The sequence below is a fragment of the Lygodium microphyllum genome, chromosome 20 (genome assembly GCF_053477565.2).
Source record: "Lygodium microphyllum isolate KBCC chromosome 20, Lygodium_microphyllum_v1.1.10, whole genome shotgun sequence".
Classification (NCBI taxonomy): Eukaryota; Viridiplantae; Streptophyta; class Polypodiopsida; order Schizaeales; family Lygodiaceae; genus Lygodium; species Lygodium microphyllum.
Window position 1 is genome coordinate 37,854,053 of NC_141154.1, and position 72,089 is coordinate 37,926,141.

A 72,089-nucleotide genomic window follows, 5' to 3' on the forward strand; every position below is an offset into this window, starting at 1 on the left:
GTTGGCACTGCATCTGGAACCATTGGGATGTTATGAGTCATGACTCTAGGGTCGAATACGTCAATGTACTCTTGTAGGAGCGCAACGAGTTTGGTCTCTTCCTCCTCCCCCAAGTCATCTGCAACGAACACCGGTCTTGGTTTTTCACCTTTCCTAGCCAAGTTAACCTCTTTGACTTTGGCGGGTCCCTTGATCGGTTCACTAGTCTGACCTTGTCTTTTTGCACCTAACAGAACCACCACTCTGTCACCCTTTTTAAATTTTGTAAACCGTTTGGGTAGATCCTGTGATTTCCTCTAAAGGCATTCTTTACGTCCATCTGCCATAGTTTCAGCCTCTAGCTACTGCCAAAGCAATCACAGTTCTAACTATAGCCATATTTGCTACAGGGCTGAAAGTCTCCTCATAATCAAGACCATACTGCTGCGCATACCCTTTTACAACCAGCATGGCCTTGTATCTTTCCAATGATCCATCTGATTTACATTTTACCTTATATATCCACTTGCAGCCAATAGGTGTTTTGCCCTCAGGCAACTGTACCAAATCCCATGTGCCATTTTCAGCCAAAGCTGAATATTCCTCATCCATAGCAGCATGCCAATCCTCATCTGCAACTGCCTCATCAAACTTACTTGGTTCTCTAAAACCTGTTACTTTCGTCATATAAGCATAATGATGGGCTGAATATCCAGTGTAAGTATACCTATCAACAAGTCGTCTGACCCTCTCTGATCTCCTGAGCTGTGTCTCACTGTGAGCTTGCCTCTCATGAGGCGGCACATAACGACTCTGCCTAGCACCTGGTGTCATAACAAACGAAATCCCCAATTCGCTGTCTAAGCTATCACTACTAGATGAATCATAACCTGCAGTGAGTGGACCTGTTATATCTTAAAAAACCTTTTCTTTTTCCTTATCTGTTCTCCCCCTCACTGACATATCCATGTTAGTGGATGCAGTAGTGTGACTGCGCAATCGTCTGTCCAAGGACTCACTGTAGATGATACATCACCTGTTTGACCACTCATGGAAGTACTCTCTGCAGGAGTATTTTCAGCATGACTCATACTGGGTGAGCCGTCAGTAGGCACTGCAACAGGATTCCCATACCAGGATGCTAACTCATCAAATACCACATCTCTGCTTATGAGTGTTTCATGCGTAGAAGGTACATAAAACTTATAAGCTTTCCGTTCCTATGCATATCCCACAAACACACTCTTCACTGCCTTAGGATCCAATTTCTTCCTCTTCTCATCCGATATATGCACATATGCAATGCTGCCAAATACCTTCAAGTGCAAAATATCAGGTTTATGACCATACAGCCTCTCATATGGAGTGACATCATGAATCCCTACTCTAGGGGTCCGATTCAGCACATAGACAGCAATCATCACTGCTTCAGCCCAATAACCATTTGGCAGACATTTCTCATTCAGCATAGCTCTAGCTGATTCCATCAGGACCCTGTTTTTCCTCTCTGCAACACTGTTTTGCTACGGTGTATAGCTACATGTGAGCTATCTTCTGATCCCATATTTAACAAGATACCTGTCAAAGTAATTAAAGACATATTCACCTCCTCCATCTGATCTCAAACAGGATATGTAGTAGCCCAACTCATTTTTAGCATGCTTCTTGAAGTCTTTGAATGCATCAAACACATCATCTTTATGCTTCAAAACATAAAGCCAAGTGTACCTGCTGAAATCATCAATAAATGAGACATAATACCATGCACCTCCAAAAGAAGCATTATGTGAAGGATCCCAGATATCAGAGTGCACCAACTGTAAAGGCCTAGTGCTGTTTTTTACATGTTTCATGAAAAGAAACCGTGCCTGCTTCCCAAACTGACATGCAAGGCATACATGACCAAAGTCATTATACTTGAATTTAGGTAATCCAATTACTACTTCCTTCTGCTGCATAGATTTCATCTTTTGTACATTGACATGTCCAATCTGCTTGTGCCAAATCTCTACATCCCGAATGGCACTCTCATCATGAGCAAACATGGCTGCCTTAAGTCCCGGAATGGTTGCATCCAATGTAAACATCCTGCCATCCCTTCTGCCCTTGGCAATTAACTTACAGCCATTTCCATACTCCTCAATGAAGCATCCATCTTTGTTAAATCTCACTTGTTGCAGATTCTGTTCTGCCATTTGACCCACAGACAAAAGATTCTTTGTTATAGTCGGTACATGTAATACATCATGCAGGCCTTTCTTCTTGCCATCAGGCATCATAAGAGAAACAATCCCTTTATGCTTTATGTCATGTTGGGTGTCATCCCCAGTACATACATGACCATGTGTACCTTCAACCATCTCATCAAACCACTCTCCATGTGGTGTCATGTGGTTTGACGCTCCAAAGTCAATGTACCATCTATCATCTCTATCATGTCTCGATGCATTTTTGGATACATGTTGCATGGCAAAGAGTCTATCAACTTGCTCATCATGAGCACCACTGGAAGATGCATAGTGCCCATGCTGTCTGCCCTTTGCCTTCATATCTCCCTGCTTCTTGTAGCAATCCTTTGCAATGTGCCCATACCTGCCACAATAATGGCAATCTTTGTCCCTGTTGGACTGATCAGAAGACTGCCATGAACCAGATCCACCACCTCTACCTCAGGGTGATCTCCCCCTGCCTCTGAACCCGCCAGATCTACACTGGCCTTGTGTATTTGCACCATGCCAATTACCCTGCTGCTGCTGCTATCCATAAGCATTACGAGTGTCACCACGACCTCGAAATGAACCACGACCTCTAAATCCTCTGCCATGCTGGCTAGAGTATAACACAGTGTCTCTACTCTGAGATGCACTGGAACCTGTATTCAAACCAAGTTTGACCTCCTCATGCAGCAACAAAGCAATTAGCTCTTCCTAGGTAGGGGGCTCTTCTCTAACAGAGATGGATGTGTCAAAAACTTTGTACTCTTTCCCTAATCCATTCAAGGCAACAACAATCATATCATCTTCTGATACACTTGAGCCAATGGTAGCAAGTTGATCAGCTATGGTCTTAATCTCCGTGGTATACACCTGGATGCTCCTGCCATTCCTAGACATGTTGTTGAACTGCTGTTTCAATTGGATCTTTTGTGCATGTGTCATGGTTCCATAATTTTTCATCAGTATGTCCCAAGCATCCTTCGGAGTCTCACATCCAGTGATTTGAATTACCATAGCATCAGATATACATAGAGAAAACCAATGCAGCACTTTGCATGCTCTCTCATTCCATAGCCTATCTCTTTTCTGTTCATTAGTTGGATTCGTTGCAGGCAACTCAAGAGCAACCTCATCTCCTGTACATAGATCCCAATAACCTCTGCCAACCAAAAAGTTTTTCATCCTGAATTTCCATAATGCAAAGTTCTTGTTGTCTAACTTTTCTCCAACTATCTGAGTGATATTGTTAGTCCCATGTGCATTAGCCATGATGCAATAGATTGTCTATCAAGTGCCTGACTCCCTACAAGTCGATAAGTATCACTGGCCAAGTTCAGTCCACAACAGTTTATGACAATTTTTTGCAATTAATTGCAGTAAAGAACCAGGGTATTTCAGCCCACTGATAACCCAAAACAGCCCACAAACAAGTGGTATCAGCTGTAGGTATAACTGTCAATACATAAGCTATGTACTTGCTTCAGCTTAAGCTTCTGCAACCTCATTGCCACGGTGAATACATGCAGCTTGAAAACTATAAACTGTGAGTAACTAGCAGCAATTCCAAGGTCAAAACTGAGTGGTATTCATGTCATACATGTCCCAAAACTTCCCAGATAGCTGCTAGTACATTTGACAGTCAAGACATAAGCACAGAGGCACAAAACAGTGCATAACCAGCAAGTATAAGTGACATAAATTTGCTTACAGATCACCAACAACCAATATTTTGGCAACCAAGATGTATTTCAGCTTCAAAAGTCCTCAAGACATGTCATACATTTACTTTGTAGTGGCAAGTTCAATACATGAGCATTTGAGTAGGCATAGACAACCTGTCTTCATTAATCACTGTCAAAGAGTACATGACTGTTCATAACCATGACTATTCACAACCAGCCCAAGCACTATCAAGGGACTTATTTCAGGTTCAAATTTGAATATTCAGCAGCATCCAATGCTTTCCTCAATTCTCCATACATTCAGCATGCATATGTCGGTTCATATAGGCGGTAGAAGCTCCAAAGTGACATGTATTGCTTCAGCAAGATACAATGCTTGTCATTCACTGTGTATGACAGTTTTCAGCCATTAACATATTTCAGATCTGAATGATTTCAGCGAGCAACTTCAGCTCAAATGCATTTCATCAAGTACATATGTCCTCCTGGCATATACCTTTGCTCCATCGATGCTTGTGGGTATGTTTGAGGGCTCCAGATTCATGTCATAAATGCATACATGCTTTGTAATGCCTATATACAGCAGGCCACTATTTGTTACAGACCTACAGCCTCTATTCTCAGCTCATAGGTGAGCTCTCACATAAGCATTTACACCTTGTACTCTTCAAGTACCTTCCACTAGTCTCTGTCAGGCATTTAGCCACTTCATATCACTTGCATATGATGTTTTTCAGCCACGAAGATGTCTGCAGAATACAGGCGCAGTTTGCGCAGATCTGTCCTCTACTCCAACAGCTCGATTTGATGATGGTGATGATGATGAAGCACACACTAGTGCCTAATACCCCCTTCACAAGGCTCTAAACAAGCCACAGACAGTAGCTTGAACCATAGAGTATGCAATCACACAATGCCTACCTTCCATCACAATGACAGCTTGTTTGATCTTTGAGAACCCTTGATCTTCCACTCCTGCAAGTCTTCTTGACTTCCTCCTACTCCAGAGAGGTCAACCTGGCAATCCTCTGATACCATGTTCAAAGATGAGAGAGAGAGAGACAGGGAAACTCAATCTCCATGAACCTTCAAGTTCTCATAGCTTTCTTCATTATTCCACACTAACTGAGAAGCACACAATACAATGTAAAGTAACCTAGTCTTAGTGTTGACTAGACTTACTAACTCTAGTCAGGTCACTTACTAACACAAACCCGACTTATTCAATGTAGTCACATGGAGACAGCACACACCTAGCTGTCACAGATGTCGGTCACACATGAAGACGTACCTACTGAGCTTGACTTCTAACATTAGGCACTTGAGTTTGATGCTTTGATACTTGGATTTCTCCCCTCCTTGCTGATTTGATGGGAATTTTTTTTTGAGAACTTCAGATTACAGTGGCCTTGTCTTAGTTTAAGTGGAAAGAGAGAGAAAATGAAGGAAAAAATGAGCTTGAAGGTAAGTGGCTATGGCTGCTAGTTATAGTTTTAGGACATCAACCTGATATTTTGGATGTAGAAGCTCACATAGTGGACCATTTGAGTTGAAATTTTGTTAAGAGGTACCTCGTATAATAAAATTCAAAAGCTCTATGGTAGCCCTTGACATTGTGGGGCGTGATGATGGCGCCATCAGTTGAACATCAGCAAGGTGGCTCTGGCTATGGCTTCCTCCAATACCACCTCTGAGTAATCTTCTAATATCTCTCTGCTGGAGTGGAATTTTCTCAAGCCCTCTTAGATGAAGTAAGTCACCTATATGACAACAAATTCTCTATGTAACTTGTGGAATAATGCTCACAATAGGAAAAGAGAATATGTCCAATTTACAACAACGAAATTCACGCTAGATCTTTATTTTTCAACAATGTTGGGCTGTATGTTGCACAATGTCAGGCAATTTTGAGCTCAAAAGATGTGGCTTGATCTAAGGAACTACTCAATTAGAAAGCTTGAAGAGATAAGGCCTATTGAAGAGATATGGTTGCTCCAATAGAGGTAGGTAGGTGCTGTCTATGGCAGCCAAGAGAGATAAAGTGAAGATGGAGGTGGAAGATGAAGGTTTTATGTCAAGCTGAGCTAACCAAAGACTGAGAGGAGCTGAAGGAATGATTTTTGAAGCTGAGCCATGCTCGACTAGGCTCTAATACCATGTAAAAATGTTGGATCTAGAGCATGGCTATGGAGGTTGAAGGAATCAAGACCAAATGTCACACGAGTGAATTAGGTTCCAAGATGGAAGCTTGGACTCATAAACACAATCTTGTGTGTTGAAAATGACACAAATACTTTTTTGGAAGTACAAAAGTACTATGACATTGTGTGGGAGCTTTCGCTCAACCGCCAAGACCCACGGACCGCCTATTGCTTCAAGCATTCCAAGCAAGCTCTCATGGCTATCTCTCACCTAGCCAACGCGCCGTCGATCCTCTCGAGGTGTAGTGAGCTTACCTTGATGCCGAAATGAGTTGCCTCCTCCCTCACACAAGCCGGTAGCTCCACGATCCTAGATGCTAGCTCAAGCATCCTCAAGCCTCCTCCATCTCCATGCTCCATCCACCATAGCCGTGTGCGAGACCAGAGAAGAGAAGAGGAGAGAGAAGAAGAGAGAAGAGGAGATGGTGAAGAGCTTCACCCTCTTGATCCCTCACTCCCACACACTCACTCACTCCCTCACACTCTCACACTCCCTCCCTCAAGAGCACACACACAAGCAAGATGAAAAGAAGAAGAGAAGAAGAGAGGACTCTTGTCAGCCACACACCAAAGAATGAGCTTCCATTCACTTTTTGAACTTTATATATACAAATCCTAAAACTCCCATGGATGCCCATCCCTTTTTACATGACTGGCCATTGTGGCAAGGTCCCTTTTTCTAATTCCCTCTTCTTGCTTCATGCCCTAAGCCTACACCCATCTATTCTTTTACAAGTGGTACAGGAGGGAGCCTAGTGCTCTTTTACAAGAGTTTTTAGAGTTTTTGAGGTGCCTTTTCTTTAAAATTGCTCTTCTTGCCTCAGTTTAGTTTTAGAGGCCGCCTCTACGCCTTTGCTTTTTTTTCCATTCTTTTTTTGTTTTTTTCTTCATTTTTTCACCATTTCGATTTGAGGTTAACATTACCCCCCTCCAAGGCGGGTGTCAGTCCCATGGCACATCGAGATGTTTGTTGGGGAAGGGTAGGCGGTTGGCAAGTTGTTGGTCATGCGATGGTAGGGCCATATGTGGGCTGGGCTGCCGTGGAAGCATGGGCAATAATGTCAAGTGGATGATGGGGCCTTTGAAGTTGATGGTTTGGCACATCTTGCAGTATCTGAAAGGAGAAAGTGCAGTGCTTTACCTAAGGGGAATGTCTGCTTTATTGTGGGGTGCCTTGTGCTCGTGCTAGTGGAACAGGGAGGTGGGTCTAACCACATGTAACTATGGGTGCTGTCCCACACTTGAGGACCCCATTCATGCGGTAGGGAGGTGCGGTGAGTGTAGCGTAGGGTGACAAGACTAACCATAGGTGAGTGTTACCTCCCTAGGTGTGTTATGCCCTTGGGGTGCCCTAAGCGTGAAGTGGGGACAAAAAGGGGCTAGGGGGTTAGGAATTGGGCCAGCCGACTGAGGTCATCGGAGGCGCCTAACTTAAGGACCCCTAGGTGGAGGGATTGTGAGCCATGTGCCGCGACCTACGTGTGCGGATCCTTTTTTTTTTGGGTCTAGTAGTAGGGAATTGTTAGTCCTCGTCCTCAGGGGGGTGGTGAAGGAGATTTAATGGAATGGCTAAAAAATCTCTAGCTCTGCATGAAATTCTTAAGGAACCTAGAGGGGAGTCATGGAGAGGAAAGGATGGCTACAATGAGTGAATCGGCTGTCTCTCCTGTCTTCAAGAACAGCGAGGCAGAAAGAAGGGAGGAGGTTGGCTCGCATCAGCCAGCGGGTCATCGCACAGCTGTCGATTGCATTAGGATAAAAAAAGAGCGGGGGAAGGCCGCGTTCGGTAGGGGTGGGGTCTTGCCTAAGTAGGATTTTTAGGAGCCTAAGATATTTACAAGTGGTGATGAAGGCGGGATCCGGACAGGAGAAATCAACGATAAAGCGTGTCATGGTGGCATCTAAGCTATTGGAGGTGAAGGTGAGGGCCTCGGCTAAGGTAATGGTATAGGGGTTGTATATTATAGGGAAGTCGTAACGGTCATGGGCATTTGCATCGAAGTCTAATCCTATTCGTTGAGGGTATGCCATGTGGGCAGGGTTGTTCCTCTCCAAAGGGAGAGTGTTACAGAAGGCCATCCATGAGAATACGTTGTCATTGCAGATGCGCCTTCGCCACACTGGTTGGCACTCATATCTAGGCACGGACTGAGGTACTTCAAAAACTTTATTCTGCTAGTATTTCGCATCCTTGGTGCCCCCAGAGGTGGGATTTTTCTCTGGGCTCGATCGATCCTCTCGAGATGTAGTGAGCTTACCTTGATGCCAAAATGAGTTGCCTCCTCCCTCACACAAGCCGGTAGCTCCACGATCCTAGATGCTAGCTCAAGCAATCCTCAAGCCTCCTCCATCTCCATGCTCCATCCACCATAGCCGTGTGCGAGACCAGAGAAGAGAAGAGGAGAGAGAATAAGAGAGAAGAGGAGATGGTGAAGAGCTTCACCCTCTTGATCCCTCACTCCCACACACTCGCTCACTCCCTCACACTCTCACACTCCCTCCCTCAAGAGCACACACCCAAGCAAGATGAAAAGAAGAAGAGAAGAAGACAGGACTCTTGTCAGCCACACACCAAAGAATGAGCTTCCATTTACTTTTTGAACTTTATATATACAAATCCTAAAACTCCCATGGATGCCCATCCCTTTTTACATGACTGGCCATTGTGGCAAGGTCCCTTTTTCTAGTTCCCTCTTCTTGCTTCATGCCCTAAGCCTACACCCATCTATTCTTTTACAAGTGGCACAAGAGGGAGCCTAGCGCTCTTTTACAAGAGTTTTTAGAGTTTTTGAGGTGCCTTTTCTTTAAAATTGCTATTCTTGCCTCAGTTTAGTTTTAGACGCCGCGTCTATGCTTTTGCTTTTTTTTTCCATTCTTTTTCTGTTTTTTTCTTCATTTTTTCACCATTTCGATTTGAGGTTAACATTACCCCCCTCCAAGGCAGGTGTCAGTCCCATGGCACGTCGAGATGTTTGTTGGGGAAGGGTAGGCGGTTGGCAAGTTGTTGGTCATGCGATGGTAGGGCCATATGTAGGCTGGGCTGCCGTGGAAGCGTGGGCAATAATGTCAAGTGGATGATGGGGCCTTTGAAGTTGATGGTTTGGCACATCTTGCAGTATCTGAAAGGAGAAAGTGCAGTGCTTTACCTAAGGGGAATGTCTGCTTTACTGTGGGGTGCCTTGTGCTTGTGCTCGTAGAATAGGTAGGTGGGTCTAACCACATGTAGGCATGGGTGATGTCCCACACTTGAGGACCCCGTTCATGTGGTAGGGAGGTGCGGTGAGTGTAGCGTAGGGTGACAGGACTAACCATAGGTGAGTGTTACCTCCGTAGGTGTGTTATGCCCTTGGGGTGCCCTAAGTGTGAAGTGGGGACAAAAAGGGGCTAGGGGGTTAGGAACGGGGCCAACCGATTGAGGCCACCGGAGGCGCCTAACTTAAGGACCCCTAGGTGGAGGGATTGTGAGCCATGTGGCGCGACCTGCGTGTGCGGATCCTTTTTTTTTGGGTCTAGTAGTAGGGAATTGTTAGTCCTCATCCTCAGGGGGTGGTGAAGGAGATTTAATGGAATGGCTCAAAAATCTCCAGCTCTGCGTGAAATTATTAAGGTTCAAGCAAACCTGGAGGGGAGTCGTGGAGAGGAAAGGATGGTTGCAACGAGTGAATCGGCTGTCTCTCCTGTCTTCAAGGACAACGAGGCAGAAAGAAGGGAGGAGGTTGGCTCGCATCATCCTGCGGGTCATCGCACAGCTGTCGATTGCATTAGGATCAAAAAAGAGCGGGGGAAGGCCGCGTTCGATAGGGGTGGGGTCTTGCCTAAGTAGGATTTTTAGGAGCATAAGATATTTACAAGTGGTGATGAAGGCGGGATCGGGACAGGAGGAGAAATCAAGGATAAAGCGTGTCATGGTGGCATCTAAGCTATTGGAGGTGAAGGTGAGGGCCTGGACTAAGGTAATGGTACAGGGGTTGTATATTACAGGGAAGTCGTAACGGCCATGGGCATTTGCATCGAAGTCTAATCCTATTCGTTGAGGGTATGCCATGTGGGCAGGGTTGTTCCTCTCCAAAGGGAGAGTGTTACAGAAGGCCATCCATGCGAATACGTTGTCATTGCAGATGCGCCTTCACCACAGTGGTTGGCACTCATATCCAGGCACGGACCGAGGTACTTCAAAAACTTTATTCTGCTAGTATTTTGCATCCTTGGTGCCCCCAGAGGGTGGGATTTTTCTCTGGGTGCCATCGATCCTCTCGAGGTGTAGTGAGCTTCTCTTGATGCCAAAATGAGTTGCCTCCTCCCTCACACAAGCCGGTAGCTCCACGATCCTAGATGCTAGCTCAAGCATCCTCAAGCCTCCTCCATCTCCATGCTCCATCCACCATAGCCGTGTGCGAGACCAGAGAAGAGAAGAGGAGAGAGAAGAGGAAATGGTGAAGAGCTTCACCCTCTTGATCCCTCATTCACTCACTCCCTCACACTCTCACACTCCCTCCCTCAAGAGCACACACACAAGCAAGATGAAAAGAAGAAGAGAAGAAGAGAGGACTCTTGTCAGCCACACACCAAAGAATGAGCTTCCATTCACTTTTTGAACTTTATATATACAAATCCTAAAACTTCCATGGATGCCCATCCCTTTTTACATGACTGGCCATTGTGGCAAGGTCCCTTTTTCTAATTCCCTCTTCTTGCTTCATGCCCTAAGCCTATACCCATCTATTCTTTTACAAGTGGCACAGGAGGGAGCCTAGCGCTCTTTTACAAGAGTTTTTAGAGTTTTTGAGGTGCCTTTTCTTTAAAATTGCTCTTCTTGCCTCAGTTTAGTTTTAGAGGCCGCCTCTATGCCTTTGCTTTTTTTTCCATTCTTTTTTTGTTTTTTTCTTCATTTTTTCACAATTTCGATTTGAGGTTAACATTACCCCCCTCCAAGGCGGGTGTCAGTCCCATGGCACATCGAGATGTTTGTTGGGGAAGGGTAGGCGGTTGGCAAGTTGTTGGTCATGCGATGGTAGGGCCATATGTAGGCTGGGCTGCCATGGAAGCGTGGGCAATAATACCAAGTGGCTGATGGGGCCTTTGAAGTTGATGGTTTGGCACATTTTGCAGTATCTGAAAGGAGAAAGTGCAGTGCTTTACCTAAGGGGAATGTCTGCTTTACTATGGGGTGCCTTGTGCTCGTGCTAGTGGAACAGGGAGGTGGGTCTAACCACATGTAGGCATGGGTGATGTCCCACACTTGAGGACCCCGTTCATGCGGTAGGGAGCTGTGGTGAGTGTAGAGTAGGGTGACAGGACTAACCATAGGTGAGTGTTACCTTCCTAGGTGTGTTATGCCCTTGGGGTGCCCTAAGCGTGAAGTGGGGACAAAAAGGGGCTAGGGGGTTAGGAACGGGGCCAACCGATTGAGGCCACTGGAGGCGCCTAACTTAAGGACCCCTAGGTGGAGGGATTGTGAGCCATGTGCCGCGACCTGCGTGTGCGGATCCTTTTTTTTTGGGTCTAGTAGTAGGGAATTGTTAGTCCTCGTCCTCAGGGGGTGGTGAAGGAGATTTAATGGAATGGCTCAAAAATCTCCAGCTCTGCGTGAAATTCTTAAGGTTCAAGCGAACCTGGAGGGGAGTCGTGGAGAGGAAAGGATGGCTGCAATGAGTGAATCGGCTGTCTCTCCTGTCTTCAAGAACAACGAGGCAAAAAGAAGGGAGGAGGTTGGCTCACATCATTTAGCAGGTCATCGCACATCTGTCGATTGCATTAGGATAAAAAAAGATTGGGGGAAGGCCGCGTTCAGTAGGGGTGGGGTCTTGCCTAAGTAGGATTTTTAGGAGCCTAAGATATTTATAAGTGGTGATGAAGGCGAGATCCGGACAGGAGGAGAAATCAACGATAAAGCGTGTCATGTGTGGTAGTCATTGATGCTCATAATTTCTCTTTGCACATTGTGCAACTCTTGCTTGAGCTGCATTTTCCTGGCTTGCGTATTTGTGCTATACATTTTTGACAGAGTATCCCATGCCTCCTTTGGCATACTTGCATCCTGAATATGCACAATCATAGAGTCTGAAATACTGATAGATAGCCAGTACATAACTTTTCTGGCTCTCTCATGCCATGCTTTAAATGCCTGCATTTGCTATTGATTGGAAACATCAGGAAGAACTGGTTCTTCTTCATTTCCTGCAACAAATTTCCAATATCCTTTTTCCATAAGAAAATTCGTCATTCTAAACTTCCATGCTTGGAAGTTGTTCTTGTCAAGCTTTTCAGTGACAATCTATGAAAGAGAATCAAACGCCATTACAAAACACTGCAAAAAATTCTATCACTGCAAAAAACACAGCTTCAGCCTCACAAGGGAAAATCTGTAAAACTAACGAAAGTGGTACTTGACCACACAGTCACTTCCTAGTGACAATTTTGAATCAGTAGGCAAGAAGGATGATTCTGTAACTCCCAATGTCTCTGCGCACAGGCATATGATGCAATTTCTGCAGTAACTTTCCACGGACCTGTAGAACAGTGGTCGCACAGCATAAAACAGGGCCTTTTCCTGAGTGCATACAGAAAACTTCCGCCTCCAAAACAGGCCCCGAAATGGCCTCAAATTAAAAAAATAGGGATACCAAGGCTAAAGTCCTTTCCCCCAGCATATACTGCCCTCTTGCCACACCGCGAAGGGCGTCTCAATCTGAGACAATGCACTCTTGCCCTTTTCGGCTGTGCTACCTACAGAGACTTGCTCCCAAACCAGAAAAATGAAAGCAACACTGGTCCTCTTACTAGAACACCGCGAACTTGGTCTGCTTTCTTGAGCTCCTTACCACGAACAAGGCTCTGATACCATGTCAAGATTGTGGGAGAGAAGGAAGGAGTCTCACTTGTAGCTTTCTTGCTTGCACAATGGGGGAATACACACAAAGGTAGAGGCTGAAAACAGTTTTCCTCTTCTTAGTTGTGTAAGCCAAAAGAACTCTCATACAAAGAAATAGAAGAACCCTATATATGGGTCTCAAACCAAACTCAACTAACTAAGGTGGCATACTAACTGAGCCACGAACTAGAGTAGATAAGGATAGCTGTCATCTAGCTATTATTCATGGGCGGTGTACCAACCGCATCTGCAACTGACAAGTCGGTAACATAAATGCACAACGGTCACCCTGGCATATCACGAGTGGAGCTCGATATCTCTAAGATCCTATCATGCCGTAGCTCAAGGACTCCTTGGCTAGGCATTACAACTTGTTGATCATCAAGCACATGACTAGGGTTAGGTACATACTTTTTCAGTAGACTGATATGGAATACATTATGAACTTTTAGGTTTTCAGGGAGTTGTAATCTGTAAGCATTAGGCCCTAGGCACTTGAGAATCTTGTAGGGCCCACAATACCTTAGCTTTTTGCACTCACCCAAGGATAGGGAACTCTTCTTTGGAGAATGCGAATGAAGACCATATCTCCTTTAGCAAAGAATCTATATTGACGTTTCAAGTCCGTATAAGCCTTTTGTTTGTCCTTGGCGGCTTGGATGTCCTGTCTTATTTATTTGATTTGGTCATCCATATCTTCCAGCATCTGTCTTGAAGCTTCAACCCTCAAGGTTGGATCCGAGAAGTTTAAAGGACTACGACAGTCGTGCCCATACAATGCTTGAAAAGGGGCCATCTGAATACTTTTTTGGTAAGAAGCATTGTAGGCAAACTCAACCAGTGGCAAATATTAAGTCCACTTTTTGGGTTCACGGCAGTGTGCCCTTAGCATATCCTCAATGACTTGGTTAACTTACTCCGTTTGACATCGGTTTGGGGATGGTAAGCTGTACTGAAATAGAATTGAGTCCCAATGGCCTCGAAGATAGCCCTCCAGAAGTGTGATGTGAAGAGAGAGTCACGGTCACTGATGATTCTTCTGGGTAACCCATGCAGTTTGAATATCTCCTTGATGAATAACCTTGCGATGTCTGAGGCTTTATAGTCTGACTTAACAGGGATAAGATGTGCAACCTTGGTGAGGAAATCCACCGCAACCATAATGGAGTTGTATCCTCCCTGAACTTGGGGTAGGCCAACAACAAAATCCATACTAATGAATCCCATTTCATTTGGGGAATGTCAAGCGGTTGCAATTTTACTGGCATTTTGACATGTTCGGCCTTAATAGTTGGCAAGATAAACATTCAGTGACATATTTGAGAACATCACCTTTAAGCCTCTCCTAGTAATAGCTCTTTCTGACTGCATTGAGTGTCTTGGCATAGCCAGGATGTCCTGAAAAATGGGAGTCATGAGCTTCCCAAAGTATCTTTTGTTTGAGTGACTGGCTTGCTGGTATACATAATCTCATTCTATAGTAGAAAAGTCCACTATATTGATAGAGAATTCTTGATACTTCGTTTGTAGCTTAGGGTCTTGATCCTTGATAGGGATCTCCCTTAGCAATTTCTGATAGGTTGGATCATGACATGCCTCTTCTTTAGCTAGTTCAAGAATTGGGTTGTTTGGCATGGATACCTTTGTGGCTAGAGATCTTGCGGTTAATGGATCTTGCAGGATCAGAGAATTTAGAAAAGCCTTGCGATTGAGTGCATCGGCAACTAAATTCTCATTTCCAGGTCGGTATTTGATTTCAAAATCATATTCCTCCAGCACTTCAATCCATCGACGTTGCCTCATATTGAGCTCATTCTAGGTAAAGATCCATTTAAGACTTTTATGATCCGTCACTAAGGTAAACTTGTTACCTAGTAAGTAATGTCTCCAAAGCATGAGAGCATGGATGATAGCTAATAGCTCCAGATCGTGGGTAGCATAGTTTCTTTCATGGCTCTTCAGTTTCCTTGAAGAGTATGCTACAGGATGACCTTCTTGCATAAGTACACATCCTAAGGCAAGTGTGCTAGCATCAATTATTACTTCAAAATCCTTACTAAGGTCCGAAAGTTTCAGAACAGGTGCTGATACCAAGCTTTGCTTTAGTTTGTCAAAGCACTGTTCAGCAGGTGACCATACAATTGATGCTTGCTTCTTCAGTAGATCCGTCAGAGGCGTTGCAATCAAGGCATAGTTTTTTATAAAGACCATGTACCATCCTATCAATCCAAGAAAACTATGTATTTCTTTGATAGTTGTTGGTGTTGGCCACTCCAGAACGTCTCTGACCTTGGCCGGATCCACTGAAATTCTTTCCGCTGATACGATGAATCCCAGATATTCAATCTGTCACTTGAAAAATGCACACTTCTTCTTCTTGGCATAAAGCTTGTGTAACCTCATTGTCTCAAGGAGGACAATGCGAAGCTGGGTTCATGATCTTCTTCCTGTTTGGAGTAGACTAGGGTATCATCAAAGAAGATGAGTACAAAGTCATCAAGATAGGGCCTAAAGATATACTGCATTAGCCTGTTGAAGGTGGTAGGAGCATTTGTTAGCCCGAATGACGTGACCAGGAACTCAAAGTGCCCATACCTTGTGCTGAATGCCATCTTTGGGATATCTTCTTCCTTGATCCTTATCTGATAATATCCAGACCTAATATCGATCTTGGAGAAGATCTTCGCACCTTGAAGACGGTTAAGAAGTTCATCTATTCTTGGAATGGGGTATTTGTTCTTAATGGTTGATTGATTCAACCCTCTGTAATCAATACATAGCTGAAGCGTTCCATCCTTTTTCTTTTAGAACAGCACTGGAGCTCCCCATGGCGAACTGCTAGGACGGATGTAGCCCTGGTCTAACAGTTGCTTGAGTTGCTCCTTTAGCTCAATCGCTTCAATAATTGACATTCTATATGGTCTCTTTGCAATTGGTGCAGCTCCTGGCGCTAGCTTGATTTCGTGATCGACTTCCCTTTGAGAAGGAAGTTCTGTCAGCTCTTCAAGAAATACGTCTACGTACTCCTTTAGCCATGAAGGTTCTTCCCTAGACTCTTGATTCTGATCAAGCTTATTTAGCTTAATCAAATAGACAGGTAGCCCCTTTCCAACTGCCTTTATTATCCGAGATGCTTTGGCCAGTTGAATTTTTGGCTTCCCAGCCTCTCCTTGAGTTGTGACCAATTCCCCTTCAGAATTTCGAAAGGAAACTTGGCCCTTTCCACAGTGAATGTGGGCATCATTAAGCCAATCCATTCCGAGCAAACACTAGTGGATACCTAGGTTCATAACTCTGAATCAGACCGAAGTTGACTTTCCACCCAGCAGGAATTCCACCTTAGCAGTTTGCCTGGTACAAGTGACCTCACAACCATTTGCTAATTCCACAAGTAAGGTAGGTGCATCTTTTGTGGCTATTCCTAATCTTCTTGCACAAACTAGTGAAATAAAGGAATGTGTACTGCCACAATCAATCAAGGTTTTGAAGCTTTTACCTTGATAATCTGATGGGGTTTGAATCACCGAGAATTGGCGATTCGGTCCTTTCTTGTGAAGGGCGGCATGAATTGTTGCCCTCTCAAAGTCAGCTTTCATGGTTGGGTCTTCTTCATCACACAGCTCCTTATTGGCAACACTGGAGGTTCTTCCTCTAGCCATGACGGTGGCTCCTTGGCCACGGATGGTTCCTTGGGATGGCCCTTGACGTTGTCCTCCGTTAAGCTTGGGACATTGCCTTTTGAAATGATCGGGCTCGTTGCAATGGAAGCAACGGATTGTGGCCATTACTTTGGGTAGGAACGAAATTATTGACAGTGTTGGTTCTAGCTTTCTTCATTTGTGCCTGATTTTGGCCCAGCGCTCTCTTGGCTTGAGACCTATACACCACTTTGTTCTGATTCTTGTAAGACCAAGTCTTATTATTTCTTGGCCTGGTCTGCACCTCCTGTATTATGGGCACAGCTCGAATGAGCGCATCCTGAAGATCTATCGGGCGCATTGATTCGAGGCAAGTGTTTATAGATGGGTTTAATCCAGCACAAAACTTCGACACTTGTTGTGACATATCCATTTGTGGTGCATACTTCAAAAGAGAGATGAATTTTGAATAGTATGCATTAAGGGATAGACCAAGCTGCTTCAGTTCACAGAACTCGTTTATCTTCTGCGTGCGGTAGGCAGGTGGTAGATATCTTCCTCGCACAACTCTTTTAAGCTTCTCCCAAGTAACTGACCCTTCTGAGATCCCTTGGTCTCTGCACCATTGCTTCCACCAAAGTCTTGCTTCGCCGGTAAGCTTCAATTTGGTGAGCATCGCTTGGTTAGCGGGTGCAGTACTTGCTGCTTCGAAATAATCCTCCATGGATTCAATCCAGATCTCGGCATCAGTTTGGACGGTCCTTCCCTTACCATCGAATTCTGGTGGCTTGATCTGCTTGAGAAGAAAATTCTTCTCTTGAATTACAGCCGTACTTGGTGTAGGGGTCGGACTAGGAATCTGCACTTGAGGTTGTGCCTAGGCATTAAAATTCTTTACGTTTAAAAACTTGCTAAACGTTTCTCACATTAGATTAACATGCCCAGTTCAACTTTTAGCCAAGTAACCAAATCGCTTAATTTCTTTACCAACACTCACAGCCAAGACAGTTATTGATAAAAAATTCTATTTCATTCATGTGGGCATAGCCCTTTCAGAGTACAATTATTTTTGGGAAGATGAAACAAGCTAATTGGCATATCAATTCGGGGAGAATAAGATTGCATTACATTCAGCTACGGGAACTGAGTAATAATATGGATTAGGGTCATGGATTTTCAGGAATCAATAGGTCATAGGAAGATTAGGGTATCCTTTCCTTTGATACCCATTCTTTTCATAATGTCCCAACACCTTGATTCTGTCGGCAAGGATTATTCGAGTTACTTCCTCGTATACATACGTGTTCTGCTCGACCTTTTGCCGCCGACGTGTAGGGTTGCATTTGTGTGAGCCTCAACAAAGATGAACAGCTTCACGATCTTTAAGTCCTCCATCCCTTGATTCTCTTCAAGTTGGTCCAAAGGTACGCAAGTTGGTGGGCAGCTATGTAATAAATTCCTGAATCACCCGTCCATCTCCGTTCCACGTACAGGGGTGAAGGGTTGTAGATGCGGTCTAGGATATTCATCATTCCTAGCCTTTGTCGATAATCCGAAGCACGCATCGCAATCATAAACATAACCTGGAACACCAAGAATTTGTTCCATGCTTCGCGACTCTACAGGCCAGCATCGATTAAGTAAGTAAGGAAATGTTCTTAACAACAACATTTGCTCTACTTCACCTCATTAAGTTTTCTTGTAAATATTAGTTCCTCGTTGGTTCACTCTGATACCAACTGTAATGTATCCACCTGTTCACTTGTAGGACACATCTTAGCAGCCCATCGGGAAGAGAATCCAGAAAGCGCCGCCCGACACTCCCACGGAATGTCACGAGGTTTGCGATCTAGGTCTTCCTGAGTCTGCCCCACGAAGTGGAAGCATTCCGGTCGTTCCCACTTAGGACTGACCTAAATCAGGGTTTTCCTAGTGGTCAAATTCCTAGAATGGTAGCTAGCATCGAACCCCAGGCGAACTACTTTACGCAGAGACATCAGGGTCGAAGCAGATTCATGCTGCACTTGGTTCAAGGAGAATGGGAAATGAGAGGGATGCAAAGCTTGACCTCTCTGCCCGTAAGGCATAGTCCCATTCCCTTCCCCTAAAACACTATAAATCGGGACTCTAGTACTCTAGTTGTTGATATCTTTGCATCCCTTAACATATAGGACGCGGTTTGTATAAGTTTTAAAAGATACAATAGCACAAGGTAGCATGGTGTTGTTTCTTAGCAACAGGACATGACGCAATTGAAAAGAAATCATTAAAAGATTGTTTATGCACTTCACATTGGTTAGTTTTTTAGTTAAGTTGTTTGATCATAAAATGCCATTCACTTTGCATATACAATTCAAATATGGTATCAGAAGATAAATTCTTGGATGCATTGCAATTATATGTTTAGGTGACAGAGTATAAGATTTCCATTCATTATAGGCTAGTTTGATATCTTGGGGGAAATCAATTAAGTGAGGTATATATATACAATCTCCTAAATCGTTATGATCATATCATGAGAGAACTCTGTTACGTTTGTGTTCTATATGTAAGACATCACATCCTAGACCCAATCCCAGAGGTTTAGGAGAGTCATAGGGGCCACAACATTCTATTGGGGGGAGTTATTTATATGTGTGAATTGAGGTGTTGATCACCTGTATGTTTGGATACTCCCTTTGTGGAGTCGAAAAGGGCAAAACCGTTGGGCTACAACAATCGATACAAATGCATTACCTATTTAGTGTAGTATACGACCTCTAGACGCCCTTGTCCACGAGGCCGTGAGGGTGGTTTGTTGAGTATAGGAGGCCTGCGGCTAGAGCCCTAGAACTAATGTCGAGTGTGTTTTAGGTCCTGACAGGTGGTGCATTTTCTAGGAGCCACTAATAAGTGGCGGTTTTCGAACGTTGCAACTTTTTGCATGAGACAAGTGCCGCACCTAACTTGTGGGATCATTTCTCCCATCAAATGGCATTCCTTGGTCAAGAAATATGTTTGGTCAAGATGTAGGGTTTGGGATATCCTCTTGACCCAACCCAACCCTAACCTTACTAGGCCGAGGCCCTAGGGTTTCTAAATACAAACGAAAATCTAGTATTTGGTCATCCAATCATTAGGGTGAGGACCCTAGATGGTTCTTGCATGGGCTTTTAGCTAACCCTAACATTCCGTGAATGTGGGTAGGACCTTTGGGATCGAAAGTCTTGACTTGGCATCCCAAGTGCGATACTAGGTAGAATTTTTAACGTAACCAAACCCTACCTAGCACTTTGAGGTGTTTGTCGTACTAAATATTTATGCTTTTATGAATCCCATGTGGGTTATGCCATTACAAGCGATTTACCTAGATTGATCTAATTGTCTTGCGACAAGAGGTGATATTTTCTTAGAGACGCTAATATTTTTCCTAAAATATGTAAATAAATTAAAGATACAACATTCCATGCAAGTATGCCATTCATAAACTTCTTCCTTCTATGCAACTATAAGATGTACAATGACCATTTCTTTTCCTTGCCTAAACCATAATGATTGACACTTAGGGCTAACTTGTATAAAAATCTACGTTGAATTTCATCAAGAACTATGCTCATAACCCTTCGCTTAATGCATTGAATTCAAGCTTTAATATGAAATGCATCCTTTTCTAAATACAAACTTCGATAAAAGAAGACCATGCATGAGCGAATACCATGAGTTCGACATTTAATTTCTCCCTCCGTTAGCACTTAACAAGCACTTAACCTGACTTAAAAAGCAAAGCATCCTCGCAGTTTCCACTGTGTCTTTTGATTTTCTTTCACTTTCTTTTTCGGTTCCTTTGCACCGAGGTTAACAATTGGCAAGATTTGCAGTCTCATTGTAGTATTTTTGAGCCTAAGTAGAATTTTTAAATGTTTAATGTCATGTTTACCACTTGGTAAGGAAAAGGAACCTTACTATAGAGAATAAACATGGGGGATGTTAGAAGAGGAAAGAAAAACACAACATGAGGAGAAAAAGGTCCGCAATAGGTGATTGACGCTTTCATGGATTCAGAGCTTGATAGTGATGTCTTGAAGATGGAGTTGTGGAATGAAATCAACTGCTGAAATTTATTTTTTCTCTAACTATGACAAGGAGGGTTTACTTTCAACTTCTCTTTCCTTTTCTCATGCTGTAGGAAATACAATGAGTACAATCCTTTATTTGAGGTATTTTTGTCGATGAGAGCGATAGCAAAAAGGTTGTTTCACTCTATGTTGTGTTGTTGATGGTATATGTCACATGTTGGAGGTTTCTCATCAACCAAAAAAGAGAGAATAATTTTGGTGTTTGAGATATTTATGTATTGCAAAGGACATGTACTATTCTCGAAGGTTGAATATGCTATTTGAGGAAGTGAGAATTCAAAGAATTTATAGTAGCAAAAGTAATAAAATTATAGGTTTCTTTGGGAACGAAAATACTTTCTCACATGGCCATGTTTAATACTTGCATAGTTTGAAATTCTGTAGCTCTTGAAGTTTGATGGATTCTAAGGCTTGTTTAATGATTTACTAGGGAGGAATATGCTGAAATGTATGCATTTTTATGCTAGAATACAAATCTATTAAAAGTGACAATTTGCTACCCAACCCCATAGTTTTTACAGTGATACTTGCAACTTTGCACTGGCAACCCTTCAACAAGCCTTGATGTCTTGTAGTATTTTATTAGAGAAGATTATGCTAAGATGCATGTTTTTCCATGTTGAAATAGAGATCTAGAACTAAAAGAAGCACCTCACTACTTGTAGTCATATAGTCTCCACAGTGGTACTCTCAACTCTATGGTGGGTTTACAATTCCTAAAAATAAGAAAATCTAGAAATCTAGAAATTTGAACTATTAAAAGGTTGGATTGATCTCTCAATGGAAACAATGTGATTTAGAGTCTTGTTTTGCTTTTTGAGGTATCAATTGAAATGCTTTTGTTAAGAGAGATTCTTGGCTTTTATCATGTGTTGTTATCTTAGGAGTCTCGACTGCCCGATTCACCTACCATAGAACCCAATTCACCTACCATAGATTAGTGTCCCCACTAAGTATCTCTTGCTAATCATATCGGTTGGAAAGTGCAAGGTTTGAAAACCAACCTATATACAAACTCAAGCATTTGTAATTGGGTACGAACCTTTCTTTGATACTAAAGCTAAGAATGCAAATAAGTTTATCAAGAAATTGGATGGATGGCCTACAAGGATTGTAGAGACACTAATGCTGATAAGCTTTGAATGGTTGAGATGTTACTTGCAAGTTCTGCAAGACTCTGGTGGGATACATTGAATGAGGAAATAATGGCAAATTGGAATGAGGTTAGAACTAGGTTTATTACCAAGTTTGTGGTAGGGAAAACTCCTAAGAGTCTGTGGAAATCTTTGGAAAGAATGTTTCAGAAAGAGAACGAGGAAATGTCTAAATTTATTGCTAGATTTGAAGAGAAATTGATAGAGGTTACATGGGGTATGGAGCATACTCTAGTCATGTTCTTGGAAAAATGATAATTATTTACTTAGACTAGAAATTAGAGAAAAGATCTTGATAAAATACCCTAATTCCTTTGAGGATCCAATTAAAATAGCTAAGAAAAAACAAAGGCAACATTCAGTAAATATTCCTGCATCCATAATTCAAATGCCCAACATGGGGTATACCATTGCAAGAAATGTAGGGCAACAAGCTGTAAATCTTTCCAGGATTTTTGAAAGACCTGAAAATGGTATATAATAAGATTATAGGAAACTCCATGATGATGTAATTTAGAAATTATACGAATAGTTAGCAAATCATAATTTAAACATAAATATGTTGTAAGTTAGACAACCATGATTGAGATTTAGAGAACCTCCCAGGAATAGATGGGAGAATGTTGAATGTTTTAACTATAGGGAAAGAGGATATATTGCTTTAGATTATCCATATCTAAGAAGAACAGGAGGAAAGATGCATTCCATACCACAATGGAATGCTAGGCAAGATGCTAGCAACGATAACATGAACCTACTAGGGAACAATTGAAAATAAGACCTAATGAAGGCACATCTAGTATGAATCTAATTGAAACTGATATTTTTGATGATGGAAAAAATGCGAATATTCTAGCTAACAAGAGAGCTAGAGAGACGGATATTGAAGTTAAAGCTCAATTGAAAATGGGAATTAAAAAAAGAAATCACCTTGCAAACAAGCTAGAGACTAGCAAGAAGGCTACACAAAGAAGGAAAATTCAAATGGGGGATTATTCCTTGGGAGTCAATTAGGCTCCTTACAACCTACTTGAAGACCTTGAAAGTAAAAAGCTTTGTTGTTACATATGGATAATTGTTACAAATGAGTTCTCATCCTTGAGAATACAATAGTGTGGGCTAGTTAGTATCAAAAAAGGGAGGACTAGAGTTAAGCATGTGGGGATTGTATACCTAGAAAATGTGAAAGAAATTCTACTTATTATGGATGCATCAATATATGGAAGGAAAATTGATCAAATTTATGTAAATGGTGGTACACAAGTCTATATAACCTTTGAAGAGACAATGTTGCAAATGAGTCTAAAAATTATAAGAAAGTCAATGTTTTAATGTCAAAATGGCTAGCAACTCAAAGGTGAAGTGTTTGGAAGTTATTGAAAACTTGGACCTTAATATTGGAGGCTAGAGAGCATGCTTAGACTTTCATGGTATGGCCACAAAGCTAGGGGTATATCCTCTCATTTTGGTATGACCGGTATGAGATCTAGATAGGATTGATATAGATGCCAATTGGAACTCCATATGGACAAAACTACTCATAAGATGGTGTTTTTAAATATGAAAACATGGTCTATCATTCAAGGTGGACATGAAAGCAATGCTGAAAGAGATGAGACTAGCTATTCAAAAAGTTCTAGCATTGATGAAGAAAGATAATAAAAAGTCAATTTACTTTTTAGAGATGTTGACATTTTTGGGCTGTCAATTTAGGGTCCAAAAGAAGAGAAGAAAATAGTAAATCCTACATATAGGAGATGTATAACCAACAACAAGAAATGAATGTTGGGTTATCAAAGCTGGTAAAATGCTAGGAAATGACTTAACTAATTGTGAAAGAGCTAAATATTCAACCATCTTTCAAATTTATTCAAAGCTATTTTTTGTTGAATATTGTCAGCTAAGGGATACCAATAGCATTGTGCCTCACATCCAATTAAAAGAAGGATGTAGACCACAGCTCAAAAGCCAAGAAGACTTCATAAAATTTAGGAAAAAATACTTAGACTTGAAGTTCAAATACTATTGGATGCAGGGTTTGTTTACTCCATTGATGATACAAAATGGGTATCTCCTAATGTAATTAAACCAAAGAAGAATGGAAAATGGAGAGTATGCACACTAATTTAGGCTTCTTAATGCTGCAACCAAAAGGGATTACTATCCTCTTCCATTTTAGGTGGATCAAGTAGTCAGTCATGAGCTTTATAGTATATGTGACGGATATTCTAGATACTTCCAAATCAGAATAGCATAAGAGGATCAAAAAATGATAGCATTTTTTACTCCTTAGGAATCTTTTTGTTACAAAGTAATGCCTTTTGGTTTGATGAATTCATATGCCAATTTTCAAAGGTCAGCTAATTGGGCATTTGCTCCTTATCATTGGGAGTGTTATGAAATTGTCATATACGGCTTTAGAGCTTTATGTACTAAAAATCTAGATGAGGTTTTTTGCAAACTAATGTTGGTGGTAAAATGAACTTTGACAAAGAGATAGGAAAAACTGATGCTAAACCTCATGCTCCTCCACTACCCATACATTCACAAATTCATTATATTTTTCTTTATTTTTATGAAGCGTATTTCTATTTGTCCCTATTTTTTCTTTTTTTTAAGCATTTATTTATCAATAATCACTATTATTTTTTTATTTTCTTTACACCAATCATTTCAGCATACTAAAATTCAATTTTATTTTTCATTTTTCCCCATAGGAACACATTTCACCTACCCAAAACGATGAAACCATCATTTTAACCCTTAAAATTTGCATTTCAAGTTTTGCGTGATTTAAATAGCGCATGTAAATCATTATGAAATGAGAATTATTTGATGGAAAGCAATTAAACATTATGCAACCAGCACTCAAACATTTTTTCATCGCATAAGAACACCATTTCCATAATAAAATGTCAAAAACACTTCATTTCCTTCATAAAAAATAGTCATACCGTGTTTCTACGAAAACTGAGATGCATTAAATGACTGCATGACCAATGAGCCTCCATTGCTTTCAATTCCATGTTGCACATCAAGCTTCAACATCTCCACTAATCTCCATTATCATTTGCTTCAATCTCTTTCCTAATTCCTCCTTCAAGATAATGCACATGAATAGCCCATAGAGGGGAGAGAGAGGGAGGAGAGAGAAATACTAGAACATGATGTCTCATTTGGGCAGCCATTGGACGGGCCGAGAGTGGTGATGGAGAGTGTAGGGGAAGAGAAATAGGCATGTACTGTCAAACTGGCAGGGTACATAGAGACTCCATAGCCCCCCCCCCCCCCCCCACACGTCGTGATTTTTGGGGCTAGTTAACTCCAAAGGTGATGGAGAGTGTAGGGGAAGAGGAATAGGCATGTACTGTCAAACTGGCAGGGTACATAGAGACTCCATAGCCTCCCCCCCACAGGTCTTGATTTTTGGGGCCTGTACTATCAAACTGGCAAGGTACATAGAGACTCCATAGCTTCCCCCCCCACACGTTGTGATTTTTGGGGCTAGTAAACTCCAAAGGTCACCCTCCCACCCCTTACTCCAAGGACATTTACACTTGGCTTTTTTCCTTTGGGCCTCTTGGACCTCGCCACTTCTTGCACTCCCATTCTCCCATCTGGCCTCCGTTTTGAGTAGTAGTCTTTAATAGTCTGCTTATTTAACTTTCTAAAGTCTACACAAAGATATATTTGATTATTTTTCTTCTTCATGATTACAACTAGTGAACTGCTATGCCAAAGGGTTCTATAGTATACCCAATATGCAGGATTTTCTTGAATTCCTTGCATACTCCTAGAGACAATTTAATCAATTGCAGGAGATTCACGTCTGGTTTAACTTCACAGAGAGAACTTACTAAATCAAAGTGGTGGTAGTTAGCCAAAGTTCTCTTCTTGTGCCAAATCATTCTTTCCTTTGGTCTTTGGACCGACTTTGGTGCCTCTTTTTTAACTTTTGTCCTCTTTCTTGGCAATTATTTATCCTTCTCGAGATCAACTTTACTATCAATATGCCTTAGAGGTCCACCTTCCATATCAGGATTCAGGACTTGCTTTCCCCTCTTTAGTCTTTTGACCTCGTGTTACGGCTCGTAGGTTCGAAGTTTCAGTGTCATTGACAAGTACGGCCTCAATAAGACCGACTCCACTGCCATGAGGCAACTCCTCTACAATAGCCTTCTCTCTTTGCAGTATTTTTCTTGGTCCATCATCTTGCTCGAGATTATTCCCTTGTGCGTGATGATTAACTGGACCTAGTTGTTTACTCCCTTGTTGGAGAGAACTAATCTTACTCCAACAGGTAGTAGCTAAGTGGCCAGACTTTTTGCAAATATCACATTTGACATTTGGACAATTCCTAGGGAAATGTTGGCCACCATACCACTTACAGTTAAATCGTGAGGGGGTACCCTCTTCAAGGTGTGGACTCCCTATCAAATTTTTCTGCTTCTTAAGGAAATTGACATCCATAGCTATTTTTCTATACTGTTTGCTAATCATATCGATGTAGTGCTTCATCATGTCCTTAACTTTGCTAAGGACATTAGAGGCACTCAACTCATAACCGTGATCGTCGGTCTATCATCCCATTGGCCTAACCACTTGATTAGGAATTGGCCACTGACATATTGGGACAACATTTGGGTTTATTCTTTGGCCTCCACCATTTAGTGGGCCCATCTAACTAGCTATAGGCATAATCAAACTAGGAGGAACTGGTAGCCTAGGAACATTTGGCATGATACTCCCTCTTCCATTCACATTTGACATGGGGTCCCCTCGACTCCCGTGAGTCAATGCCAAATTATTACCATTCCAAATTATCCTTGTTGCATAAGCCGCTTGCAAGTGTGACTCTACTCCTTCTGCTTAGGTAATAGCAGTGTCAATGTAGGCCAAAGCGACACTACTCAGCTGCACTTGGATATTGAAATCTAATCCATGTAGGAAATATTGTAACTGTGCAATCGGTGGAATGGGGATATAAGTATTAAGTTTGCAAAGAACTTGCTTTAGTTTCTTGGCATAGGACTAGACATTCTCATTTGGCTCCTAGTGTGTTACATTCAAGACATACAATCTATACTGTCCACCCCTCTCAAGGGAAAACTCTCTACGAAAGCCCATGAAGAATTAGTCAATGCCAATTATGATTCCAGCCTTTAGACCGTGATACCATACTGCTATCATTTCTTTTAATTTCATATCGAAGAACATCATTAAGTGTCCTTTGTCTTGGATTTGATAGTTGAACATGAGTGTTTGAAACTCCTTAATATGGATTTCTCCATCTTCTTCTGCTAACCCATGGAAGATGGACAAAGGTGCTCCTAATGCCGGTAAATCCAGTGTCCCTTCTCGAATTGTGATGGATTGTGCCATGGCTACAACTAGATTTACAATAAGAGTTTGTGTAGGTAAAACTACACCCCCACTTGAAGTGGGTTCATTGACTAGAAGAGGGGAAGTATTAAGACTTCCTCTTGCACTCAAAGGGCTGCTTATGACACTTAGGTTATTAGAACCACTACCACTTATGCGTAATGGGCTGCTCCTTTGAGGAGATTAGTGCCTTAGAATCTCCAAGCCATCTAGCTCTCTCAACACATTCCTCTTTTTGTATTTCAGCTTCATAGTTCTTGTTAGAGGACATAAACTTACTATTTGGTCCCTAAAAACCCTAGATTTGGAGCCCCCATTTATCGGCCGCTCTCGACAAATACACCACTGATGGGACCTAAAATGGTCCGGCACTGGCTATGGCACTAGCTCGACCTCATGCACACAACAGACAACCCCACCACACGGCCTCACGGCTAGGAGCGTCTATAATACACTAATGTACACTAGATAGACTTAATTATGTGTTTGTAGCTGATATACAGTCCAATGGCCCTTTTCCCAAACTCCAAAAAAGGGAGTATCCCCTACATATCGATAATAAATACCACGAAGAACATACATAGGAGGCACCCCATTGGCTGATTGCCATGGCCCCATTGCAACTCTCCTACACCTCGTGGATTGGCCCCAAGATGCATCGCTCTAACATAAAGTACACATGATACAAGCTCCATTATTTCATTTTGAATGTATTCCAGGAGATAGCATGTATCCTTGCTAAACAATTCCCGAAGAAAATGATCGACTAACCTATAGCTTAGGTTGTCTCACACACTCAAGCGTAGGTCATCATAACGGAAAATAGGTGCTATGCATCCAGTTCTTCATATGTCGATATCATGGCTGATATGCATATGTAAAAGTGGATGATCCTAATGTGCTTAAACATAATTTTCAACTAGAAATGTGTCATGCACAACCAAGCTTTCCAATGCTCATTTGATAACTCATTGCAACGATGTAGGGATAGCACTAAGACAATGCTCATGCTACTATTCTCTTAATTAAAACACTATGAACCCTATATCATGATATACATCAGTAAAATCAACAATAAACAGCACCCAAATCGCATCATTCAAACGCCCTACCCCTGATGTTTAGGTAGTGCTTCAATTGCATAGGTGTAGGGGTTCATTTTGTCATGGATTGATGTATGAAAAGTGATAAATCACAAACTTTGACAAAGAGATACACAAAATTAAGGCTAAACCTTATGCTCCACCACTACCATATATTCACAAACACTTATTATATTTTTTCTTATTTTTATGAAGCGTATTTCTATTTTTTTCCTATTTTTTCTATTTTTTAGCATTTATTTGTTAATAATCACTATTATTTTTTTATTTTCCTTATACCAATCATTTCAACATACTAAAACTCAATTCTATTTTCCATTTTCCCCCATAGGAACACATTTCACCCACCCGAAATGACGAAACCATCATTTTACCCTTAAAAACTGCATTTCGAATTTTGCGGGATTTAAATAGCGCATGTAAATCATTATAAAATCAGAATTCTTTGATAGAAAGCAATTAAACATGATGCAACCAGCACTCAAACAATTTTTCATCGCATAAGAACACCATTTCCACAATAAAATGTCAAAAAAGCTTCATTTCCTTCATTAAAAATAGTCATACCGTGTTTCTATGAAAACTGAGACGCATTAAATGACTATGTGACCAATGGACAGAGCCTCCATTGCTCTCAATTCCAGCTGCACATCAAGCTTCGACATCTCCATTAATCTCCATCATCATTTGCTTCAATCTCCTTCCCGATTCTTCCGTCAAGATAATGCACATGAACAGCCCATAGAGAGGAGAGAGAGGGAGGAGAGAGAAAGAATAGAACATGATCTCTTCATCTGGGCAACCATTGGACGGGCAAAGAGTGGCGATGGAGAGTGTAGGAGAAGAGAAATAGGCTTGTGCTATCAAACTGGTAGGGTACATAGAGGCTCCATAGCCTCTCTTCAAAAAAAGCACCACTCGCGTAGCTAAAAAAACAGTCCCCCCCCCCCACACGTCCTAATTTTTGGGGGTGGGAGACTCCAAAGGTCACCCCCCCAACCCCAAGGACATTTACACTTGGCTTTTTTTCTTTGGGCCTCTTGGACCTCCCCACTTCTGGCACTCCCATTCTCCCGTCCGACATCCGTTTTGCAAATCGAAAATTTTTACTCGACCATCTTGAGGTCCTGCACTGCCTGGCAGTTCTTGAGATCCAATCTGATAGATGAAAAGATCATGAAAAACCCAGAACCGCCAGTTGGTGTATCTTTAAAGCACTTTAGGAACCCAACTCTGACGTGCCGCTTAAAATCGAACTAACTGCAACTGCCACCTTTGACGAACTCTATTTTTCCCTTGAAATTTGGATTTTTGGCTATTTTTAAGCACTTCTGGGAGTCAAAAATCAGCTCTCATATAGCATGGGACTCCTTACGCTCCCAATGCGGATCAATGATTGTAACAATCAAGTGCAATGCATCCAGGACTTCTTTTTCTAATATCATGTGTATATGTAATGAAATGCAAATATGAATGCCTTTAAGTGCACAAACATGTAAATTTATAGATCAAACAATGTGGATTGTGTACAAGCAATTCTTTTCATGACTTCACTCTAATGTAGTGCATGGTTGCTCTAGTGGCACCGAAGTAATTCCTGCCTACTTCCCTTCTTTAAACACTTAAAATGAACAAATTCTATATGTCAAGTTATTCATAAAACAAATTTCAATGGATTCTTAACTCCCTACAACCCTTTTCCCCTACCGTTAATGGTTTTTGCATTTGTTGGTAGGTGTAAAGAGTATTTTTCATGTGTTCTTCGTATATAAAAAGCACTAAATATGCACTTTAACATTAAAATAGGGATATGTTAATGCTAAATCTCATACCCTAGCCACACATACACTCACTAACATATTCATAATTTTTTGTAATTTTTTGATGCATAAAATCTATTTTTTCTCATATAAAAGCAAATTTTTCTATTTTTTATTAATTATATATATTTTATATTTCTAAAAAAATTTAATGTAAAATAATTAAGAACACTAAGATTTATCATCATTCACCATTTCATATTATATGCACATGATATACAAGACTCGTAAAACTCATGATTTATCATAAAATCACATTTTATGAGTTTTGTGTGTTTATCACAAAATTATTAAACAATTAATACTTTCAAATTTTCTAATATTTTTGATAGAACAAATCATTTACAAGCAATAGCAAGCATTTTCAACCATATAAAATCAAAATGCATCATAAAACTATGAAAATTTCCACTTGTGCATATAACCACATGAAAATCCATATGTATCCCATGCTCTTGAAGTCGTTGATGCTCATCTATGTGGCCATTAACGCCTCTTCGACATCTCTCTTATAGTTCATAATACTTCAACATCATCCCATGTTCAAAATCTTTCATCTTAGCCCATCTCTCTCTTACATAGAATAATCAGTCATGGAAACAAGAGAGAGAAATACTAAAATCAAAGATTTTGATTCAGTGCACAATTTTGCATGCAATGTCTATGGCAATACGAAGTGAAGAAATTTCTCTATCTTAGCCCCCAAACCATTCCTCTCATCTCCAACAATTGCAAAATCAAAAAATTCATGGATTTGAGGGGGCACAAAAAAAAAATGTTCTCCCTCCCCCCTCCCCCTCCTTTCATGTGAGAAAGAACTTTTTTGTTAAGCCCCTGGCTTATTCAAAGTGAACCGGTTCAGTTTTTTCATGTTCACACTTCTCGGAAGTGGTTCTGGTCTAAATAAAGGACCAAACAAGCTCAGAATCATGAATGGACTAGATGGTTGGCTTTGTGGTGTTGAAATCTATCAAGTTGGCCTCCATCACACTCTTTCCAACTCCCGAATTTGATAGCTACTCTATAACACCAAAGCTTGCAGGAATTAAATGGGGGGCCAAACTAACTCTAATCGGCAAATGGAGACTTTTTGGGTTCCTGGATTCAAAATCTATCTAGAAAAACTCCAACTCATTGATCCATGCTCGTTTTATTTTTTATGAAAAATTACTCTGTCCCTCCTAGGCCACCTTTGTGCTCAAAAAATGGGCTTAAAAATCTAGCTCTCACAAGGCATCATGCAACCATTTCATAAGCAGCAACTCCTTCATGCCCTTAGGATATCCAACTAGCCAATAACATGTACTATGCTGAAATTTTGATTACTCTGCCTCCTATTCTCTTCTAGTTTGCTCGTACCTATTAAGCCACTTCTCCATGGATACATGGTACAACATATAAAAATGACTCGTTTTCTCCTCCATGGCACTACATATCCTTTTCTCTATTCCATTTCTAACCATCGCCCATCGCGTCTCTTATTAGTCTATAATCATTCTTTAGTGTCCACGACATCCGGTTATTTGAATCCACCTTTATAGCTGCTCTAAAATATATACCAATGCCTCCAATACTAGCCAACCTTTAGCCATGTTGCCCTCTCTCTAGACAAGCCCATTATCACATAAATCCTTTTGGGAGTTTCATAAAGCACTCCAAGAAGAACATCCATCTAATGTGTACCAATCTTGCAATCTCCACTTTATCCATGAGATGTACTAAGAGACGAGTCTATATCATGAGCATGCTCATGGGTAAGTATTTCTCAAAGAGATTGACTATCTTCATTGCTTCTTGCCTTATGGATTTTATGGAGATTGTCTTGATCTCCTTCTTCAAGATCCACTATACTAAATTTGATAACTTATAGATCACCAAACATATCTCTAAAGTGAGACACCTCGTGTGATAACCACAATTTGTAGTATAAAATGCTAAAAATTCAATGCATTAAAATCAACAGAAAGTAATGAAATATTAGATATACTTACTATTAATACCAAGAAAAAATTGGTATATCTTGTGCCAATCATGGGATTTTAGTCCTATTAGTTAGTCATCTTTAGAAAATGCAAACTTGAGAGAATACATTATACCCATTAGTGTGCAAATAGACCTAATAATTTACTTCACCATATGCTTCTCTTTAGTGGATAGGACCCAAATAGCATGAGGTAGTTACATATGACCATCAGAGCTTGTCTCAAAGCACCTCCATCTTATCTACCTCCTTCAAATCTATATGTGCCCCTAGAGGGTTCCTTTTTCCTATGATATGGACCCACAACAAGCTGCCAACATTCTTGAAAATGTGCATGGGATCCAACAAATGATTGATCTATACATGGGTCAAATATGAAAACTCATAGAAAACTAAGAATCATCACATTCCACTTGGAAGCAACTCCTCGTGCTGGACAATCTTCCACTCATACTAGCTTTGGGCATTCATTCATGTGGTGGGTTATCCAAGGAGAAGTCCTACACTCAAATCATAGTCCTTTGGCCAGAATGTGATGTACCCATGATAGATCATCCTCTTTATGGTCTGAGACATTTGAGAGTCCAATCCACACAACGGATATGCATGGTGACCTAAGGTAACCAGGACTGTCACAATATTTATCTAGTCAACAAAAACATAAACAAGTCATGCTAGATACCTACAATGAGAATGGAAGCTTTTTTTACCTAACCACTCCTCGATTCTTAGAAAGTCTTGCATACTCCACATAAGATTGGCTCGTATATTGATGAAATATCTTTCAATATACATGCTCATGTCTTCCACGATAATCTCCTCCTCCCACAGAATCTTAAGCTCATCAACTAATGGACAAAGATAGGCATCCAAATGGATTCATGCCATCCATAGCAAGACCAAGCTAAAGATCCCATTGCTCTCATGCAAAGTCATAGTCAATATGATCCTATGCTTGTGGGTCTACTAGTATTCATTGGATTCCATCTATGGACCTATTTTGTGCATGCCACATTATCAAGCTTGCTATGCTTGACATGCATTATATGTGATGGATGTGTGGTATAAGTGAAATGTTTCTAAGAATCTTCTAAGGGATGGTTTTCCCTTTCAAGTTTTGTCTATACCTATGGGCACCACACTTTGAACATGAATGCTATTATAATCTATGCCAAGCTTCTGTAACACTTGTCACACATTATCACGAGACTTGGACATCATATTTTCAAATGGCAATGTGTGACATTTTTATAGCCTTTAAAAAATCAAAACACCTTTGAAGAAATAAAAATTTATTCTTATTTATACATCAAGACAAAGAAGTATGGTATGTACCTGAACAACTCGGTCACACTTGTATCGCTCCATTTGTATTTCTCTTGTGTACTTAGGAGCACAAGGAGCACCTTTAAGCAAGATTCCTAGCACCCATTATATAATGGTATGAACACCTTCTCTCTTAATAGATCAAATGACTAAATAACCATGGATAGTAATGCATTGATCATAGTCTCCATCTTAGGCTCCAAAATTTGAGGAAGGTGTAGAAGGTCCCCAATGTCTTTTGGTATGGAGGGTACAATTAGCAAAGTATCCTCCAATGGGTTTATCAGCTCGTGTGCTCCTTCCATTGTACGACCACGAACTCTTATTTACGAGCTGTAATAGGTGCATTACTTGGGATGGACCGATACCTCTCTCTAGATATTTCTAGTGTATATTTAATATTATTAAAGTTTATTTCAATTAGAGTTTAATTCTAAAGCATGATTGGTACACACTTTTCTTACCTTAAACTCAATGTCTAAGAGCTCTTGATCAATGTTTTTTTATTAAAGCTCCCAAAACGTCGCATGTAGTCTATAGACAAGTGACATTTTCATTGAATTGCAAGCTTGCACTGAGTGCAAGGGCATGGGACACAACAATTGAGATATGCCTCTCAATCTCAAAAGTCATGGCCCTCATTGTTGTTCATTTTCTCTATGTCATAGAAGACACAATACATTCTCTCTCTCTCAATTCATTGCTCCATCTCTTCCTTCCTCTCCCTTCCTCCCTTCCTTTGTATTTTTGTTTAGATATCTTTTTTCTTCTCCCTTTATATCTACATATATCCCTTTCTTGCTCTTTTTTCCCTCCCTCTCTTATCTCTCTCTATCCCTCTCTATCCATTTATATATATTTCTCTCTTTTCCTCCCTATACACGTACACACACATATATATGCACACACACACACACACACACACACACACATATCTCTCTCTTCTTCTTTCTCCCCCTCTCTATTCTCCATTATTTTCTTTATCTCCCTCTCTCTCTTCATTTTCATTTATTATCTTTATTTTTATTTCTCTTTCTCTATCTTTTTGTTTTTTTCTCTCCCTCCCTCCTTTTATTGCTCTATTTCTCTTTATCTTTATTTGTCTTTTTTTTCTTTATTTTCCTTCCTCTATTTCTCTCCCCCCTCTGTATCTCTATTTCTTCCCCTCTCCCTCTTTCTTTGTTTCTCTCTCTCTCCCCCTCTCTCTTTATTTCTTTCTCCCTTTCTCTCTCTTTGATTCTCTTCCTTCACATCTTTATTTGTCTCTCCTCTCTCTCTCTCTCTTTGTTTCTCTCTCTCTCTCTCTCTCTCTCTCTCTCTCTCTCTCTCTCTCTCTCTCTCTCTCTCTCTCTCTCTCTCTCTCTTTATTTCTCTACCTCTTCATCCCTTTCTTTGTCTCTCACTCCTCCCTCTCCTCCTTTCTTTGTTTCTCTATTCCCTCTCTATTTCTCTCTCTTCCCCCTCTCTCCCCCTCTTTGTTTCTCTCCCTCATCTCTTTCTCTCCCTCCCTTGTGCAGTGAAAATGATGGTGAGAGAAAGAGAGAGTGTGAGTGAGACGATGAGATGGAGAATGAACCAGACACTTCTAATACACATTAGCATTGCAATAGTTGAGAATACACATATATATACAATAAAGTCTTGGATATGATAGGTTCTCTTAGTGAAGTATCCTCCACATGTGCTAGATCTATCTTATCTAGTTCTAAGTACATGTTCGTATGAGTACATCTCATCATTCTAATCCAAGAGCATGTTTGTAGATGGAAATATGATCCCAACGTCATTAGATACTATAATAAGATAGAGATTGATAAGATGCTTGTGACATGATCTTTGGAAAGATTTTTGATGAGTAGTAAGAGATTGATAAGTAATTTCAAGAATATTGTCTTTGAGAGGACTCCAAGAGTTGAGCATAATATCTTTAGTGATAGCATCCTTAATAATAGTATGATCTGTTATCCATAAAAAGTAGTTTTTGCAAATGTGCAAATGTGTTGGATGATTTAAGAAAGATAAAATTTATAGATGGTGATATGGGTAAGGTAAGTGGTAGGACTATAATGAGATTGAGAAAAAATTAGAAGAGAGAGCACTTGTGATTGTTGATGAGATTATTACCATGCTAGATAGAATAATGATTGAGATTTGGATAAACAATTAGAGCAAGATGATTGTGGGAGGATTTTAACTATGTGGATGGTTGAATAGGGTGGGATAGAAATAAATGATGGTTTGATAGATTGGAGGTTAAATAAACATAACGTGGATTGAATATGATAGTAGGATAACATCATGTGTAGGGATTTAGGATTGCACATTGAGAAGTAGTAATGTGATACTGAGGAATTCAAGGAGATAGGCTTTTGATGTGAACTTGAAAAAAATTTAAGAATCCCAAATATGTAGAAGAAAGCCAAGAGTTTGTGTAATTATATTTGGTCAAGAGATTGTGGTACACAATTCAAGTGGAGTGTGTGATCATAAGAATATGAAAATATTGAGCCCATAGAGAGAGTGTAAGATAAGGACCAAGATGTGATCTTCAATTTGAGGTGGAGTTTAGATAAAGACTAGATGTAAGAGAAATGTAAGTGATGTAATTTATGAGGGAGTGACCTTAAAGGTTGGTAGAAATATCCAATAAGAGTTTATGAGGAAGGACATGAGTGTCCACCTTGTCAACTAAGAGAGTGACAATGGTTTGCCATCTTTTTTCCATCACTATAGTATCATCCAAAAGTCTTGAAGAACAAAATTCAATAGTGAAGCCATAGATAATGCCTTTTTGGTCCTCAAGATATAGAGTACAAAGGGCATCCCCTTCTTTGATTGTTGTTCCAATAAAGAATATGATAGAGCTTTCTATTTTAGGATTCAAGAGGAGAGACTAACAGGAGTGACAATCATTATAGCATTGAAAGTGACCAAGAGAGCTAGAACATGCTAGAATGGATAAGTTAAGAGTATGAGATCATAAAATGGAGGAGTCATGAGAGAGATGTGAGTATGAGGGGCCTTCATCTGGTAGAGGTTTGGGGTTTTCCATCAAGGAATTTTCTATGTATTCCACGGATGGAACATATGTCTTGCATGATGTAATAGAAAATATCTCATGATAAAGACTTAAGATAAGGGAGAAAAGTTTAATGAAAGAGGGGAGAGTAAGCATGTGTCAATGAGAGCTATCATGAAACACATCGATATGGTTGGTAAGGATTGAGATATTGGAATTTTGATTTGTGGATATTATGATAGCGAAGAAGATAAGGTGTTTCATGATAGGGAGAAGAGATATTGAGTTGTTAGGAGAAAAAAATAGGAAGTGAATGCTCTTGATAGCTAATAATAGCATTGGTAGATCTCCTTTACATGTAGTTTATGAACTTAATTTTCTCTTGGTCCAATGCTCTTCTGGTTGTGGAAGCATGTCACATGTTGATTTCAGTGAGAGTTATTCTTGAGACCAATTCCTTCAATATATGAACTTAATTTAAGTTCTCTCACACACTTTACTATGAATTGGATCAAAAAAGAGACTTAAAATGAATGAGACCAAAGTCTCAATGTAAATGGGAGCCAAGTACTACTAAGGTTATTAAACTTAATAAAATTTGTAAGCTAAAAAGCTTATAACTGCGCCTTTTGACTTGAAATTGCTAAGCTTATAATGCCGTGAGAATTGAAATGATGATGTTGACATGGGAGTTAATCGATGATTGGAAAATTAATGGTTGTGAGCTTTCTAAGCTTTTGGCTTGCTGAATGGTGATTGCCTAATGTTGTAGTGGATTTCCACCTAATGAGTGTGTGCTTTTTTGTTAGAGTCGATGTTGGATTTGTGAGCAAGGGCTGTGGAATGTTGCGTTGAGTGATGTTGATGATGCCCCATGATATCTACTTGTTATCGTGGAGTATGCCAAGTTTATCACTATGGATATCATGGATTTCAAATAATTAGGTTGTCATTTGATCAACGTTGAGTTGGATATCCTTGCAATCTGTTGAGACGTTGTCATTTGGGGTGCATATAAACTTGGAATAGTATCCTTCCAAGGTTAGGCCTCATTTTCATAAGTTGTAGAATTCATTCATGTTGATTGATTCAAAAGGTGGGGAAAGATAACGTCATTTCACAGCTTCTTTGATCTCGTCCCAAGTTTGGGAAGCTTATGTTTCTCCTTTATCTCGACAAAATTGTTTCCACCAAAGCTTAGCTTCGCCAGTAAGACAAAGACAAGCAGTCATGGATTGATTTGCAACAGTAGTTTTGGAGGCTAGGAAATAGTCGTCCAAAGCCTCAATCCACACTTTTACATCTTGCTCCACATTGGGTCCTTCATCGCTAAACCTAGGTGTTGTAAATATAATAAGTAATGAGTCAGTGGCCATGTGAGAGTCATAATGACCACTGACGTGCTAAGTGTAGACGTGTGGACCCATCTAACCAGGCGGTCCATCATCAATGTCCACATGTGTTGAGCTTGTCATCTCAACAACTCCTATGCAAATTGTATGCAGTAGTGGGAACAGGATGGGTGGGAACGGTGGGAAATAGGAAAAGAGGGCCTAGGCTAATGGCCAGCCATGTAAAAAGTGTAGATGACCGCCCAAAAGGTAGGGCATGTATATAAAGTTCAAAGTGAATGAGAAGCTCATTCTTGGGTGTGGCTAAAGCTTCTTCTTCCTCTTCTCTTGCTTCTTACCTTCTTGCTTATGCTTGAGTGAGGGATTGAGGGAGTGTGAGGGAGTGAGGAAGTGAGGGATTGTGGAGAAGAAGCTCCCCATATTCTCCCTTCATCTTTCCTTCTCTTCTTCTCTTCTCTCGTCTCGCGCGGCTATGGAGGATGGAGCTTGACGAAGAGGGCTTGAGGTTGCTTGAACTTGCCACAAGGATCGTGGAGCTACCGGAGTGAGAGAGAGAGGAGGGAACTCGATTGAGCATCAAGGTAAGCTCACTACACCCGCAAGGTAGACATTGCGCGTCGGCTATGTGAGAGGTAGCCATGGCCGTTCGGCTTGAAACGCTTGATCAATAAGTGGTTTGTAGGTCTCGGGGTAGAGCTCCGTAGCTCCCCTACAGTGTACCAAGTCTTACCCTTATCACCTAAGCAAAGCCCGAATGCTTGAGAGCATTAAGTCAAGTTAGTGAGGTAGTTAGCCTTGCAGACTTGCTCAAATTGCTCTATAAAGCTGTATGGATTGTCGTGGGGTTGGTAGTTGTCAAGTTGCTTTGCAACGATTGGGATTTTAGACTGGCCCTTAGAGCCTTGGTTTGTTCCTAATCTTGTTAGTAATGATGTCGTTAGTGCTGTAGCACTCTGCTTCCTTGATGTGTTGTCGAGCAATTGCTTCATGAGAAGCTCACTCAATGTCAAGTCTCCTTTCAGTGCTCTCTCATGATCGGTCCGATTCCCACCTGCCACGTTCAGCATCCGCTATACCTCGCGCAATTCTGTGTTCTGCCTTAAGCTCCTAGCATGCTGGTCTTGCTTGTATTTCACTATGCATTGTAGTGCCTTGTGGCCTAGCTTCCGTTCCTCTTCCAAGTCTGTTATGATGGCCTCTGTTGTTCTACCGTGGTGCTCATACTGAGCGTGCACATCATAGCTGCTTACTAGCTGCTAAATCGCCTCTGGAAAGACTCCTAAGTTGTTTTCCTTATTCGGCCTGCGGTCTAAGCTTTCCTCTGACATGATCGCGTTCTCGTGCTCCACCAAGTTGTTGATCAGGTTGAACAAGTTGGTCAAATCCACTCCTCTAGTGCCTCTTGCTTGGTCCTACTCTGTGCTTTGGTTGTCCATCTATGTCTTCGGATCTTCTCCTACTGGTGGGCTCCTTGAGGTGTTTTGATGCCAGGAGGCATATTCCACGGTGGATTCCGTGAGGTTTTACGGTGGATTCCGTAAACTTAGATAACCGGGGCTCATACACAAAGAGGATTCTTTGTGCGAGAAGTTGATGGGGACGCCTGTCCTTTTCGGGCGTTTCATTAATTTAGTGTGTACATGGGTGATTCCATAGCGGGTGATTCCGCAAAATGCATATTAAATTAATAAACGTTTATGAGTTTAGAGTGCGCACTTGTAATAAATTAAGGTTAGGATTTATTTCTAACCAATTGATTTATTTATGTAGCTGAAGACTGCTAGGTATTCACTTTTGTCGGTTTAATTGTGTTATTTTACTAACGATTGTGAATGCTTCAGTTGATGTGTAGAGATAGCAGCAGTGGCAGAGGAAAGCATTGGAGTCTAGCGGGTTTTCGACTTTTGGACTAGATTTTGATAGGCGCCACGCCTATATTTTGTTATGTCTATTGAGACATCGATTATTTATTATTATTTTGTATGCGCTTATGCGCCTGGATATGTTATTTCTATTTGGACATTGAGATTGGGGGTGCCAGACTCTATGGGCACCGTCCATTAGCTTTATTTTCCTATTTTTGGTAGAAAGCAAACTCAAAAGCTAAAAAGCTTGTCATATTTTTGTAATTGGGCTATTATTGAGCATGAAGATTGGAAATATATATTAAATACATGCTTTGTGAAGCGCTCACACAAGGCATGGGGGAGATTGAACCCAATTTGTCTCTTGCCTCTTGTCGTGCATGCTTTTACATGGGTTTTTGTGCAAAAAGGTAGAGTACTTTGTTCTTGGGGACCTTCCGGGATTCACCACGTGAGCTATCTGCGACCGATCTGCGCACCAGTGGTATCAGAGCGGAGCAGAGATCAAGAGCTTCCAATCGCTACCAATCTCGGGCGAAGGCGGAGCTCCAGGAACAAACGGGCTCTACAGTCAATCTCGTCGCGAACCGTCGATACAGGCAGACTTCTGGCGATCAAGAACCCCTGTTTCCACTGTCAGATCGCGAAGGACCAAGCTCTGCAGGCGGAGGACCACTCCTACATCCTCACATACAAGTCGTGAAGAAACAGTGAGAAAACAAAATTAATATCTTTCATCTCTCATAAGTTAAGCTTAAGTTAAGCTTAGAAGAAGCTTAAGAAGCTTTTAAGCTTCCAAAATTTATCATCGTGCTATCAGAGGATGCCCGCGTTTTTCGCGCCGTCACGAAAAACGGCCCCCCCCTCACGAAATCGATGACGGCCTGCCATTAAGCTATTAAGCTTAACTTCTTTAAGTTAAGCCAAATCACTCCAGTCACACAGGGCAAACAAGTCTGTAAACTCCGGGTCCTGCGCATCAGAAATCAAGTTCAGCAAGTCAATTGGAATCAAGTTCTGCAAGTTCTGCAAGTCGGCCTAAGTCCAGCAAGTCAACAACTCTGCAAGTCTGTTAAGTCTGCAACTCTACAAGTCAGACTAAATCAGAACTGACTAGTGCTCAAAACTCATAGAAGACTTGTTCGTATGCAAAAACTCTGAACTGGAAAGTTGTTCGCAGCAAGCTGTTCTACCTATCTACAAGTTCGTTGAAGTACTTTCAGCAAATGGAGACAGAAATATTGCAGAATTTCTGAAAATTGAAGAAGAAATACCCAAAAATACATAGCCTTGTAACCCCAAATTTGAGCTACGCTCATCCCGCTAACTGATTTTGAGTGAGAAAGGTTTGTTGAGTTTTACAGGATGACTACCCCACATATGGATGATCCTATGGCTGAAGACGACCTACCCGAGCCTACCATGGAACAAAAGCTAGATCTAATCATGCTACAATTGGAAGAAGAGCGAAGAGCTAGGCAAGCCTTGCAAGCGCAATTGACAAAGCTACAAGGAGCGTCCGCTGACAAAGAAGAACCACAAACTGAAGATTTGATTCGCCGTACCATCGACGCCACCCTTGAAGCACAAACCATTCGCAAGGAATCCAAGATAAGTAAACGAAGTTTCAAGTTTCGCACTTTCAATGGCATAAGAGAAGGAAAGACTGTTTTATCATTCATTAGCCAGTTTGATGACTATTTCCATGAGGAAACTTATCCCGAAAAAGATAAAATCAAGTGTGTTACTAATCATCTGATAGACAGAGCATCACTTTGGTGGACTGTAGTCCGCAAGAGTATAGAATGTCCTGCTACATGGGAAGATTTCAAGAAGAAGTTCATGCAAAATTTCCTTCCACCGCAATTTCATGAGAAGGCTATCAAGCAATGGGATTTACTTCAACAGCGCGATCGTGAGCCTATTCCACAGTATACAGAGCATTTTTGGAATGCACTCCTACAGCTACGCATGCTTGAAGACGTACCAGAGACGACACATAAGCGGAAGTATATGTCTGGGCTTCTTGGACATTACTACGCTGAAGTGAACATGTTCAAGCCTGCTACCCTTGAAGATGCCATCTCCTTAGCTCACGACACTGAAGATAAGATACGCGGAAGAGATCGACGACCACAGCCATTCCAAGCAAACTGTAATTATGGATCTAAACAATTCAATTCCAATTTTAGAAGGTTTAATCCAGGTCGTTTTTCATCACCATCTTTCCGCAAGAATTGGCCTAAACCACCTGCATTACCATCCACTGTCAATCCAAATCCTAAGCCTATTCCACAAGCAAATCCAAATGTACCCAGACTCCCAGCCATTGCAAATAATGTGACCAAAGCCAAGCCCATCGTATGCTACAAGTGTCACCAGCCAAGGCATCTCGCAGCAAATTGTCATTCAAAGAAGCCATCAGCACATATCAACTACCTTGGAGCTATGGACGAAGACGAGCATGAGGATATGCCGGATTTCACTGAAGAAGAAGATGATCCTACTACTACTTCCGACACTTTACCAGGTATGCCTACTTCACATTCATTGTTGACTATGAAATGTATAGTGCATGGAAAAGAAAGAACTATATTGCATGATGACGGTAGTACCCATGACTTTATTTCAGCAAAATTAGTAAAGGAATTAAAATTGCATACTGTACCTACGCATTACCGCATAAAAGCTGCATTTTTAGGCACTAGGTACAATGGCACACAAGAAGTTCAAGATTTAGAAATTCAAATTGGTCCATATATTGAAAGAAGAAATTTCTTAGTTGTCCCATTACAGTCAAGTGACATTATCCTAGGAATGTCATGGAGACACCAGCATAATCCCAATATAGATTATTCCACACACACAATGAATATTAATTTTCAAGGAAAGTCTATTACACTATTTAGTATGCATGCATCTCATATTTTTCCACTGCTTTCGCATACTCAAGCAAAACGTGCACTACGCAAGAATACTAAATCATATCTCATTTGGGTGAATGAATTGCACGCAAAGGAAAATCATCTGCACCCTAGGCATAAGGAATTTCTCGCATATTTTAAGGAGTGTTTTGCAGAAGACCTACCACCAGGTTTACCTCCATCACGTCCAGAAGACCATAAGATTGACCTAATACCTGGCACACAACCACCTTGCAAAGCCCCATATAGGCACAATCAAATAGAGCAAAAAGAAATCCAGAATCAAGTTGAAGAATTACTAAATAGAGGCTTAATTCGACCTAGCAGTTCTCCATTCGGTGCACCTATGCTCTTAGTCAAGAAAAAGAATAATACTTATCGGATGTGTATTGACTACCGAGCATTAAACAAGATCACTGTTAAGAATAGGTATCCTATACCTAGAGTTGATGACCTTATGGACAAACTGCAAGGATCTTCTATATTTAGTAAAATTGACCTTAAGTCTGGATATCATCAGGTGAGGCTAGATAGATCCGACATATTTAAGACTGCATTCAGGACACAATTTGGCCATTACGAATTCTTAGTCATGCCATTCGGATTAACTAATGCACCTGCTACTTTCAGTAGAATGATGAACCGTATTTTTCTGAAATATCAGTATTGTGTGATTGTTTTCTTTGATGATATTTTAGTGTTCAGTCAAAGTGAAAAAGAGCATTATGAGCATTTATCATTAGTTTTTCAATTACTGAAAGAAAATCAATTGTTTGCAAATCCTGACAAGAGTGAATTCTTTAAGACAGAAATAGAATATCTAGGTCATATTGTATCAAAAGAAGGAATTAAAGTTGATCCTAAGAAAATTGATGCAATATTGCATTGGCCTGTTCCTAAAAATGTACATGAATTACGCTCATTCCTTGGTCTTGCTAGTTTCTATAGGAAGTTTGTACGTAATTTCTCATTACTTGCTTTACCATTGACCAAACTTCTTAAGAAAGGAATTGTTTATCAATGGACTGAAAATCAGCAGAAATCCTTTGACTTACTCAAACGTGCATTAACCAATGCCCCTGTTCTACAATTGCCTGACTTTAACAGACCATTCTTTCTAGTTGTGACCGATGCTAGCGGATCAGGAATAGGAGCTGTATTAATGCAAGACAACCATCCAATAGCATATTCTAGTTCTAAGCTAAAACCCTCTGAGCTTAAATATTCCACTTATGACAAGGAACTCTTAGCAGTTGTACAAGCATTAAAACAATGGAAGCATTATTTAATGGGTTCAGAATTCATGATAAAGACCGACCAGCAAAGCATTAGACATCTACTTAGCCAATCCCAAATTTCTGACCGTCATATCAAATGGGCTTCATACATTCAAAGTTTCCATCCTATCATTCAATACCAACCTGGAAAAGAAAATGTAGTTGCTGATGCATTGAGTAGAAGACCTGCAATTCATAATATTTCTATCATATCTTTTGATTCTTTGATTGCTATGAAAGACACATATCACCAGGATATTACTTTTCATTTTGATTGGCAAAAATTAGTTCAAAATAATTTCATTCCTGTTGATTCATTATCATATAATGATGGATTCATGTTTTTTGAAAAGAGACTGTGTGTTACTATTCCATTCCGATCTTTTGTTTTGAATGAAATTCATTGTCCCCCATATCAAGGTCATAGAGGTATCATTTCTACATTACGCATGTTAACTGAAGATTTTTATTGGTCGCATATGGATGCAGATGTATCTAATTTCGTTTCTGAATGTCTGATTTGTCAAAGAATAAAAAGACATCATGGTAAACAGTATGGATTATTAATGCCTTTATCTATTCCATCTAAACCTTGGGAACATATATCTATGGATTTCATTACTGGTTTACCAAATACTAAATCTAACCATGACATGATTTGGACAATTGTAGATAGATTTAGTAAGCAAGCATATTTCATTGCATGTAAGAAAACTTTAACAGCATCACAAGCAGCACAGTTATTTTTGAAAATTATTTTTACTAACCATGGATTGCCAAAAGTGATTATTTCAGATCGAGATTCTAGATTTTGTAATAATTTTTGGATTACACTGTTTGCAAATCTAGGCACAAAGATTGATTTCTCATCTGCATTTCATCCAGAAACAAATGGACAAACAGAAGCCACAAATAGCACTATTTTAGATCTTTTACGTGCATACACTATTTCTAAACCTCAGACATGGGATACTCATTTGCATTTATTACAGTTTGCATATAACAATACACCGCACACATCTACAAAGAAAGCACCTTTTGAAGTTATTTATGGATATAGATTATCTACACCTGTTGCATCTTTGTCTAATAGAATACAGAGTGCCGATGATATTGCTGTTATGCATAACACTATTTTTGATGAAGTAAAGGATATGATTGCTAAAGCCCAACAATCATATACCAAACAAGCCAACAAGAAAAGACAAGCCATGAATTTCAAAGTTGATGATTATGTTTGGCTTAGAATAGAAAAGCGTAGACTGCAAAGTGTAGATAGACATCCAATTGTCAAATTAGCTCCTAGATTCTACGGACCATTTAGAATCATTCATAAGATTAATGACAATGCTTTCAAGTTAGAATTGCCATCTCATTGGAAAATTCATAATACATTTCATATTAGTTTATTGAGACCATTTAGAGGCCAATTACCTATCCACCCTGTCTATGAAAACCCACCTTTACTAGAAGAAGAGACTGAAATACTTGAACCAGAAGCCATCATAGAGACTGACTACATGACCACTAGAACTGGCCGAAGGTATTCTAGATATTTAGTAAAATTTAAGAACCATCCTGTAGAGGAAGCACAATGGATGCACGCTAGAGACTTAAATGCTTTCCCCACTCTGTTAGCTCCACATTGAGCTAATAGCAATTGAGGTCAATTGCTATCCCACCCCGGGGGTATGATGCCAGGAGGCATATTCCACGGTGGATTCCGTGAGGTTTTACGGTGGATTCCGTAAACTTAGATAACCGGGGCTCATACACAAAGAGGATTATTTGTGCGAGAAGTTGATGGGGACGCCTGTCCTTTTCGGGCGTTTCATTAATTTAGTGTGTACATGGGTGATTCCATAGCGGGTGATTCCGCAAAATGCATATTAAATTAATAAACGTTTATGAGTTTAGAGTGCGCACTCGTAATAAATTAAGGTTAGGATTTATTTCTAACCAGTTGATTTATTTATGTAGCTGAAGACTGCTAGGTATTCACTTTTGTCGATTTAATTGTGTTATTTTACTAACGATTGTGAATGCTTCAGTTGATGTGTAGAGATAGCAGTAGTGGCGGAGGAAAGCATTGGAGTCTAGCGGGTTTTCGACTTTTGGACTAGATTTTGATAGGCGCCACGCCTATATTTTGTTATGTCTATTGAGACATCGATTATTTATTATTATTTTGTATGCGCTTATGCGCCTGGATATGTTATTTCTATTTGGACATTGAGATTGGGCGTGCCAGACTCTATGGGCACCGTCCATTAGCTTTATTTTCCTATTTTTGGTAGAAAGCAAACTCAAAAGCTAAAAAGCTTGTCATATTTTTGTAATTGGGCTATTATTGAGCATGAAGATTGGAAATATACATTAAATACATGCTTTGTGAAGCGCTCACACAAGGCATGGGGGAGATTGAACCCAATTTGTCTCTTGCCTCTTGTCGTGCATGCTTTTACATGGGTTTTTGTGCAAAAAGGTAGAGTACTTTGTTCTTAGGGACCTTCCGGGATTCACCACGTGAGCTATCTGCGACCGATCTGCGCACCATGTTTATTTGAGTGAGTTCCTTGACTTATTGCATCCAATCCTCAATTTACCTCTACTCAATATGTGTGTTTTCTTTCTCATGCACTTGTGCTCAATCAGGCTTTCAGCTGTCCTTAAGTGTACTTCAAGTGTAAAAATTCAAGGTGAGTGCGGAAAACAAGTGTCTAAGTGGCTTATGCACTCTCTCACTTCATTTTAGGACTAATAGGCTTGTTGACCCGCCTTTGGCCGTCTTGTCCGTTTTTAGGGTTTCTCACTACGTTATCTTGCCCATTTTAGGGTTATTCAGGGTCTTTGGCTCAGCTGGCTATCGCTAGGACTTTGGGTCTTGCAATAGCCTACTTGAGCCACTAGGTGACCGTTTCCTACGAATTTTCCTATTCCCTGTGCCAGAATCGAGTTCCATGTCTCGAGGGTACTCACGAAGGTTTATATGGCCGAAGAATTTGGAAAAATCCTGACTTGTCCCAACTTGTCCAAGTTGCAGGGGTCGAGTGTGTTAGTCGGACGGGCCGATGGCCGAATGGAATTATGGGCTGAGTGTATTCAGTCGGACGCCGAGGGCCAGGCCGAGGGCCAAATGGTAACTAGTCTGAATGGGGTTGGCCGAGGGCCAAATAGTGACTGGTGAATAGTGACTGGTTCGAATGGGATTGGCTGAGGGTTGAATAGTGACTGGTCCGAATGGGCCAACGGCCGAGTGGTCAAGTCATGTGGGCTGAGTCAAGTGGTCGAGTTAAGTGGGCCGAGGGCCGAAAGGTGAATTCGACTAGGCCATGTCAACTTTTTCGAGTGGTGCTGGGCCAAGTCGATAGGGTCGACGGCCGAATTTTAAAGTTGGTTTGAATGCTTCACTCGGATGGGCCGAGTGAAAGGCATCCGAGTGTAGTTGGCCGATGGCCGAATGGTCCGAGGGTCGAATAGCCGAGTGATCTGAGGGATGATTTTGGGACTTGGCCCAGAATTGCTGACACTCGGACGGGCCGGCCATGTGCAACGACAGCCACATCGGGGATGATTTCGTCGAATCTAACGATCCACACAACCGAATGGAGAGTTACAGGAAGAAGTTTACATGGAATAGCCTGAAGGCTATGTGCATCCAGAATTTCCAGCACATGTATGCCGGCTGAAAAAGGCATTACATGGGCTGAAACAGGCACCCAGAGCATGGAATGCTCGCATCAACAGTTATTTGCAGCAGCATGGTTTCCGATTGGGTGATGCTGATCATAGTTTGTTTGTGAAGAAGACAGATCGTGGCTATGTATTTCTAGTGGTCTATGTTGATGACTTAATCATTACAGGAGATGATGAAAGCGGGGTTGCTGAAGTAAAGACATGTTTACAGGCTGAGTTTAAGGTCAAGTACCTAGGAGAGCTGAAATATTTTTTGGGGATTGAGGTTGTCTCTACACCTCAAGGCATATGGCTGCTACAGAAGCAGTATGCTCAGGACATGTTACAGAAATATGGTATGGCTGATTGCAAGCCTATGGATACGCCTTTAGAGCAGAATGTCAAGCTGCAGATTGATGTTGGGACAGAGATTAAGAATGTTACCATGTACAGACAGATGGTAGGCAGCTTGATCTATCTCACAATCACTAGACCTGACTTGAGTTATGCTGTGGGGCTGATCAGTCAGTTCATGCAGAACCCTCGCAAACCACACTTGGATGCAGTCAAGAGAATTTTGAGATATGTAAAGAGTACCACAGATCATGGGCTGTTTTATGCATATGGGAAACCCCTTGACTTGATGGGGTATACTGATACTGACTGTGCTGGTTGCACATATGACAGGAGGTCAACCAGTGGTTATGCATTTAGATTGGGTAGTAGCATGATCAGTTGGCAGAGTAAGAAATAGCCTACAGTTGCACTGTCCAGTACGGAAGCAGAGTATCGTGGTGCAGTCTTAGCGGCCTGTGAAGTTATGTGGTTACAGAAATTGTTGAATGACTTGGGAGTACACTTGGACAGCAAAGTCAGGCTGTACTGTGACAATTTGAGCAGTGTCATGTTAGCAAGCAATCCTATTTATCATGCAAGATCAAAACACATTGAGGTTCGCTACCATGTCATCAGGGAAATGGTTTTACCAGATCAGATTGACTTGGAGCATGTGAATATTGAAGACAAGGTTAGACAGCTACTTGGAGTGATGCAGATGACTTGAGTTTTGTTTTTGAGCTTGAGGGGGAGTGTTAGAAGTCAAGCTTAGTAGGTACGTCTTAATGTGTGACCGACATCTGTGACAGCTAGGTGTGTGCTATCTCCATGTGACTACATTGAATAAGTCGGGTTTGTGTTAGTAGATGACCTGACTAGAGTTAGTCAGTCTAGTCAACACTAAGACTAGGTTACTTTACACTGTATTGTGTGCTTCTCAGTTAGTGTGGAATAATGAAGAAAGCTATGGGAACCTGAAGGTTCATGGAGATTGAGTTTCCCTATCTCTCTCTCTCTCATATTTGAACACCTAAAAGCATAATATCTATTGATACTTATCAAGTGTTATTTGACACTACATTCCTTGTGTCCCTTGACACAATTAAATCTTCTACTACTCAAATTTGAGAGTTTTGGTGCTGATTTGCTACTCCAGCATGGACAAAGACTCTCCAATTGTTTAGTTCAAAGGGGTTGTGTTCCACACCTGGCAAACCCTCATCAGATGGATGAAGTTATTTGTATTGGTATGTTGTTAGAAAGCTTGTCTCGTAACTATAATAATGTGTCAACTACATTGATAAACATGCCAAGTCCTAAATGGGTTGATATTAAGGCCGCCTTGCTAGAAAAAAAGAAGAAGGTAAAATCCAAAGAAGAACCAAGCACCTCTAAAGATGAACAAACGTTATATGTAGATACTAGGTACAAGGGCAAGAAAGATCAATTGATATGTGACTTCTCCAAAAGGATCCCGCACATGGAGAAATTATGTCATTCCAGGATGAGGTCCCAAAAGGCCTATCTAGTTGTTATTAAAGAAGAAGAAGAAGCTGAAGAAGAAGGCCACCAGCCTCATCAGTCCTTCTATTATGATAGACTTTTTTTGCCTGGTATTGCCTAGCCCTAGTGCTTTTTGACATAAGCTTGTAAAATCCTCATGTAAATCTTGTACTAATATAGCCTCTATACACTTTAGGTCCTTGTGACAGCCTCTGGATGTCCTCCATGTCTTTGTTACCCACACTTAGCCTTTTCTGCGACAGCCTCTAGTGTTTACCATGTTTGTGGGAAGACCACACTTTGCAGGTGGTTGCTCACTAAAGCCTCTACACACTTTGTACTTCTCTGGCTATGATTGAGGAGGGGTGTTGAGATATTGGCAATCACACCTAGCTTAGCCTCTTTGTATAGAGTAGTGTGGGCTTAGGATGCAGAATCCCATATGTGCAGTAGTGGAAAATATAGCCTAGTCTATTTCTATAAAGTATTGTACTTGCCCTCTTTTTTAATGCAATGTCATAGTACTTTTTTACTTCCAAAAAAGTGTATGTGTCATTATCAACACACAAGATTATGTTTATGAGTCCAAGCTTCCATCTTGGAACCTAATTCACTTGTGTGACATTTGGTCTTGATGTCTATTACCAAATGAGCTCACTCTTCCTCTTTCAATCTCCATAGCCATGCTCTAGATCCGACATTTTTACATCTTTTTCACCAAGACATTGTGGTAGTGCTTTTTCCACATATGGAAAAGTTATGTGCACCCTCAAGCTTCTTAATATGCAGTAGATTGCTGCTATCACTACTGTCATCCCAAAATGACAGTAAATGTCACTAAAGAGAAGCCCAAAATGTCACACAACTGACCAAGAAGAGATGAAAAATCCAACCAACAAGATGTTCCCAAGTTATTGTGTTCAATTAATTGATTATTGATCATATTCCAACATAGCCAAGACATTTCACATCAGTGGCATACATAAAAGCATCACCAAATAGCATTTGATAGCTCTACGCATAAACTATCTGTAGGATGATACTTGATGTTCACAATATATAGCATCAAACAATGTCTGCATAAACTAATCTATTTTCAACTCAAAAGAGAGGCACAAATCATGTTCAATCATTACTCAAGCATATGCTATTATGTTAGTACCAAATCAATACTAGAGAACTTCACTAGAAGCATATAACCCTATCAAAATCACTTATAGGTATGGTGCCGCAAGCTGCTTGAAATTTTCCACAGCCACTAAGACAATGCTTCCAAACTCCAAATTAAGCTCAAAACATCCCCAAAGTCACCTCCAAATGATTAATGTTCATGGTGTACACATACATTGCATTACTAGCACCTAAGAGATAGCCCAAAAGCAAAAGGTATAGCATAAACCTCTGCCAAGTGCATTCATCCCTACTATTACAACAACCAAAACTTGGTGTAAACTTAGAAAAATCCTTACTAAAATCTAGTAAAAGCACCTTAGATGCAAGGCATATCATCTCGCAATGTGTTTGCATCACATAAGCATGTGTTCACATCCAATACACATAATCATTGATCTCAAAATATGGGCTGCCTGTGTATTACAACCACGGTCACAACTGGAGAACTCGAAACACCAATGCCAAGGCTTGATATTAGTGTTAGAAGTGTGTAGCCACCAATGTCCAAGCCAATGAAAATGGTTTTTCCAATCCCAAAAGAGCAACAACAACCTATGTATGGCTATCAAGAAGCCAAGAAGAAGAACCTGTAATAAACAAGTGCAACGAGTGTGATGCTACACTACTAGCCTGTAGGCTGCCAATGCTACAAAAGAGAGCTTTTAGATTTCTAATAGACGACCAAATACCTCCTCAAAAATCTTTGAAGTAAGGCATTGAGCATAGAGTTGCCAATCTTCAATGGTGAAAGATATGCAACTACTACTGCCCTATTGTATGTGCTCAAATACTCTTCAAAATGAGCTCAAGTCTAGCTCAAAAATGCCTTGATGAAGCTGCAGTGCTTCCTTGATGAGTGCCAAGAAAGGAGAGATCAAGACAAACCTCCAAGAATAAGATATGGCTGCTAAGAGTTGGATATGCAGGCTTGACTACTCTACTGAGTCAAAATGTCAAAAGCTCCTTCACCAAGAATTATGCTCTAATACTAGTTTGTAGAACATGAATCTTTGACGGAGCTTCAAATATGTGTTAATGGAGATACAGGTTGAGAGAGAGAGAGAGAGAGAGAGAGAGAGAGAGAGAGAGAGAGAGAGAGAGAGAGAGAGAGAGAGAGAGAGAGAGAGAGAGAGAGAGAGAGAGAGAGAGAGAGAGAGAGAGAGAGAGAGAGAGAGAGAGAGAGAGTCATGTGTGGGTACTAGAATATGTACCACTTATTCAATTATTGTACATTGAATAATGTCTTGTAAAGGGACATTCACACCCACTATGGGTGTGGGCAAGGTTGCCCTTTATTCCGAAAAATAGTAACTATCTCAATCCAAAAGTATTGTGGTAAGCCTATCTGACTAAGAATATAGGGTATTCTTTCCTAAATAGTCCTATTTATGTGCTCTACAATACCATTCTGGGCTGGGGTGTACAAGGTAGTCAATTGACGCTTAATATCTCTCTCATCATAAAACTACTTAGATGCCTTAGAGACATATTAAACCCCATTGTCAAATTGTATGCATTTCAATCTATGCTCAAACCATGGCAAGAAAGTGTTGAATTGTAGCTAACACATTGATTTCTACTTAATAGAATATACCCAAAATTTATGAAAATAATCATCAATGAATGTCACAAACTCCTTAGCACCAACTTATGACAGTGACAAGATATGGGACACCAAACTTCTAAATGAATAAGAGCTATCATCGCTCTCCCAAGCAAACCGGTAAGACCCACGAACCGCTTATTGCTTCAAGTATTTCAAGCCAAGAGCTATGGCTACCTCTCCCACAGCCATAGCACTCCTCCACACACCAATGTAGTGAGCCTACCTTTGAATCTGATCAAGTATCTTCTCTTACAAATCCTGTTGAGAGTGGAAAAAGACTGAATTTTTGACTCATTTTTGTTGTTTTTGAGGTCTAAATGATTGATTTTTTATGGATTTAGAGTGCTGTATGGTTGTTAATGGAAGTGTTTGAGATTGTTTTGGATGATATTGATTATTTTTTGGAAGTTCATGATGATTCTTAGTGGAAATATGAAGCTCTGTGATATTCTGATAGGTTCTGATTGGTTCTGATACCTTCTGTATAGCTTCTGTTTTGTTCTGATTTTCTTCTGTATGAAGCATGGATTGATGATTGATGAAGGTTGAAATATTTTGAAAGATTATTGAATAGTTTTTTATAGTTTGGAATGGTTTTAGTATTAGTTATGAGGATTTGATGTTCTCTGATGACCTTCTATAACCCTCTGTAAACCTTCTGTAAAGCCTCTGTCTCTGTTCTGTATCTGCTCTGTTCCTATTCTGTGTTGTTCTGTAGATCTTTTTTAAGTGTTATGTAGAATGTATGTGTGAATTTGGAAAAGTTTTCTAACTTTTGGAAAGGATGAATCTAAGTTCAAAGAGCTAAAAAAAAATGGAAGAAACAGCTGTTGAAGACTGAAGAGAAGATTAGAGTGACAGTGATAGTAGTGAGCTATGAAGAGACATTGTAATGGCTCTAGTGCCTCTTCACATTAGAAATACCTCTTGGGAGGTGTATCCATGACCTAAGAAGGATTATTGAGAGTCATTATTGAGTATTATAGTGAGGAGATGATGTGCTATTGAGAGAGAGAGAGAGAATGAGCCAAAGATAGCCAACTCTATCAAAACAATGTATCTGTATATGAGAGATTGAGAGAGAGAACTATGAAGACATTGAAGATGAATGCTATGTGATTGATTTCCATTCAAAAATGGTGTATTCTTTTATGTTCCTTGTTCTATTGAAGGATTCTATAAAGATGTTGAAGATTATGGTTGATTCTATCAAATCCGTGGGAGATATCTACTATGACGCTGCGTGAAGAATTGCTATTTTCTTTGTTTTGGTAATCAAAAGAATGAAATAAAATCTTGTTGATGTTACAAGATATAATTTATTGCAGTAGAATCCCCTTTTCCTTGGTGTTCCTCTTGGGGCTCCATGTTTTTGGTGCGCAGCCAGGGAAACTTGCCATCAACAAGCATTAGAAGAGGCTGAAAATGAAGAAAATGGCATTGCCAAGAAGAGAAGAATTCAATGGATGCTTGCAAAGTTCCTTCTTCCACTGAAGAGTTGGAGATTCTTATTGCCAAAGCCCCTTTACACAAAAATTTCATCCCACAATGGCGAAAACATATTACCGTCATGATGCATGCTCTATGTGGTGGACTGTTTCCTCTTCTTGTTGAAGCAACAGAAACTTGCATCTTGGTGGAAAATTATTTGGGAACAAACTGAAGAGTAGAAGCAGAGAGAATGACTATCCATGGAAGATTTGGTATTCATTGAGAAGTTTCTAAACATCATCAAGTGGGAGATTGTGAAGAAGCTTTAGGAGTCGTGGTCAGTAGAGGTTCACGAAAACAAGGAAAAGAGTTGGAATTTGTTCGTGGATGCTCAACAGCAAGATACGTGGGATGCTTGGTGCACTGACAATCTTCTGTTTGTCCGATTAGCAACCCACTGGAAGTTGGTAGATAGAGTGTTTTTCACAACACACGCTGTTGATACCCTCAGAAGCTGGCATTATTATAATGGCACAACAACGATCCTAAGAAGAATGAGTTTTGATACTTTCAGAACAGAATATCCCCCCCTCTGTAGTGGTTTGAAAGCCAAATTCAAAGATTTTGAAAAGAAGGAAGTAGAGGAGATGTTGGCCAGAGAATCCCCGAGAGACTAAAGCCCCTCTCTGATTCTCTTCTGTTGAGTATTAAACAACTAGTTGGAGCCAACCCCCTGATGAATGACGCCATCAAGAGACAAGCATTAGAATGAGTCCAGAGGTACGTAAGAAGAGAGAAGACAAGAATCAAGGCTGAGAACAAGCTCGCAGCAGAAGCCTCCTTTGACACCCTAAAAGCACTCTTTACAGAAGTCCCCATGGCAACTCAAGGTCCCCTTCCTAGTCAGATTCGCCCTGGAAATATTGACGATAGGCCAGCAAATGTAGTCCCATTGCCAGTTTTTAAGGGAGAGTACAATGAAGACCCTCATCTTCATATAGCAAAATTTATGGTAGCATGTGTGGCTAACAATGCCAGAACCTCTGAGCATTGGTTAGCAATATTCCTTGCCACTTTCAAGGGCATGGCATTTCAATGGTATGAGAGACAAGCAGCAGGAACTTTTGGCACATGGGACAACCTAAAGTTGGCCTTCCTCACTAAATTCAGGCATGAAAGTTTTGAAGAGCGGATGCAAGAGGAGTTCATGAACCTAAGTCAGTCCTCTAGAGAAAGAGTAGAAGCTTATGTCTCGTGAATGGAATCCATCCTGAAGAGATGGACTAACCATCATTTCGATGAAGGCATTTACCTATTGTTCTTTCATTGAAGATCGAGTCTTTTCCCCTTCTCCGCCATGCCCTTCTCCCTCTATCCATATACCTTCTACTTTTCCTGCTTATCAATTGACACCTTTCATAACTGATTCGCTTAAATTTTCAGCCACTTCTTCTTTAACTTATTCCTCATTTTATGATTTTGCTTACCCATCTCTTCATCCTCTTTTACTTATTCCACTTCCATCTCTTGCCACTTCTATTTCTCAATCCCCTCAGTTGGTTAGTGGGTATGAAGGATTTGACCAGTAGATTTCGAGAAGAAGAGGATGGAGCTCAACTGATTCTCTCACGGGACCACAAATTAATTGGCTATTAATTCCAGGGGACTGGACAACTGCTAGTCAAGCATACTAGAATTACCTCCATTTTTCTCACCAATATTCACAATCTCTGGATTCTTCAGTGAGATTGACAGCTCATTTTGCTTGGTACCTAGCATATATGCATAGACATTCCCATAATGATCAAAAGGCCATTCCAAACCTTTGTATGAATGTCAATGTGAACATTGATTCCCAACAATTGGATGTCCTATATTTTCATACCCTTTGTCTACCTAGCAAATACCTTGTTTAGCTAGAACGGATGTGCTGCCTTCAATTCTTTCAAAATCCTCCCAAGACATTTGTGGATGAGTTCTTCTCCATGGATCGCTTTCGAAATCACCAAGCCTTCAAAAGGGATCACCTTCATTGATACCTTTGCAATGTATTTTGGATGATTCTTAATAATATATATCTCTCTTTTTGGAGATGTCATTTAGATGGTTGTGTTTAGTGTTTGTGTTGTGGGTTAATTTGTATGTGATGAGTTTGTGCTGGTTGAATAATTTGTTCGAGAGCTCTCTTTTCAACTATTGATGGTGATGGTGGATGGAAAGCCTACGATGGAAAGCTGAAGAACCTCTTATATCCTTTACAAATTTGTTATGACTTTCTATTGTTTATCAGATGTGTTAATGAATAACAAAGTTTTCCTTTAGTAGTATTCTTTTCTACAGATGCAGGTGATAAGTTGGGGTCGTGGTTTGGAGTGATTGTTGAAGATACTGAAGAAGATAAAATTGAGCTCTTTAGTGAACTTATATTCTTCTTTTCCTTAGGTCACGAGGACGCTTCCTTTCTAAGTGTGGGGATATGTTGAGAGTGGAAGAAGACTGAATTTTTGACTGATTTTTGTTGTTTTTGAGGTCTGAATGATTGATTTTTTATGGATTTAGAGTGATGTATGGTTGTTAATGGATGTGTTTGAGAGTGTTTTGGATGATATTGATTATGTTTTGGAAGTTCATGATGATTCTTAGTGGAAATATGAAGCTCTATGATGTCTGATAGGTTCTGTTGAGGTTCTGATTGGTTCTGATACCTTCTGTATAGCTTCTGTTTTGTTCTGATTTTCTTTTGTATGAAGCATGGATTAATGATTGATAAAGCTTGAAATATTTTGAAAGCTTATTGAATAGTTTTTGATAGTTTGGAATGGTTTTAGTATGAGTTATGAGGATTTGATGTTCTCTGATGACCTTCTGTAACCCTCTGTAAACCTTTTGTAGAGCCTCTGTCTCTGTTCTGTATCTGCTCTGTGCTGTTCTGTAGATCTTTTGTAAGTGTTCTTTAGAATGTACGTGTGACTTTGGAAAAGTTTTATAACTTTTGGAAAGGATGAATCTAGGTTCAAAAGAGCTAAAACAAATGGAAGAAGCAGCTGTTGAAGACTGAAGAGAAGACTGGAGTGACAGTGATAGTAGTGAGCTATGAAGAGACACTGTAGTGGCTCTGGTATCTCTTCACATCAGACATACCTCTTGGGAGATGTATCCACCACCTAAGAAGGATTATTGAGAGTCATTATTGAGTATTATAGTGAGGAGATGATGTACTATTGAGAGAGAGAGAGAGAGAGAGAGCCAAAGATAGCCAACTCTATCAAAACAATGTATTTGTATATGAGAGATTGAGAGAGAGAACTATGAAGATATTGAAGATGAATACTATGTGATTGATTTCCATTAAAAAAAGGTGTATTCTTTTATGTTCCTTGTTCTATTGAAGGATTTTATAAAAATGTTGAAGATTATGGTAAATTCTATCAAATCCGTGGGAGATATCTACTATGATGCTGCATGAAGAATTGCTATTTTCTTTTTTTTGGTCATCAAAAGAATGAAATAAAAGCTTGCTGATGTTACAAGATAGATTTTCTTGCAATAGAATCCCCTTTTCCTTGGTGTTCCTCTTGGGGCTCCAAATCCGCTGATGGCTCCATGATTCAAGATGTGCCCTCAAGCAAGCTCCATCTCCAAGCTCCAAGTTTTGACCTCCATAGCCATGTGCGCAAGAAGGGGGAAGAGAAGAAGATGATGATGATGAGAGGAGAAGAGCTCCATCTCCAAGATCCAAGTTTTGACTTCCATAGCCATGTGCGCAAGAAGGGGGAAGAGAAGATGATGATGATGATGATGAGAGGAGAAGAGCTTCTCTATGGTCCCTCACTCTCACACATACTCTCTCCCTCTCTCATACTCCCTCTCTCCCTCTCTCATGCACAAGAAGGAAAGTAAGAGCAAGAAGCAAGAAGAGAACAAGTTTGGCCACACACAAGAATGAGCTTCTTCACTCATTTCTTGACTTTTAAATGTACGCTTATCCTCTCCTTAGGTAGTCATCCCCTTTTTAGTTTGGCCTTTGTCGATTCCTCTACTCTCTTTTCTTCTCCTTCCCATTAGTGTAGGCCTCGACCCGTGCCTCTCATTCTTTACAACTTGCATGGGAGAGAGTCCGACACTCTTTAACAAAATGAATTGCAATGCACTCAAAGGTTTTTTTGCTAACATATTAAGATGCCCTTATTATTCTGTTCTTCCTTTGATATTTGAGACTTTTTCCTACACTTTGTGTCTTCATATTTTTATGAGTGTGCCTTTATCCTCGTCTTCCTGTTGTGCAAGGTGAGAAGGATCAAAGCTTGCACTCGAGAGCTATGGCATGAGAGCAAGAGCAAGAAAGAGAGAGACAAGAAATGGGAATTCCAACAGTCACCATGTGTGACCAGGCCTTCCTTTATTCAAACTGTTACTAAAAGAATAAAGAATAAAGTGACGGTGATGGGCTCCCGCCACCTGCAGTGTGCAGTGGTGGTGATTGTTAGTGTAGTAATACACAGACAGCTAGGCGGAGGTGCCTTTACCCCCAACAACCTCCCACTTAAAGGCGAATCTTCCCTAGTGAGGAGTGAAAAGAAAAATAAAAAGACATTAAAATATGTACACATGTACAATAGGATGAGGAAAGACGTCATCTCATCCCACGCCCATCAACCTCCTGAGAAAGGCAAAGCGCTCTGTAGAGAGGCTTTTCGTGAGTAGATCTGTAGGATTCTAGTCAGTCGAGATCTTGACAAGATCAATAGACTTGTCCTCAACAACCCCACGTATGAAGTGATACCTCACCTCAATGTGTTTCTTCTTTGCATGGAAGACTGGATTCTTGGCTAACTGAATAGCACTCATAGAATCCAAATGCAGTGTAGGGATAGCATCAATACGAAGGTCAGCACCATACAACCCAACCAAATGGCCTCCTTGCAAGCCTCAGTGGTGGATGCAACATACTCGGCCTCTATAGTAGAAAGGGCCATGCATTTTTGCACCCTGAACATCCAAGAAATAGCACCTCCAGCATAGGTGAATACATAGTCGAAAGTGGACGTCCTACTATCTGCATGTCCTGCATAATCAGAGTCAGTGTACCCCACAACTCCTGTATCCTGGCTGCCATAGCATATGCACATATCTGCAGTTCCCTTCAGGGTACCTCATGATACCCTTCATGGCATCCCAATGCTTCTTGCCATGTATAGCTATATAGCGTGCCACAACACCAACTGCAAAGGCAATATCTAGACAAGTGGCTATCATGGCATACATAAGACTGCCCACTGCGGATGCATAGGGAATCTTGGCCATCTCGGCCCTCTACTCATCTGTCTGCAGACAATCAGCCTATGATACCTTCACATAAGAAGGCAATGGATAGCCAATAGGCTTTACGTCCTGCATGCGAAAGCGCTCAAGGACTTTATGAATGTACTCCCTCTGTGACAAGTAGAGGAGTCCCTGATGCCTGTCACATCTAATGCGCATACCAAGTATGTGAGCGGCCTGTCCCAGATCTTTCATCTCAAAGCTCTTCTTGAGCTGAGCCTTAAGAGCATCTAGCTCATCATGAGCTTTCCCCGCGATCAGCATACCATCCACATAGAGTACCAAAATCAATAAAGAACCATCACGGGCTTTTTTCGTGTAAAGGCACGGATCCATAGTACTCCTGATGTAGCCCTATGACTGCATAAAGGCATCAAACTTATGATACCACTCCCTAGGTGCTTGCTTCAAGCCATAAAGAATTTTCTTCAATTTGCACACTAGGTGCTCCCTGCTAGGTTCTATAAAGTCCTTAGGCTACTCCATATAAATCTCATCATGCAAGTCCCCATGTAAGAAAGCCATCTTGACATCCATCTGGTATAAATCCAAGTCAAGCTGAGCAACCAAAGCCAAGACTAAGCACAGGGTGGTCATCTTAACCACAGGAGAAAAGACCTCATCAAAGTCCACACCATGCTCCTGCTTAAAACCCTTTGCTACCAGTCTAGCCTTGTATGCCGACTTGGGATATTCAAGGGTACTTTTCAGCTTGTACACCCACTTGCATGGCAAAGGCTTCTTGCCCTCACGCAAGGAAACTAAATCCCAAGTCTCATTCTTATGCAAGGAGTCTATCTCAGACTACATAGCCCTCTCCCAGGAGTGACTGTCACCCCTACGCATAGCCTCATCATAGGTGAAAGTCTCTCCTGCATTTGTAACCAAGACATAATGCATCGAGGGCTGAAATCTATCAAGTGGATGTCTGTCTCTAGTAGACCGTCTCACGGTAGGCTCTGCTGCCTGCCCAGCTGCCTGTCCAATACCCTGACCATGAGCATTTGCTATAGCTGTAGGCTTTCCAACTGGCTGTGCAGGAGCTCTCGGCTCCTCCTGATATATGACCCTGCGGATCTCAACAACTCTCTCAGGCTGCCTATGCATCTTGTCTTCATGGAAGACTACATCATGATTGCGGATGACTTTCCGCGCCTGTGGATCCCAGAGACGGTAATCCATCTCGCGTGCATCCCCATAACCAAGGAAAATGCATTTGACACTCTTAGAATCCAGCTTACTTCTTTTGTCCCTGGGCACATGGCAAAATGCCTCACATCCAAAGACACGGAGATGCACATAAGAGGGAGGTTTTCCAGTCCATACCTCCTCTGCAACCTGGAAATCCAAACCACTAGAAGGTGATCTGTTTATGACATACACAACTGTACTAACTGCCTCAGCCCAAAAGCTCTATGGTCGGCCTGCATGGATAAGCATACTACATACACGCTCCTAGATGGTTCTATTCATCCACTCAGCCAAACCATTCTGGGGGGGATGTAGGGGGCGGTCAACTAATGCTTAATACCGCTCTCATCACATAACTGCTCAAAAGCATGTAAGACATACTCACCCCCATTATCTGTTCTTAGGCATTTTGGACTATACCCAGACTGGTTCTCAACCAATGCAAGCCATCTCTGAAACACAGCCAAGACATCAGATTTCAACTTAGTGGGATAAGCCCAAACTTTCTGTGAAAAATCATCTATGAAAGTAACAAAATATTTTGCACCACCCATAGACTGACAAGGCATGGGCCCACAGACATCCGAATGTACCAATGCCAAGGGCTCACTCATGCGTAGCCTACCAGACTTCTTATGCGTAGACCTAGTCTGCCTGCCATAAAGACAATGCTCACATGAATCAAAACATGCATAATCAAGGGGCGGTAAGTACTGCAAACCAAAAAGCATTTTCATTCCCTTCAAAGACATATGGCCCAAACGGGCATGCCAAAGAGATACATGTGGGATAGAACCAACAGAAAAAACATGATCAAGGGAAGAAGCTGATACAATCAAGGGATAGAGGTTGTCAGCCTTAGCACCTCTCACAATCACAAGTCTGCCACGAGTGATCTTCCATGCAGAGTCTCCAAAACATACATGATATCCTGCATCATCAAGCTGTCCAACTGACATGAGAATGCATGTCAAAGTAGGGACATGACGTACATCGTACATAACAAAACTGCTACCAGAAGAAAACTACAGTCTAACATCACCAATGCCCACAATATCAAGAGACTTGCATCATCCAAATGCATAGAACCCGAAACAATACAGTATGAATGAAACCACTCTCGGCAAGGTATCACATGAAAGAACGCACCTAAGTCCAAGAGCCAACACTGTGCATACATAGAGTATATCTCTATCATCTGTGAAGCACTAGATGAAGCTGCAAGGATATAGTCATCATCAACATCCTCGGGCTGCATAACATTGATCTCTTCAATTTTAACACTGGACTTTGCAGGCACTATGCTACGATCAGAAGACTTATCCTGCACTTTGTCTTTCCCCTTATCTTTATGCCTTTCATTGCGTAGTCCATGGCATTGTGTCCTAATATGGCCCTTTTTCCCACAATGGTGATAAGTAACATCTGCATTCCTGCCACGGGATTTGCTACATGACTTCCCACGAGACTTGGACCGAGATTTCTGAGAATCCCATCCACGGCCACTGCCACTGCCACTGCCATGCTTTCCATATCCATCATTCCTGCCTCTAATTGTCATAGCATGCGACACACGAGAGGCATCCAAATTCTTACAGTTAACCTCTTCCTACAGAAGAGCACTCTCAACATCAGATAATTTCAAGTAGAGGCACATAATGCAGTGCGGAATACATCCCATGACTCATTAAGAGTACCAAGCAAGAAAAGAGGAGTGACATCCTCTGCAAAAGTGATGTCCTGCGAAGTCAAGTTCTTGAGTATAGCATGGAACTGGCTCAAGTGAGCAGACATAGTCACATTCTCCTTCATGCGCAGATCCATAAGCTGCTTCAGCCAATACATCTGACTCGCTGGACTTTTCTTGTCATAGAGATTCTTGATTGTATCCCACAATTGCCATGCACTCTGTTCTTTCTCAAATACATTGTAATAAACCTATTCTGTGAGAGATAATACAATAGTGGACTTGCATAACTCATCAAGCTCAAACCATTCCTCATCTAGCATAGTTGCAGGCGGCTACCCGCTGAACCTCAATGGTTTGATCTACGATTTCTGCACCAGTACCTGCCAAATTTGGCTCTTCCAATAAGATTAATTCATACCATCAAGCTTAGTGATGTTGAAAATAGCATGATCAATGGACGGACTCACCATAATGCAGTAGGCTGGAAGACTGTAGACAATTCAAAACTGCTTGTTGTTTACTGCAGAAAATGACCAAAAAATCACCAAAATTGAGAGAAAATGGCAAGAAAAGTGTAACCAAAGCTACTGCCCGCCAAGTACTAGTGAAAGTACATCATTTCATAATATTTCAGCATGAAAAATCCATGTCTGTCTGAAGTCATATGCTTGTTGTAATAAATGATAGTAGGGTACTGTGAGAGTCAACTGCTGACCAAATCACTGCACCAAGTCAATAAATGATAGCCAAGACATGACCAACCATAAATGGGCATAAATCATCACCAAACAGTCATCAAGACCCTGAGCAAACACCCAAACATGTCACCAAAGCATCCGTCAGTGAGTAGGCATACCCCTTGTACAATAGGGCAAAGTATACGTAACACTGGCAAGACCTGACACCAGTAGGTGTATGCTCACAAGAGTGCAAAGCCCAAGCTCAAGTCAAAAGTAACTCCAAGACATCAATGCATGAACCATGCAACATCCAAGTGTAAGAGATCCCAAAGTCTCAAGTATCTGCAAAATGCTCAAATAGCATAAACTTCCTGCTCAATGTTGGTAAAGCATACTAGATACTCCCATAGGCACAAAAGGTGGATAAACGAGCTCAACAGCTCAATCAAACCAAGTCAAAATGCCAAAGACAGGTGACCAAGACAATGCCTCAATAGCATCCCAAGAGCATGACGGCTACAAAGCAACTGTAGGTAGCATCCATGAGTAAGACATACATCCCAATAAACTCTGGCAAGCCAAGTAACATCCCAAGACAACTCCAGATAATCCAAAATGCATCGAAGATAGAGATTCAATGAGCACTCAAGCTCAACATATGCATAGGGTAATCAACCGAGACATGAGCATCAAGCAATAGGCAACGGGTATGCATAGACCCAAAGAGCATCACTGTCAAAGCATATACCACTGTCAAGCATGAACCATATCAATGAGTATGTAATATCAAAGCTCTTCCAAAAGCATCTGGAATGGAATCCAAGCTCGAAGTCGTACCCCGAAGATCAATACTTCATTGCATATATCCAAGACATAACCCGGTATCAATAAGCATAACCCAAAGCAATCAAATGAGCTTCAACCCACTGTTATTACAGCCAAGGATGACTGTCAAAACTGAGAAATTTTAGTATGCAAATTAGTCCAAAAATGATGGCATAACATGTGCAATCCATCCCCAAGTCGATCAACATCCAATAGGCATCAGACCAGTTGACTATGTATGCCTAGACAAGCATAGAATTTACTATCAATGTAGCATCAGCATAACATGACTGTGAACTATTGTAAACAGTCCCAAACAATGTTTGAATCAGCCCCAAATCAATGTCCAATGCTCAAGCCTTCAAGACCAAGCCATAGACCATGTCAAGAGTGCATTATGAAGCCCAAACATCATGCCAATGACCACTAGGAAGTAGGGGGCTGCTTTGGTGTTGTACACAAGCTACAAGAAGATGGCACAAACTGTCCAGATCTGTAGGGGAGGCCTGCTGCTCACGTGGCTGAAGCTTGAGGTGTTGGGGAGCAAGAGAAGTGGCCAATGGTGGCCCACAATGAACCCCAACAAGACTTGTTCAAAGGCAAGTGAGATATGAAGCAAGGGAGCTTCAATGGTGACTGCCCCAATCTTGTTTACAGCCTGTGAGACCTGAGAACTAAAGTAAACCTTGAAGAAAATGATCAAATACCTTTGCTTGAATGCCCTGAGGGTGCCTCAATAGGCCGTGAAGAAGCTCAGGAAGCCAAGGAGTGACGGGAGCTCGGGAAGGTCGGATATGGCTGTCGGGAAAGAGACCCAATGCAAGTGGGGAGTCGATGGGTGCCACAAACCAAGCTCAAGAGTCGGGAAGCCCAGCTCTGATACTAGTTGAAAGCTGAGAAGGATCGAAGGTTGCACTCGAGAGCTATGGCATGAGAGCAAGAGCAAGAAAGAGAGAGACAAGAAGTGGGAACTCCAATAGTCACAATGTGTGACCAGGCCTTCCTTTATTCAAACTGTTACTAAAAGAATAAAGAATAAAGTGACGGTGACGGGCTTCAACCACCTGCAGTGTGCAGTGGCAGTGACTGTCAGTGTAGTAACACACGGGCGGCTAGGCGGAGACGCCTTTACCCCCAACATGTTGCCTTCGAATTGTCTTCCATTTTCAATTTTTTGACTTATTTGTCTTGGTCTTCCGAGGGTGTAACATAACCCCCCTCCAAACTAGATGCAAGTCCAATGGCACTTGATGATACATGCTATAATTGTTGACAGTTTGGTGAGGAATGGTTCTTGGGGTTGTTGGAGAGGTGGATCACATTGGGAATACTCTCTGAAGAAGTGAGTTTGGGAGGTTGCCAATGGCAAATATACATAATTGGCTGAAGAAGGCCTTTGTAGGTGTTGGTGTACCACACCACCATACAATGTTCCTAAAATGAAAAAGAGTGCACTTCCTAGGGGGTTGTGTTTACCTTACATGTAGTGCACTATGCAAGTGATGGGGGAATTGGGAGATGGCTTAAAGCCTAAGGTGTTGTCCCACACTTGAAGACCCAATTCATGTAAATGGAGGTGTTGTGGGTGACTTAGAGAGACAGGTCTATCAATCATGTCTTGCCCTTGATGTGCCCTAAGTTGTGATATGGGGGAGGGCTAGGGTGGTCCCTAGAGGTGTAGTGATTGTGATGCTTGTAGAGTATAAATGTGCTAATTTCATTGTTATGTTCCTTTTCTTTCCACTTTTTTTCTTCTCTTTTTTCTTTACTTTTTATTTTTCTTCTCTATTTTTTATTTTTTATTTATTCCTTTTTTTGAATATACGAGAGAGCAGGGACCAAGCTACATGGAGGCTTAAGTGTTTTGCTTAGGAAGGCCCTGCTCAGCATATATCCCTTCAAGTTAGCTCTTACATTGAGTCATGTAGATGAAAAAGTGGGTGGTTACACCCAATGAATCTACTGCCACTTATGTCTTCTAATAGGTTCATACAAAATATTGACAAAAGGGTGGCTCCCATCATGAGGCTAACCATTGCACAGCTATCTATTCCAACATTGATATCAAAAAAGAGGGGAAATAACCACTCTCTCTCAATGATAGATTTTTATTTTAATAGTAATCATAACAGACATGGATAGTTACATGTGGTAATGAATGTGAGATCCAAAGAGGACAAGAATTCTTTGAGGAAACTTACGATTGATGGTGGGCAGAGACCCCTTTCATTGAACATCGGGCTTTCTTCATGGCTTGAGGCATTTATGTTGTAGATCAAAGGAAAGTCATACCTAGCATGCATCTCCTTATTCAAGTCAACTCCAATCCTCCTTAGGTAGGGTATGTAAGTAGGATCATCCCTTTCATTCAGTAGGGTGCTACAAAAAGCCATAATGGACTCTAAGTTAGATTCTGAGATGTTTTTGTGACACTTAGGTTGAGCCCCAAGGTCTCCGCCACCTTGTCTTACTAGTAATCTGCAAGCTCTTACTGCACCTTGCAGGGTGTCTCATTCTTTCCTCCAACCATCTCCTACCCAACCTCACCAAGAGATTTATGACATCCTCCACCACCCTTGGAAATACTATCGTATCCAATGTACGATGGAAAGTGAAGGAGAATTCAAATGGATGGCTGCAACTTTCCCATTACTCCCATATTGCAAGTTCCTGGCTCAAGTTTACAAGGTCACACTCCTTGCTTTGAGAGATAGCCACATGTGGAACTTGTAGTAGCTTGGCTTGGAGCTTTCTATGAGCTATTTCCACAGGTTCTTTGCATTTGTGCCTCATCTTCACCATCCTTTCAAGTGGTATGGCTTCTTCCCCTTGCTCTTCTAATTGTACTTGTGGCTTGTTTACCGCAGCACAGAGGAGCGGGAAATGGAAAAAGAGAGAAAAAAAAAGAAAAGGCGCCTTAACTGGCAACTAGACCCGGGAAAAAATTAAATGCACGGGCACGATCCTCAAGAAGTCTTGGAGTCGCCCAAGAAGAGTAAAAGAATAAAAAGCACACCATTAAGTGCAAAAACACTTCCAAAACCTTGTAAAAGAGTGCCAGGCTCACTCCTGTGCAAATTGTATGCATTAGTTGGGGATAGGATAGACTAGAATGGTGGGAAATGAGGAAATGGGCCTAGGCTAATGGCTGGCCATGTAAAAAAGGGGGATGACCGCCCATGGAAAATAGGGCATGTATATAAAGTTGAAAAGTGAATGGGAAGCTCATTCTTGTGTGTGGCCAAAGCTTCTTCTTCTTCTTCTCTTGCTTCTTGCCTCCTTGCTTGTGCTTGAGAGAGGGATTGAAAGAGTGTGAGGGAGTGAGAGAGTGATTGTGTGAGAGTGAGGGATCTTGGAGAAGAAGCTCTCCATCTTCTCTCTTCATCTTCTCCTCCTCTCTTCTCTTCTCTTGTCTCGCACGTAGCTATGGAGGATGAAGCTCATGGGAGAGGGATTGAGGTTGCTTGAGCTTGCCTCAAGGATCAAGTAGCTACCGGTGTGCAAGAAAGAGGAGGGTACTCGATCGAGCATCAAGGTAAGCTCACTACACCCGTAAGGTAGGCATTGCGCGTCGGCTATGTGAGAGTTAGCCATGGCTGCTCGGTTTGAAACACTTGAGCAATAAGTGGTCCGTAGGTCGCAGGGCAGAGCTTGAAGCTCCCCTCCATTTTGGTTCCGTTTCCGAGACAGACGGAATCGAGCCTTGAGCGCCGCGCGCATCAGATCGAGCATGGAAGTAGGGTTTGCAGCCTATTCCAGTGCTCGAGATAACTAGGAGATTTAGGAGGGTCTAATCCGTGAAACGGGTAAGTATTTGGGCTTGTTGGAAGCATTAGATTATGACTACTGTTCTGCATTTCTATTTTTCATATTGGCTGCACTAGATTAAGGTTAGATTAGGGTAAGAAAAGAGAAAACAGAGGTTTTGGCTGCTGCTGGAAACAGGAAAACAGGGGACCAGATTCAAGTTTCTAGATGAAACAGGGACAGGGAACTGGTTGTAAGGTCTTGCAGTGCTGGGAAAGGACCTTAAGAGGCTTGAGAGGCCAGGATAAACCTCATTTCTTTAGTTAGCCTTGTGTGTGTGTGAGAGAGAGAGAGAGAGAGAGCTTCTGGTTCACAGGAGGAGGAAACACAACCCCGATTCTAGGCGCCATCGATTCGTGCTGCTCCATGTGAGTCCGGTGTTTTCCAATAGTGCTCTAATCAGATATGGGAAGTCTGTGGTGATTGAGTGCAGCAGGCATTAGGAAGGATTCAAACGCGCCGGAATCGCGCCTGCCGCCGCCGACGCAGTCGGACCAACTCGCAGTGGTCCGATCCCCAGAATCGGACCACCCGAGTCCTAGGGTCGGATCGTCCAATTCCCAAAATCAGACCAACCCTGTCCGACTATTAGAGTCGGATCAGACGTCCGATTGCAAGAATTGGACCGTCCGATTGGACGTGCCACATGGCACTCGGACTGCCCATTAGTATGCGACCATCGTAGTCAGACCATTGGAGCCGGACTCGGACCAGTCCAGAGTCAGACCACTTCAAAAGTAGGACCACCCTCCTGGTCCGATTCCCAGAATCGGACCACCAGGGTCGGGCGATTCCCAGAATCGGACCAACCCCGTCTGACTGTTAGAGTCGGACCAGACCGGTCCGACTGCAAGAATCGGACCGTTCGACTCCCAGAGTCGGACCAGCTCTGTCCGATTCCCAGAATCGGACCATCTTGCCAGAAGAAAAAGATAAGGATCTTTTGCTGGCCTTGCCACAGACTTGACCCCAGGACGCAACCCTGAACACCCCCAGGACCCAGTTTGACCATTAGAACCTCAGAGATTAATCGAACTTAGGGTGCGGAAGGACCGTAGAATAGCCGAAAACCGAGTTGGGAACTCAAATTGGGTTGGGAACGTAGGGAGAAACAGAGTGGAGTTTGCATCAAAACGCTTACTGCATCGGCACTTCACTCTTGTGCTCCACTAAATCTGCACAGCAAGAAAAGAGAAAAGCCTGTTTTCGCACCAAGCACTACGAAAGCACTAAGCACAACGTGCGAGTAAGGATCGCCGCTGCTTTCGAATAACAAGGAACACACCAGGATATCTAATAACATTAAGGAACCCACTAGTAGGAGAAGACCTCAAGACTTAGACAGGTGCCTGAGCGCCCTACTAGTAGTACCTGGAGAAAACACGAAGACACGGGAAGCAACAAGATAGAGGAGTGGAAGCTGCCGGAGCTGATTGGATTCATTGACAACCTCGTGGAGCTGGAAGCAGGAACAATGTCGGGATCAAGAGGCGACCAAGGGGAAGACCAATTAGACTTAGGAGAATTTCCAACCTCGGTCCAAGAACTGGTCCACGACTACGATCTACTCACCACGACCGTGATCCAAGGTAGATCTGTAGAGGAAGTGGTGGCTAACCTGGAATAAGAGAGAAGAGCTATCAAGAGAGCGCTGGAAGGCATAATTGCCTACAACCATGAGCAAAGAGCTAGAAGGCTGCAGCAAGACGTGGATATGTACGAGGCTAGATGAGTACTAGACCTAGCTGGGGCAGCCAAGTCCGGACCGAATGTAGAGAGGGAATGGGCAGCAGAGGCTGGTATGACGTTGAGTGAACTGGTGGCAAAGTGACTCATGGACAATACATCCGTGGAACAGAGTGCTATTGCCCTAGCCACCGCGCTACTGTCAGGATTGGGGGTCACGCAAGGGGCTAAAGGGCAGGCTAGAATCCCCATAGTAGCAAAACAACTAGCTCGATACGAACCTAGCAGTGACCCGTACAGCTTCATGGAGCAGTTCGAGCAAGTATGTGAGGCGAACGGTCTTACTGACCCTGCGCAGCGAGCTCAAGCCTTCGGCCTGTGCTTAGGCGACAAGGGGAGGACCTGGTACTCTAGTCTGGTTGACGCAGAACGTACAAACTTCGCTCGCCTTAAGGGCCTCTTCATCAAGAGGTTTTCGGATACGGGGTATTCGGATAACCTCATTGTTAGGTTGATGAATATCAATCAAAGGGAGAAGGAGGACGTTAGGGATTATGTTGATCAGGTGCGTAGTCTCTACAAGAGAATCCCTGCCAATGAGCGACCTACCGAGAGGGCAGTATCTACAGTGTTCATGAACGGGATTCGGAGTGAGGAGCTCTACAAGGCTTTGGCCAGTAACTCCACCTTACAACGAGACGTGCTAGCTCGAGTCTTCGAGGAGGCAATACGCGTAGATGATCAACTCAAGGAACGTAGCATGAGGACTACCAACTGAGATAGTGCAGGCCAGAGGGACCCTGAGAGATCAACCACCTTGGGGGAAAAAGCAACTGCTAGCGCACAGGACAAGGGAAAGAGTGTAGACCACGACCAAGGGATGGCAGAGATGAGAATGGAGATTGCACGGTTGCAAGAGCTCATTAGAAAGCCAGTGAGATCGCATGTACAATGTGTGTACTGCGGCGGCAATCACCTCCCAGTGGAGTGCCAAGATCCTAGATCTCGACCGCGCTCAAATTGCGATAGATTCGGACATGATGCAGTGCATTGCAGAATGCCGAGGAGATTCCCATACACGCAGCAGTACAACCCTCCATACTTAGGTAATCGGCCACCTAATTTCTTTGGCAGGGGAACCCAATTAGCTCTTCCAGTACCAACTGACTCAAGACCTGTCGTGCCTAGGCTGGAGATGAACCCAACTGGTATACCCAGGCCAGCAGGGCCTTTTGTGACTCATCCACCTAGCGATGCTCCTGTTCACTTTGTGGAGGAGCCTAATGAGGAAGAGGCATATGCCAATCCATATATATCCTATGACGAGGAGGGCAACCCAGTCCTGATGGACTATCGGCCAGTGCCGGTGATGGCTTTAGGAAGAGGACGAGGCAGAGGCTTTGGAGGGCCTAGCCAGGATCCAATCACATGCTGGACTTGCGGCCACCTAGGCCACATTTCATCACGCTGCCTAGAGCGAGAACAAGCTAACAAAGACAAAGAGGATCTCCGATGCACAGAGTGTGGAATCACACATATGTTTCCTGACTGTCCTAGGTGGAAGCCATCAACGAGCGCTGCCAACATGCCACCGGTGCCTTTGGGGCTCTTTGGAGTGGAAACTTTTGGTAGTGAGGATACGTCCATCCCACTACATGCTATGACGCGAGCTCAAACAAAACAAGCAGGAATCTCCTTGCCAGACCCAAGTAACCTTGATGCAACCTCAATGGGGAGGAAAAGCCGGAGGAGACGAAAAAAGATAACCGATGCGAAGATAGCCCTTAAAACCGACGAAACGACTACGTTGGTAACGGGAAAGAAGGTCACAGACACAGAGGCAGAGACCTCGGCTCCTAAGACAGTAGAGCTAGGGAGTGCCAAGGTAGGGGAATATCCCCACCCCAAACAGCAACTCGAGGCTGTAGCCAAGGTCAAGGAGTGGGTCAAGGATGCCCAAAAGCACCTCGAGGATGCTGAACCCATATTGGAAGACCCTATGGAGGACTTCTCCAGTGTTAGCACACCAGTCTCACCCTCAAAACCACAGGCTGGGAGCATACCTACACCACTAGGAGTAACTCAGCAGCAAGGCTAGGGGGAAACTTATCATGGCAGACAGAATGCATGGCCTAGAACTGCTAGCCTCAGAGGAAGATGAGGGTCCAGTAGTCTCCTCACAACCTTGCTGTCCACTCCAGTAACTCTAAGCGTGGAGGATCTGCTTAGGCAAAATCACTCCTTGTGGCAGGAGTTAAAAGACTCGATCGAGGGACACGCAGGACTTGCGGGTGCTGATCCGTAAGATCATGATGCAGTTACACGGATCCCAAGTCTAACTCTACACTCAATGCCTTTTAGGAAGGCACTGAAATGCATGCAGTTTTGCCCATCCTAGCCTTAGGAGACATGACTCGAAAAGGAATTGTAGACATAGGCGCCGGTGTTAGACTTAGGAAGATCCTAAGTCTTTGTACATCAATGCCTTTTAGGAAGGCACTGAAATGCATGCAGTTTTGCCCATCCTAGCCTTAGGAGACATGACTCGAAAAGGAATTGTAGACATAGGCGCCGGTGTTAGTGTGCTAAACCATGTGGTCCTAGAGGCATGGGGAAACCCTCCTGTAGAGACTGCTAGATTCAATGTCATGCTAGCAAATGGAATGAGGGTAAGACCATTTGGGGTCTTAAAGAATTGGCCGGTAAAGATTGCCGGTGTGCAATTTTCGGTAAACTTCATTGTCATGAAGGGAGTGGATTACGACATACTATTAGGCCGACCTTGGATGAGGAATGCACGAGTCATAGAGGACTGGGACAATGGATTGATTTTCCTAGGGAACAGAACTAGTGCAGTGAGGGTAGAGATGGACACTTGGACGACGACACCTGTTGACCTAGCTGCCATCTCGGCTATGCTAAAAGGCGATACTCAAACGACCAAGCCCTATGGATCGCTCGCTAGATATATTCCTTGCCTTGAGGATGAGAGGGATTGGATGCACGTTTTGGCAACCATTGACCTACCATTCTCGGATGAGGAAGGACCACATCAGCAGGCTGCTAAAGCCGCAACCATGCCAACTAAGGAGCCAGTTGTGCCGCTTTGCATGATGGTAGGAAGCTCACTCAACCCAGACAAACCGGCCTCATCCCGCATCCCCAATAACAAATTAGAGCTTCAGGAAATCGTAGAGTATCTGACTGATAAATTGGACGGTAATTTGGCTGCTAACTTAAAACCTCTACGTGACCTTTT